Here is a 72,089-nt window from a genome sequence, read left to right as displayed (position 1 = left end):
AAAAATGACAAAAATGACAAAAATGACAAAAATGACAAAAATGACAAAAATGACAAAAATGACAAAAATGACAAAAATGACAAAAATGACAAAAATGACAAAAATGACAAAAATGACAAAAATGACAAAAATGACAAAAATGACAAAAATGACAAAAATGACAAAAATGACAAAAATGACAAAAATGACAAAAATGACAAAAATGACAAAAATGACAAAAATGACAAAAATGACAAAAATGACAAAAATGACAAAAATGACAAAAATGACAAAAATGACAAAAATGACAAAAATGACAAAAATGACAAAAATGACAAAAATGACAAAAATGACAAAAATGACAAAAATGACAAAAATGACAAAAATGACAAAAATGACAAAAATGACAAAAATGACAAAAATGACAAAAATGACAAAAATGACAAAAATGACAAAAATGACAAAAATGACAAAAATGACAAAAATGACAAAAATGACAAAAATGACAAAAATGACAAAAATGACAAAAATGACAAAAATGACAAAAATGACAAAAATGACAAAAATGACAAAAATGACAAAAATGACAAAAATGACAAAAATGACAAAAATGACAAAAATGACAAAAATGACAAAAATGACAAAAATGACAAAAATGACAAAAATGACAAAAATGACAAAAATGACAAAAAATTACAAAAATGACAAAAATGACAAAAATGACAAAATTGACAAAATTGACAAAAATGACAAAAATGACAAAAATGACAAAAATGACAAAAATGACAAAAATGACAAAAATGACAAAAATGACAAAAATGACAAAAATGACAAAAATGACAAAAATGACAAAAATGAAAAAAATGAAAAAAATGACAAAAATGACAAAAATGACAAAAATGACAAAAATGACAAAAATGACAAAAATGACAAAAATGACAAAAATGACAAAAATGACAAAAATGACAAAAATGACAAAAATGACAAAAATGACAAAAATGACAAAAATGACAAAAATGACAAAAATGACAAAAATGACAAAAATGACAAAAATGACAAAAATGACAAAAATGACAAAAAGGACAAAAAGGACAAAATTGACAAAAATGACAAAAATGACAAAAATGACAAAAATGACAAAAATGACAAAAATGACAAAAATGACAAAAATGACAAAAATGACAAAAATGACAAAAATGACAAAAATGACAAAAATGACAAAAATGACAAAAATGACAAAAATGACAAAAATGACAAAAATGACAAAAATGACAAAAATGACAAAAATGACAAAAATGACAAAAATGACAAAAATGACAAAAATGACAAAAATGACAAAAATGACAAAAATGACAAAAATGACAAAAATGACAAAAATGACAAAAATGACAAAAATGACAAAAATGACAAAAATGACAAAAATGACAAAAATGACAAAAATGACAAAAATGACAAAAATGACAAAAATGACAAAAATGACAAAAATGACAAAAATGACAAAAATGACAAAAATGACAAAAATGACAAAAATGACAAAAATGACAAAAATGACAAAAATGACAAAAATGACAAAAATGACAAAAATGACAAAAATGACAAAAATGACAAAAAATGACAAAAATGACAAAAATGACAATAATGACAAAAATGACAAAAATGACAAAAATGACTAAAAAGACAAAAATGACAAAAGTGACAAAAATGACAAAAATGACAAAAGTGACAAAAATTACAAAAAAGACCAAAGGGACAAAAATGACAAAAATGACAAAAATGACAAAAATGACAAAACTGACAAAAATGACAAAAGATACACATGAATGCTTTTTTTTTAAATCAGATAAGTTTGGCAGCACTTCTTTTTCTTGTCTCTGACATTTCCCTCATTCGCGAAACCAAAATAAAAAACGGGCGAGGAAAATGTCAACAAACATGAAAAATATGAAAATCAGCTGCCATCAGTCAGTGCCCAGTGGATGAAAAGTTCTTGTGGGGAAGGAGCAGCAAAAAATGTTTTAATTAGTGATAAAATCGATAAACTAAAACCATAGCTGATAAGATCGTTTTTTGCGTTGAAAGTGTTCATAGTTTTTGGGAGTAGAGAATAGAAATAGCATCTAAAATGGTAAGTATTTTAGTCGGGATTGAATTCTGGTAATGAGGTAAAGTGTAATGATTTTGGTTTGAAACAGGAACCAGAAAAAGATTCACCTTCGGGTTCTGGATCCGTCTCGACTCCGGAGAAGGAAGGTAAGAGCAACCTGAACATGACGGCTGACGAGCTGAAGGAGGAGGGCAATAAGTGCGTGAAGGTGGGGAATTTCACCGAGGCCATTCTACATTACACCCATGCAATTAAACTGAATCCGGCGGAACCGATTCTGTTCAGCAATCGATCGCTGGCGTTCCTGAAAATGCAACAGTACTACTACGCTAATGAGGACGCCGATAGGGCCATTGCACTGAATCCGGCATGGGCCAAGGGCTACTATCGGAAGGCCGAGGTGCACATGGCCGTAGGACATTATGATACGGCACTGCTGTCGTATGGGAAGGCCCTGCAGCTGCAGCCCCAGGATATGGGAATTATCAACTCGGCAAGGAAGGCGGCCGAACTGAGCAACCGGGATGTGGAGAAGGAAAAGTGGACACCGATTCAGGGTGCCGGAATTGGGTGCGTCGTGGGCCTCTGCATTGTCATGGCTGATATGTTGTTGACCGATGTTCCGACTATTAAGGTTGTTCGTTTTAGAACACATTTGTTTCCAATAACCACACGGTTTTATTTCTTTTTACAGTACAACTCTTTAATGGTTCTAGTGATTCTGGCGATTGGCGGAATCGGTTTCGGGATAGCTAAGTTGATTCGCTACTACACAAAATTGCAACGCAAAGGTCTACTGGATCCACCGCTCAATCTTCTTGAAGGTAGCGATCAATTCGATCGGAATTTCATACATTGGTTGAAGAGTTTGATGAAAATTTTATTTTTTTTAGATTTCCAACCTGCTTCAGACGGTGATGGGGATGCCAATGGAACTGCTGGCGGAGACCAGAAGCCCCCGCGTAACCGTTATACGAAAGCACAAGCCCGGCAACGGTTCAAGAAGGGAAAAACGTAATTGAACTGGCCGTTTCCAGAGGAGCTTTCCGATTTGAACGAAGGCTAGACGAGTAAAATCAACTGTAGTCGAAACATAAAATCACAAAAACAAAACTTAGCAACAACTAAAAAACAAATGACTGAAATGAAACAACGCTCGGCAAAAGCCGGCCGGGAAATTGTTGCTTGAGACTTGGGTGTATAAAACTAAACAAAAAAAAAAGTACCAGGACAAGTACCATTCTATTTAAACACAGCAAATGAACCAAACAAACACACTGATAGGGAATCCAATTTAGACACTAACTAAACAAACACGTTATACTTTCCGGGAGGTGGAGGGTAGAGAATTTTTTGTACCGAAATTGTGCGCGTCCTACCTTCTCTAATGATAAGCGATCGCAAAATTGGTAGATTAAGTTTTTCCGCAAAGGTGCAACCTAATTTACACTGTTGAAGTGTAATTTGTAATGTAATTTTTCGCTCGTTTCCCATACTCACACAAACACACACAAACACTTTTATGTACCTACAACTTTACAACTATCATTCGAATGTTAGATGTTCCGTAGCAAGCATATGTGGAAGCTGATCCTTATCCTGTACACAACCATATACATACATATAATCAAGCAAACGACGAAATAGGGTGTAGTTTAATTGACGGCAATATGTAAATGAAGCGCGATGGGGCATTTTAAATCAATTTTGAATAAATTTAAAATAAAAGAAAACTTGTTGTTTTTCTTTTATTTAAGAGAAATGATGAACGTTACTTGAAATAAAAGAGTAATATGGTAATAGGTTATACTTATTTACGGCAGAATTCGATCTAAGGCCTTTCTGAAGATTATTTCCTGAAACTGTTATTCGTTGAGATTTATTTTCTGATGTGTTTTGAAAGAGATTACATAGTAAATTAATTTTTTTCATATGGAATATTCACATCTGAGTACTGTGTTTACATTAATGTGGGCTACGTGCTACAAAAATATAGAAATTCATTGGAAATTTACGAAATGATACATTTGATAGATTTCAATATTTCAAATCTTTTGCCTCTTCGGGGAGATCCTGCTCAAATTTTCACCTTCGGTCAGAAACAATACGCTCTGTGGAGGCAAAAACAAATCGAAGGGAACTGAAAAACGTTATTGTCCTTATTATAAGAAACCTTGGGAATTATACCAAATTTCATCTTTAAAAGTTGACTTCGAAGCTCATTGAATTTATCTTTCCTTCCTGAAGTCGGCAAAACAAAGTGAAATTTCGCGTGTCACGTAACATAACTCCCGGAATAGGGACTCGGTTTCTCAAATTTATAGTTTGCCAAAATAAGTTGAACAAAATTTCAGTTGACGTTGGGGTCTAGAAAGGTATTAGAATGGTTCCACCACTGACCACTTTATGAGCGTAATTTACAAGTGACTATCGTGTTTACATTTCCCCTCTTCGTTGGGAATGGGTGTTACATCGAGTGCGAAGGCTACCAAGGGGGGAGGGGGGGTGGTGTGTATTAGTTTTAGTATAAGATTAATTTCGTAAAGTCGATCAACTGTTAGATTCATTTTTATAATATTAATGCTTCTCATGAAAGCAGAAACATTTATAGAAAAAAAAATGTAGACACGATACTCAGGCGTGAAATCGCACACAGGAAGTTAGGATATTGTGTGAATGGATTAAACCGATACCGCGTCATTCGTCACAAGCGTGCAGCGAGCCAGTCGGCTAGTCAATCGGCTAGCAAGCCAGCTAGCCAAGTAGCGCGTCGTTCCCTCGGTAGTTCGAGATCGAGTAGCTCGCCGGTGTTGCTCCCGGGGCGCAGACCTCCGGACAGGTCTGCACAGATATATTGCCCTTTTTCAGGATATTGCCAAAAGGTCGCATTCTGTAAAACCGAAAAAGTAGAAAAAAAAAACTTATTTAATCGCTATTATTGCTGGATCTCAAGGAATAAGTAAGGACAAATTTTTAAATTTAAAATTTTTCTAAGGGAAGTTCCCTTAAAAAATTTTTATAGGAGAATGAAAAGCATTTAACGATCGAAAAAAATTCGACACTCAGCGACCTGATGAGCTCCCAAGTAACGAAATTAACTGCTGCTTCAGTGCAGAAACTGGTATAACCCTATAAAAGCACTGTATTAGCATTGGTTTATGCTATAGCGTTGGCGGGCAAAATGCTGAGAAAATACAAATGACGTTCAAATGAGGTACAAATGTGTGAGAATAATAAAAATTTCGATTTTTTTCCTCCATTTTTCTGCCATGATACTGAATTTGGATTATGTTGATATTGTTAACACGTGCAATCATAGCAATCCAATATTCGAATTAGGTCAGATAATAAAAATCAGGGTTGTTAGTGTCGAGACCGACCAGTTTGGCGGCCATCTTTTCGTCTCCTTTCTGTCCTATTTTCCTTCAAATTTTGTTACATCCCTCCTTACTTACTGAAATTAGTCAATAAACTGAATCCTCAATACTCCCTACACTCTCATTTAACCTATCCTTCTTTTCCCTCTCACGCTCCCTATTGAAACTCTCCAAAATCTCCATGTTCTCCTTTTTGCGTTACTCAATTAATCAGTTCACTCTCTTAAAATTCTGATATGTCCGAGGGGCTTTGCAATAGTCTTTTTTCTCAATCAGTTATATTTTTATGTGATATAGAATATTCAAACATACGAATGTAAATAAGCTCCCGGACATTTCAATCATATTATTTTTTTCTTACCTTGACTCCACTTTATCACACTTATTTTCTTTACCCATATCTTATTTCCTACAGTTAGGTATTCGACTGAAAAGTTTTCATTTCATTCTGTAATCACCATTTGAAGAATAAAGTCATACTCAACAAACTCTCTTTGTGAATACAATGTTTGGCGACGAAATTTTCAAACCCACACCTCAAGATGTTCAAGTCCAACGAAGGAGAACTAATGGCAGGCGCATGGAGGAAATTTCCTAACCATTCTGGAGCAGAACAAGCAACTTTCTGACCAAAACCGACGGATGATGGTCCTAATGGAAAGTTTCAACATTCAAGAAGCACCCAATCGGGCAACGAACAATCCGGAGTTGGTTCTAGAATCCCTTGCATCCAACATTAAGGAATTCCACTATGATCCAGAGAACGGACACACTTTCGATCGATGTTTTCAAAAGAAAGTATAAAGACCTATTTCTCCAGGATGGTGCAAAGCTCGAGGATGCGGCAAAGGTGCGACTTTTATTGCGAAGTTTACACGTACGTAGGTGTCCACGACCGGTACCTGAATTTCCTGCTTCCGAATCATCCACGTGATTTTCAATTCCACGAAACCGTTCAAGAGGTGAAGCAACTCTTTGGTACACGTGTTTCATTATTCAGCAAACGATACCAATGCTTCCAGCTGACCAAACAGGTTGACGAAGATTTAGTGACCTATGCTGCAACCGTTAACAAGCGATGCGAAGACTTCGAATTGAATGCCATTTCTCCTGATCAGTTCAAATCCCTCATCTTTATTTGCGGTTTACGCTTTTCAAGTGATTCAAACATCCGAACCCGGCTACTATCAAAGTTGGAAACCGACGCGGGAGACTGCAAGCTCGAATCCTTAATCATCGAATGCATCGACATCAACATTTATGTGCGCAGTCAAGCAACAAAGACAACAGTCGAAACAATTATCCACTCAAGATCAGCCGAACATCAGCAAAGCTTCAAACATTCCAAGGACCCCGTGTTGGCAAAGTGGAGGAATTCATTACGTTCGGGATTGTTCCTACACCACCCACACCTACGAATCCTGTGGCAAAGTCGGCCATAAAGAAGGGTATTGTCTTTGCTACACGGCAGCAAACCCCAACAAGAAGAAGCAAATGAAGGAGAAGGCAACCATCAACAGTATTTTCACAATCAACCATGTTGCTGAATCCCGACGTAAGTTCACCAACGTTACCATCAATGGCAAAGTTGTTAGATTGCAATTCGATACTGCATCTGACATCACTGTCATTTCAAGACGTGTCTGGCTGGAACAAACTGGGATCTCCAAAGCTTCAATCAACTGATCATCAAGCAAAATCAGCATCCGGAAAAACACTACACATTTCCGGAAAACTTCAGTGTCACGTTACCCTAGGAAACATCACCAAATTTGCGACCTGTTACGTGACAAGCCAGACAAATCTCAACTTATTCGGACTCGACTGGTTGGAGCTGTTCAAACTTTGGTCTCATCCGCTATCATCGATTTGCAACCAGATTCAGTGCAACCTCAGTGAAGAACAATTCAAGCCCGGAGATAAGGTGTATGCGAAACATCACTCAAATAACAAGTGGAAATGGTTACGCGGAACTACCATTGAATGAATCGGAAATGGCAATCACATGGTACTACTAGATCAGCGGCGGAAGCTGATCCGGTTTCATGTTAACCATCTCAAGCCTTGCAAAACCACGATTGAAGAAAGCCCCGAATCAGCTAGTCCACTCACTATATACTGGTAGACATGTTTGGATCGGAACCCCTTCAAGATCCTGTGCGGTTACCAAACAAGGCTCAATCAGTCCAGAATTCACTACCGATGGCCAAAGTTCCCGTTGAAGTGGGAATTCAACCGATCCATGATCCACAGAATGACGTTCCTGTAGGTATCAACAGCCCTGTTCCTTCTAGCCCACAGCGAGATGAATATTTCCATGACGATGTTGCGGTGCATCTTCAAAAGTTATCATTCCTGTATCCATCGGGCGGCCTCAACGAACACGAAGAATCCCTTCTAGATTTCAATCAAATCTATTCTAGGATTAGAAGGGAGGAAATGTTACCACGTGCAATCATAGCAATCCAATATTCGAACTAGGTCAGATCATAAAAATCAGGGTTGTTAGGTATTCGACTGAAAAGATTTCATTTCATTCTGTAATCACCATTGGAAGAATAAAGTCATTTTCAACAAACTCTCTTTATGAATACAATAGATATTCGTTTATCCGTATTTTTTTATTTTTCGGCTGAAGATGACTTGGAAACGAACTCATGACATCCACGGCTCGGACATTTTCAGTAACTCTGCTTGGGGACCTATCAGGTCCGCGTTAAATCTTAAAAAAGCCCAATTTGAAATACATCTCTGGCAATCTGTGCCCTAAATTTGCATTAATTCAGCATCAAACAATGTTAATGTGCTTTGGCATAATGCCACTGTAGTGCTTACATAGTGCTAAAAAGCATTAAAGCAAGCTTTTGTGATGCCAATTTAATGCTTAGAAACTATAGCAATTGTGATTCTGATTTAGAGCTATTTAGCATTTCAAAAGCATTGTGCGAAGCTGAAAAAAAGTTAGTTGCATTTTAAAAGAGTGGTATAATTCTAATATGACGCCATATAGCATTCGAAGGGCTGTTATAAAACAAAATTGCACTTGATGTGCTGATATAGTGTAATTTTGCACTTGAATGCTGGTATAAAGCTATAAAAATACAAAGCTTTGGTACTCACGGTTACTTGAGCTGCTTCGAGCAGTTCCATGTTCCTCAACGCAAAATAATTTAGAAAAAGCATCAAACAAATCGACTCCAATTTCATTTCGAAACTAAAACTATTGCATGCCTTTTTCATCATCACATCCCGCCAAACATCAATTGCAGCTGAGTCTATAGCATGCGAATTCTCATTGAAATGCGTTCACATGTTTTACTCGAAGAAGCTACGTGAAAATCAAATGGATGAAAATTATGTAGTTTTTCACGTAGCTACGACGTACGGATTATTTTGCGTGTCACAAGATACCTGATGAAAACAACCTAAACATTCCACAGAGCAGCGAACTGTGACACTCCTCTTAAAGCGAAGAAAACTGAAAGCAATTTTCAAATTCGGCCAAGTTGACGTGCTTTTCTTTTTTTAATTGTTCAGAAATTCTCTGCAGGAACGTGTTCCCATGAATTTTTTTTATACTGTAGCATTTCAAATAAGCGTATTTGTTACCAAATATGTAGAATATTTTTTAGCAGTGTAAATTTGACAGGATTCGATAACGGGCGTTTAACGAAAAAACCTTTTCAGCGTTTTAATTTTAATTTTCGAGAAAGAGCACTCTCGATCCGAACGGCTAACTAAAAAGACGTAAAAGTAAAATCTACAAAAGTAAAACGTTTATTTCTTCTTCAATTTATTCGAGAGTTTTACCGGTTTTCCGTAAAATACCGGCTACAATACGTTCACCGAAATACTGCAATATTCATTACACCAACTGAAAAAAATTTATCAAATTTTGCGTTTACAATATCGATCGTTCGGTAATTTTAACCGAATGTTCGTTTATTTTTGCCGAATACCCTTGTAATTTTCAACGAAAAAAACTGTAAAATTTCAGTAAAATTCTAGTTTCTGCGTTTGTTTTACCGGACTGCTGTTCACAAATTTAAGTACAGACTTAAAGCATAACTTTTTTCTAGGAATTTCGAAACCTAAAATACATGCATTCATAACTGGTAAAAATTAAATATTCGAAGATTTTTTTCAACATACGTCGTATATCGTTGTTCGTTTGAAAAACTTCAAGAAAGTTCCTAGTATTTTTTAAAAGCTTAAAAAAATGATACGTTATTTAAGTACGATCCTCAGAAGGTTCTTTATCAACCAGACGGCTCGCTGGGCATCCGCAGCAATCGCGAGTATAGTGAAAATGCTCACGCGTTTAATCACTCTCATACCGCACCGGGGGTTAGTATGAGGGTGAGAAAAATAGGGCCGTTGCCGTCGGGACCGACAAAATCACCAAATTTGCTCACTAGAAAGGGGCGAGAGCAAACATGCACTGAAAAAAAAATCTTTGTTGACATTCATTGAAATTTGGTAATTTTGGTAAACAATTGTTAATTAGTTAAGCAATTGTGGCTCTTCTTTTGATTCGGTCTAATGTGCGGACGAAATTTTGCTCGCGGAGTGATCGGAAGCGTGTTGAAGATTATATAGAGCCATTTCGGAAGTATTTTGTGCTGGGTCGAAAGGAGGTGAAAATATAGGCCCTTGGCCCGCCAGTATCGGTGACAGAAGGGTTTGTTCTTTACAGCCGAGTGGGTCGTCGGAATTAGCATAATTTTGAACAGTGCAGAACTTGCAATTGACCAGCAGTAGACCTAACTCTGGTTGAAGAAAACATCATCACTCGCCCGGTTCCTCAGTCACGATTGCGACCACAGGCGTTAGCCGTAACTGATAGTACCACCAGCGGCAGCATTAAAAAACAAAGTTAAACTCAAAAAAAAATCTCCAGCAAAGTGTTCGAAATATCGACAAAAATATCGGGTGTTTTAAAAACCTATGACAAATCTTTATTTGAAAATTTTAGAATAAAAATGGCGTATTATCGTATGTATAAACAAACAAAAAAAATGATATGAATGTTTATTTTTATTGTTGATTACATGTTAAAATGTACTTTAACTCGAAATGGTTCTTCTTCCAGAAACTAGATACCGTTCGAATAATCTAACCTGGGCCGGTGGCGAAGATTCACAATCCGATATTTAATCGTTCCACACTTTATATGAATAACGTTTTGCACTAATCGGTCATCAAGTCGCTGAAACTGTGGCCGGGTTCATGAGCGGTATCTTTAGCAGATAGGTTTGAACCGGGGCAATGGCGCATACACTCCTCCTCGCTGCACCAGGGCAAACGTTTCCGACTCACTGAAGCCAAAGTCTTGGGACCCGCGGCGGAAAACCTCCTGCTTGATGGTGGAACTCCACAGCAGCTGGCATATTTCGCGCAAGTTCCGCTGACTCTCGTAAGATTCCGGCTGCTACTGCACAGAAGTTCTTGCTGCATCCGCCACCGGAACCGGTTGCTGGTCGCTTGTCGCTGCTTGGCCCTGTTGCTGCTGTATGGCATGTAACGTAACGGATAGCAGCTAACCCGTCGAATAACCGCCAACAATCACCGTGCATTATAATAATTGTTAATGATTATAATCGAAATTTAAGTGAAAAAACTATAATCGACTCCGAAAATTTATTCGATCAGTATAAAGTGAAATAAATTTAATTTAAGATTTTCTGCAAAAGTTTTCTCAGTGCAATGCTCAATTTAAAAATAAAAATGCTTCCGCCCGGTGCGCGAACGAGTGTGTATACCAAAATCGGTCCGCTGAAATGAGCAAAACCGGGCCGCGTATACTCCCGTATTGGTGCGTTTGCTCTTAGTAAGACGACTTTCACCAGGCGCGTCAATGCAAGTGAACAAGTCCTGAAGCTGGTCAGTTCACATCTTGATAGCCAGCAGCGTAATGAAGTTGTACAACAATTACGTTAGTCCGTTCTTAGTGCTCATCAGTATTCTGAGATGCATTCGAGGTAAGTGCGGGTTATCTTTTTGAGAATTTTGAAAATTAATTACCAATATCGAAAAATGGTTTTGTGTTTGAATGTTCATTTTAGGTGAAATTAACCGGAATTGCATTGTTGTTATTTTCAGACTAACCTCAGGTCAATCAAATCTTATCGCTATCAAATTAGCTTCATTCCATTATGTAGTAGTAGTGCTTCACAAGAATCTTCGCTTTGCATTCAAATCATTGGAGCTTAATCCGGGTGTAATTTTTGTCTCGTAAAAGAGTTCGTCTCTTTATCACATATATGTACTATAGATATTAAAAAAATGAAAAAAATAGTGAAATTGCTGCAGATTTTATTTTTGCATTTTGAGAACGAAAATTGTGAGCTGCCCGGAACGGAGACTAATTTTGTTTTAGATATTGTATTAATTCTTTAAAAAAATTATTTAATTAGTTTAAAATTTATTCATAGAAATTCAGTAAACAACATCGAGATAGTTGAAATATGTGAAGAAATAACCAAGTTCAGTGACCCACCCCATGCATCATGAATTCAACTCTCACGCGATTCGTATGATTAAAATTATTAAATGATTAAATTGCACTGAGTGTTGAACTAGATACAAACGGTCACTGATCACGCAAATTTACCGTTGATCCATTTATGCTCAATGAGGACATTAGTTTTGGGCTTATTACCCAGCAAACATAACATCGCATAAGAAATGTCAGCTCAACTCGTTAACAATGTTAATGCGAATCGTAATTCCTACCAAACCAAGTAAATGATCGTAAAAATGGTTAGTTAAAGTCTACCGACTCGTATATGACAAAAGTCCGCCATGTTTGCAAATTTGTCTCCCGCGTGCGGGATTCAAATGAGAAAACAACCTTGTTGTTCTCTTTGCGATAAGCAGTGCAACCAGATTTCTAAAAATCAGAGGGTCCATTAAGATAAACTGGCCAATGAGAGAAGCAGCAAATATTGTCGCTGGCAACGGTTTGCATGCATTGAGAGCAAAACTTGCGCTCTCTCGCATACTGTCAGGATGTACGGTAAAAGGTGTTGTATATCGTCCAATTTTTACAACTCTTATCGCTTAAGCCAGAAGTTAAAAATATGTATGTATATTGCCTCCACTTTAGTGATTTATCTTCAAAACCACAAAGTTGTAGGAAGTTTCTTCGGAGGAAATAATAAAAAGCGTGTTGCTTCGGTGCCAGCCAAAATAGAAGAGACTGTATTTCTCCTGTTTATTACAATTCTCCGTCCCTGCAGTAGAATAGCTTTCGTGTTGAGATCGGCTTGAAGAGACGATCTCTTTTTCTCTCGAGGGTTTTACCCAACATGTCGAAAGTCGACAAAACACGCTTAATGCAGACACATCAAGTTCTCCTCCCTTTCAGTAACTAACTACAGAAGCTTTCGAAACCTCTTTTAAAAAATTCGATATTTAAATGTATAAACTTCAACTGCTTTTAATAACTAAACTTTGAACTCAAACCGCTTAATATTTGAAAATTCCAATAAATGAAATCGATTACTGCTGCTACTTTCTAATAATACAAATAATCATCCTTTTTTCGTTTCTTGGACCTTCTACCAAAAATTATCCATTACAAGATTCGGAACTCTAGCGAAAATCGCCGGACAAAATCAAAAAGCGCCACCATCAAATGCTGTGGCAGAAATGCAACTATTTAGTAAAACACGCAAAGGAAAAAAAACCAATTTATATTACACGGTTGGAAATAACTAGCAGTTTGAGGGTTCATTTGCTCAACAAACACACTGAGGTCTTTCTCTACTAGTTTTGGCACGGTTTTTCGGTATCAGAGTCTTGAATCGCTACTCAAACCTTTTTTTCCCTTGGGGCTGTTCAGATACCACTTGCGTGAAAATTTGGCAAACCCCTACGCCCGTCCCCGGATTGCACGTGGACAGATTTGAATTTTTTTTTAATCTAATTTGAGAGTTAGAATACACTACTTTTTGCTTTTTTGTTATTGAATTGGCTGATTTGAAAAAAAAAAACGAATTAGCACTTCCTGATATAAAATAATTTTAAAAGTTTTAAATTTCTAAATTATCATATTTATCACATACTTTCAAGTGGCTACTAGTTGTTTAAACTTAGACTGGAAAGCTTTGCAAATTTAAGATTTTGATTTAAACTTCTTAATAAAGCTAGATAAAATTTATCAGCATTTTAATTAATTAAACTTAATTAAATTAAAACCTTGGGAAAAAATCTGTAATATATCATAAATCCTGATCCCAATCAAAATAAATACTTGGTCACGTCATCAAACCCCTTAATAATATCCTCAGCACTGCTCCGTGGAATTTGGAATCAGTAATCAGGCTCAACGAGATATACAATACAAATTAGTTATCAGTTTTAATTTAAGATGTTTTTTATTGGGGAATCTGAATGCGCAAAAACGAGTGACGTTCTCAAATCAATTGAGGCAGTGGCATAGCTTTTCTTCAAAAATTGGGGAAAGTATGTCAGAGTGCATTTTGCAAGTGTATTCCAAAATTGAACAAAAGCATTTTATAGTGCATCTTAAACCCCCCGGAACGAGGGGTACAAGTGGAAAATTCAATTATCGTCAAATGTTGACCTTTTCTGTTAGTAGATGGTGTTAAGGTTTGTTAAAAGATTGTCCGTTGGCATTTATATGCAAAATTTCAAGAGCTAGGTATCTTTGAATATATTATTTTTGCTTCTACTCGATCTTCGTAATACTGTTTCTTCTTCTTGTGGTAAAAAATCTGCTCTTTCCGCTTCCACCTCTCCTTCTCTGATATTCTGAGGATAATCTTCCCCAAAAATGAAAGAGTCAGCCGGAAAACCATAAAACTCCGATCCGGAATCCGAAAAACCATCCATATCCTCTTCTTCGTTACGCTTCCTTTTCCCGATGATGCGGTCCTGTCGCTCAGGTAAAACATCACTTTCTCCAAAAACAAAATTTACAGTTGCGCCTTGTCGGGTAGATGGAGCTGACTTCAATTGGCGTCTATGCGCTAAAATTATCCTTCCTCCAAGCAGCACCTTAAAAACAGTCGTAGAAACTTTATTAATAAACTTAGCTAAAACCCACTTCTGAATACTTCTATTATTATTATTCTTGTAGTAAATTAAGTCTCCTCTTTTCAGATCTTCAAAAGCGTTATCAACTAAGAGATTTTCAGGTTTAGTCACCTGACTATCTGTTTCGTCATGCCTTGATTGTATACATTTTTCATCATAGGGAATTGCTAAATTAGCTTTAAAATTTTGTTTAGGATTTATTAGATCAATCAAACCCTTGGGCCTATATGAAAGTATATTCTCTGAAGGAAATTTATTATCTGTTCCAACACAAGTGTTTCTGTAGTTAAATAAAAATAAGGCAATTTGTTCTTCAGTGTCTAATTTTCTTACACTGTGGTCCAAAATAAACTTCTTCAAAACATCCTTAACCAAACGTACGATTCGTTCCGCCTGTCCATTACTTTCGGGATGGTAAGGCGGACTCTTCATTACTATAATTCCCTGATTTTTAAAAAATTTGATGAAATGCTCAGAATTGAACGGGGGTCCACCGTCTGTAACCAAAACATCAGGTAAACCAAAACGTGCGAAAATGGTTATAAATTTCTTTATTACTTTACTACTTTCTGTTCCATGCTGCATGTATTCTAATTCTATCCATTTACTAAAACTGTCCACTATAACCAAAAAAGTCTTTTTATTTAAATGAAAGAAATCGGCGTGAATTCTACTAAATGGTTTTTTTGTGGGAATCCAGTTTGAATAATTTAATGGTTTTGAAATCGAATTCATTTGATTACAAATTTCACAGGATTTTATATAATTTTCGATGTCTTTGTTCATGCCGAACCAATATACTGTTTTTCTCGCTAACTGTTTAAGTTTAGTTATGCCCGAATGATTAGCATGGAGCATCTTCAAAATAGCATATTTCATTTTAGATGGTATTATAACCCTATCTTGGAAAAGTAAACAACCTTCAATTACCTCCAATTCTTGGTGAGCAGAGTAAACATCCTTAAATTCTTTACTTAATCTTTCCGGCCAACCCTTTGAAATATAATTTAAAATCCTCGATGTGAAAATATCCATTTTCGTTTCAAAAGCAATCTCTTTGTAATTGAGCGGAAATTCTGATGTAAAATTTAAGCTTTTCACGTATTCTCTGTCTAATTCTTTTGGAACAGGTTGATCTAAAGGGTATCGAGAGCAGAAATCTGCGTTACCCATTCTTGACGATTGTCTATAAAATATATCATAATCATAAATTGAAAGTTCTAGAAGATATCTTTGTAACCTGGTTACAGAAATAGCATTTTTACCATGTTTACCAAAAATCCCAATCAGCGGCTTATGATCGGTGAATATTGTAAAATGTTTACCATATAGAAACTTATGAAATTTTTTTATCGTTGTTACTATCGCTAATGCCTCTAAATGTAAAATGGGGTAATTCTTTTGTGCATGATTTAGAGAAAATGAAGTAAATGCAATAGGTTTTTCCACCCCATTTACTAAATGAGCAATGACCCCTCCCAAACCATATGAACTAGCATCAGTTACCACAACAACCGGTTTTGATGGATCAAAATATTCTAAAATTTTGGGTTTTAACAAATATCTTTTGCAATCATTGAAAACTTTTTCACAATTATCTGTCCAAATATATTTCGTGTCTTTTTTTAACTGGACCTGGTCCGTCAATATGTGTCCTAAATAGGGTAGCTGATTAACAAAAAATTTGCATTTCTTTAAATTCACCTTAATGTTAGCTTTAGCTAACTTATCTAAAACCAAATAAAGTTTGTCTTTACAGGAAACTAAATTCTTCCCAGCAATTAAAACATCGTCTAAATAGCAGCAAACTCCTTCAATTCCGTGTAGTATTTTTTCCATTATTCTTTGAAAAATTGAGGCACTTGATGCCGCCCCTTGAGGCAAACGATTGTAAGAGTAAAGTCCTTTAATAGTGTTAATTATCATAAACTTTTTAGACCTTTCTGATAGAAGCAACTGAGTGTACGCTCCAGCCAGATCTAAAGAACAAAAAATTTTGAATTAGACAGTTTCGAGAAAATATCCTGTGCTAGAGGCAGTGGGTAGGTGTTCGGTACTATAACCTTGTTTATGGAAACCTTACAATCAATGACTAGCCTGATACTTTGATCTTTCTTAATGACTACCACCACTGGCGAAGCCCATTCGCTCACTTCAATAGGTGTTATTATATTGTCGTTTTCAAGCTCTTGCAAATGATCAAGTACCTTATCCCTCAACCGCAATGGAACCTCGTACGCCCTTTTGAAAATTGGAGTGTTATCTTTCAACACTAAGTCACCTTCGAACCCAACTATCGGTTTCGATCTATCTCTATCAAAAACGCTCGGAAACTTACTCGTAATATCTTGAACTATATGCTCCTCTTTAAGTAAATGAATGGTTTCCTCCGGGTCAGCCACCTTAGTAAACGATTTTCGCCAACCAACGCAGAAAATATCTAACCATGTCCGGCCCATCAAAGGTATGAATTCGTTGCCACATTGAAGCACCACCACATGTACCAAAGCCTCTACTCCATTCAGCTGCGCGCACACATTGAATTTGCCCAAAACCTTCAATCGTTTCCCATCAATCACCACCAAACGCTTGTTACAGTTGTATAGCTCAAAATTATTAAAAGCCCTTTTAAAAAACTCTTCAGAAATAACCGTTTCCGCCGACCCAGAATCTATTTCCATTGTAAAATTTCGTTTGTCAATAACAACCTTCACGTAACATGGCTCATTGATTTTCTTGATTGAAGAAATCATCAAACAAGACTCCTCTGTCTCAGAATCAGAAGTCATATCAAGTTTTAACCTTTTGAATAAAGCTGATGTGGACCCACTTGGTTTCGGAGAATCAACAAATCTAACCGCTGATTGCTGTCTGGAATTATAGTTCCTGGGTGTATTGTTGTAACGTTTACGCAAATAGCAGTAATCTTTAGTATGGCCCTTCTTATCACAATAAGTGCACACATAAACTCTCTTGTAGGGCCTCCTTCTTGTGAGATCCGCTTCTGGATCAGGAGAACCGATGCAACGATTCCGTAGGTTCTTGTTCGGTAGGAAGGCTTCCTGCTTTGGGGTGACTTGGCGCGAGACTGGCTGTGTTCGCTGACGTTTGCGAGGGAGAAGAAAGAACGCCATCGAACGAGGGAAAAGCCGTTGACGCAGAGTAATGTGTATAGGGTTGCCAATTGATATTTTCGGACATGTTTAATCATTTTTATGCAGTTCGTTTAGCCAGATCCCACATCTTCCCCCTTCCCCGAGAAGAAAAAAAAATATATTACCAGAAGAATAACTTATGTTTCCTATTTCGGTCCGACTTGCTTTGAGAAAATATTTACTACTGTTAACTGTGACTAGATTGTTTTTGATTGAAACCTCAACCTTCATTTTTACTGATTTTGTGATTCTGGTCTAAGAAACCTTTCATTGTTAAAACCGATCAAAATATTTTGCAATTTCTCAAATTGAAATTTTCAAATTTTTGAAATCTTAGTTAAATAAACAAATTTTCATAATAAAGCATAAAGTATGTTTTTCAGTGAAATATCTTTATTGTTTCCTTTTCCATTTGCATTCATCTCTCTTCTCTTTTCCTAGAGCGATTTATGAATTTAAAGATATTCTTTTTTTCGATTCATTCTTGTTTTTTTTTCTTTTTTTCCATTTTTACTTTCAAAAAGTTTCAACGGGCGTGTATTTCCAACAGAAGTCATTTAAAATGTATCCTTCTTTTGATTGCAACGCGAGTTGTCCTTCCTGCTTTGAAGACTCTACACTTTATCCTCTCTTTTTAAGGTGTCATTCTTTATTGATGTGTAACAAATCTTCCTCTCTTTGTAATGTTTACTCGCAATACTAATGAGTAATGAGTGAAGTAATCTTTTTCGACTAGTTTTGGCATTCCTCTAGTTGAATGTGGTCAGTGGTTGAATCTCTTATTTTGAAAACTAATACTCACTACAACTTAGATAGAGAACCATAACCTTTTTAAGTGGTTAACCTGGTAAGACGATAATCACCAGACCTATCGATGGCATGTGTCCATCTCGGCACTTTTAATTTAAAACTTGTTCGAACAAGTCAGTTCGTTAATTAAGTTAATTGTGTCGGTATACAATGTTGTTTTCATTTAGATTTTTTACTTTCTTTTATAAAGTGTAGCGCTTTCCAGCGATGATTTTCTTCGATTTCAATGTTAACTCATTTACGATGGATTCACATTTTAGAATTCAAGATTTGTTATTTAATTATTGTCCAGACTTGACATCTCGTTTAGTACTGTAATTTTTATATTTCCTCATTAAAAAGATAGATCTTTATAAGTGAAGAAAACTTAGAAATTCAATCGGTAATTTGCTTGTAATGATCAAAAATCTCACCGCACATTGGAGCGTCAGTCTGGTTCACCTTTTCATTCCACAGAGATTTTAGCATTGCATCAAAACATTACTGAATACTGTTCTGACATTTCTGAAAAGTTAATTGTTATTTTTCTCGAAATCGCTCAAATTTATTTGCACGAAAGCACCCAATGCAACAGCTTGAATATTCATCATCATTAGTTGTTTCATTTCTTTCTCCATTTCAACACATTTGGTTGCACATTATTTTTCCAAAGCTGTCAAGACGTCGATTGCGTTATCGAGTATCCATCATTAGCTAAACGTATCCAGTAAGTAAACCTTACTCAATCACAGAATTGTATTGAAAAGCAAATTAAAATCTTCTTACTACAATTTCTAGTTCATTTTTATACTTAGCAGATACCATCTTCAAGTCTCACAGATCTTGAAGCCAAACTAAATTTACTATTTTCATAATAAACTTGAAAGTACGAATGTTTTCAAAACATATCATGAAACTTCATTTCATTGGTTAATCACGCTGGAATCAACTCAGTTTTTAGTTTATTAACTAAGCTTTATCAATCACCTCCAATCAATCAGATTTGAAACTTGAGACGTTTCATGCTTCTATCTTGTTGAGTTTTTGAACTCAACAACTTTGCTGTTCGGGCTATCGAAAATTAATTGTATTTCATCATAGCAATCTGATTTAGATTGTCTTTTCTCAATTTCACTCTCGTAGAATTTTAAACTTAATTTTCCGATAGCTAGGGGCCAAACAACGGCCAAAGCTTCGGATTATATGTGATGCGACGAAAAAAGAGAAGATCAATATTCTACGGTCACATTTCACTGCTCATTATTTTTTCAAAGCTAAATAAATTAGATATTCACAGATTTATTGATGGTCAACTTCGCGCTCTTCAACGGCATCTACCAAGAGTAAAACATCCTTTCTTGGTTTCACCTCAATGTCTATTGGTAAAAACCAAGATAAGTTTAGAATGAACCGGTATCCGCCGGGATTTTTAATCAGTAGGCTTGAATTATTCGAATCAACTAAACAAAAATTCACTGGTTTGATTGATGTAGTTTCTTATTATCATGGTCCTTTTTTCATTTTTCAGCTTGCATATTAGAAAATAGCATCTGTTTTATTTTTTCTATTTGTCAAACTCTTCCTCTTTTTTTTGTTTTTATTTCTATTATGTTCCTACGGATTTTTCAATCCATGATTCGGTATCCGCCGAGCTATCATGACGGTATTCGCCGGAATTTTCAGTTCATTTTAGGTACCTATACAACTGACAACTAAAACAATTTTCCCGGTATGCGCCGTTTTTCTTTGTTCTTTATTCAAAGTCGGTGCCCGCCGAACTTTTGAAACTCTTTCACCGGTATCCGCCGGATTTTCTTTTCTCAAAGTTGGTATCCGCCGAACTACCAAATTTTCATCCGGTATCCGCCGGGATAATCCAATCTATGGTCGGTATCCACCGAACTATTTTAACAATCAGTTTTTTTCCAAATGATCATCCGGTTTCCGCCATAATGATCCAAACTATAGTCGGTATCCGCCGAACTATTTCAAATCATCTGATTTCCATCAGATTGATTTTTTCAAATAGCCGGTATCCGCCGTACTATTTAATGATTATCCGGTATCCTCCGGAATAATCCAAACTATAGTCGGTATCCGCCGAACTATTTCAACAATCATCTGATTTCCCTCAGATTGATTTTTTAAAATAGCCGGTATCCGCCGAACTATTTACTGATTATCCGGTATCCGCCGGAATAATCCAAGCTATAGCCGGTATCCGCCGGACTATAGAAATAAGCATCCGGTATCCGCCAGAGTACTTCAAAGCTTTAGTTTTAAACTAAAACTTTTGACCGGTATCCGCCGGATTTTTCCAAAAATGCAGTCGGTATCTGCCGATCTACAATAAGACAAAAAAAAACTTTCTTTCATATTTGGATTCACTCAGTCGCTTTTTTGATCGCCATCTTGAATCAAACAAAGCAACCATCGTTCGTCAGAAGAATCATATCATTTGTTTACTTTTTTTTGAACTGATATTTCACGTTCACATTTTCACTAGGAGTATCACCACTGTTTTCATTCTATTAATTACGGAGGTCCTGTCACGGTCGCCAAATGTGAGATCCGCTTCTGGATCAGGAGAACCGATGCAACGATTCCGTAGGTTCTTGTTCGGTAGGAAGGCTTCCTGCTTTGGGGTGACTTGGCGCGAGACTGGCTGTGTTCGCTGACGTTTGCGAGGGAGAAGAAAGAACGCCATCGAACGAGGGAAAAGCCGTTGACGCAGAGTAATGTGTATAGGGTTGCCAATTGATATTTTCGGACATGTTTAATCATTTTTATGCAGTTCGTTTAGCCAGATCCCACACTTCTCTCCCTGCTATTATTTCTATCTCTGTATCTTGGCGATCTATCTCCACTATTACTACGCTGCCTGAAATTCGATCTTACTGGAGGTCTTTCCTCCCGTCTACCCAAACGAGCTATAACACCTAGACGATTCTCCTCCCCATTCAAACGACGCGATTTCTCCAAAGCCAATTCATTACTTAGTAACATTTTTTCTGCTTTAGCCGCAGTCAAATTATCCTCATTGAACATTCTGCTTTGCAATTGTTTATCATAAGTTCCAATTACTAATAAGTCTCTTATGAATCTTTCTTTTAATGTACCGAAATTGCATTCTTCCGCCGCTAATTTTACTGCCAAAATGAAATCAATCGCTTTCTCATCGCATCTCTGTCTTCTGGTCCAAAATTCATTACTTATTATGACTTCAGAATCAGTTTTATCATAATATTTCTTAAGAGCGTCTATAATATCTTTGTAGGAAATGTCTTTAACATCCCTACCCGGAAAAAGCAACTTTACCCTAGAATACACCTCTGTTCCACACACAGCCAGAAAAGAAGATTTGTACTTGGCCTCCGCGTAGTTATTATGGATAAATATCCATTCCAATTGTTCCACGTATTGACAAAAGGATATTGACCCCGGAATGAAATGCTCGGTCGTAGTAGAAAGAGCCATACTTTGATCAAAATTTAAAAAAATAATAAATTTAGATTTCGAATTCAATAGATAAGTTTAATAAATGATTTTTGTTTAAAAAACACAAAAGACGTCCACAAAATGAAAAAAAAAAAATAAAAAAAATGAAAAGAAATAAAAAATAATTAATATAAATCCAATCACTAAAATGTAAAAAAAATAAATAAATAAATGTAAATAAAATATTTAGTCAATGTCGAAAATATATTTAAAAAATCACAGTAAAAATAATGCTTCGTCAAAAATCACATACCTGAAAACAGCAGCACCAATCACCTGTTTCACAAGCAATTAGCTTGAAAAAACAAACCAACGCAAACTTGTAAAAAAAAACTTCAGCAACAGCAACCGAACGCAATATCCGCCAACCAGCAGACAGCAGCAAAAAGCACTTCCGAGCAACAGCAACAAAAATTCTTTCTCCAACGCTTTTGTTGAACCGCCCTAACAAAACGGAACACGTTTTTCTTGGTTCTACAAAATGGCGATTTACCCAATCACCAGCCGACAATGAAAGAGCCAAATGCTTAAAATGGCCACCTCTCTAGAAAATTACTCTGTGACCGACGCCAACTTGCGATCAACTTTCCGGAAATCGTTCCACAGCTTTAGCATGAACGGTGCGTTAAGAAAAGTACTTTTAAATCACTGTTAATGTCCAATAAATTTTACCACGTCAAACCAAACTCACAAAACTTTTTTACTTTCCCTCGTCGCCACTGATTTATCTTCAAAACCACAAAGTTGTAGGAAGTTTCTTCGGAGGAAATAATAAAAAGCGTGTTGCTTCGGTGCCAGCCAAAATAGAAGAGACTGTATTTCTCCTGTTTATTACAATTCTCCGTCCCTGCAGTAGAATAGCTTTCGTGTTGAGATCGGCTTGAAGAGACGATCTCTTTTTCTCTCGAGGGTTTTACCCAACATGTCGAAAGTCGACAAAACACGCTTAATGCAGACACATCATTTAGTACGTAAATGCTGTTTTTTCGAGTTATATAAGATGTTTTTATAATGTATATGAAACGTATAGAAAAGTTTGTTGAGATATATACCTACAAAAATGTTTGCTGGGTAAGCTTCTTTGGAACCGTTTTACCGAATTTTTGATTGCATTGGAATGCATCCGGTGCATTTATTGCACCGAACAGCAACCGCGTAAACTGAAACAGCTTCTTATCCATAGTAATTAGCTGAATTTATTCTCTGCAACGATGTTAACGAACTCGATATTGGGCCTTATTCTGCGAGGCGAGTGACGTGAAGTGACTTAGTTTTTTAGAGTCACCGTATTCTAGCAGGCGAATGCCGTGACTTGAATGAACTTTAGGTGACTTGAATGAACTTTTTTTTACTGTCACCGTATTCTCAGAGGCGAATGGCGTGACTCAAGTCGGTGGCAAGTGACTTTTGGAGTCGTTACCTATTTCGCAAGTGACTCGGTAGGAAACAGATGAGAACGCAGATTAATTCCATTAAAAAACGATGGAGGTTTTTGTTTTCACAAAATAAGTTTGAAAAAGGACTAAATTTTAAAACAAATCGTTGAGAAAAACATAACTAGCAATTTTTAAAATATTTGGAATTCGTGCTTTCTATTCTTAGGGAATGGCGTGTCTGCTGAAGAAGTTTTGAGTTTATTTAAAATGGATTTTGAGCATTGATTTTCAAGCTTTTTAGTGGAGTCTAATTCCAGATTAGGGCAGCCACAAGGTTTGAGAACAAGAATCAAAGAAATTTATGTATAACAAAAATTGATGTGTAGCAGAGAACTCAGTTGAAAAAATCATAATTTTAAAATCAATTCTAAGACTTTTTTATGACTATTTTGAATATGATTTGAAAAATAAAATGGAATATGGAATAACAGGTTGTAATATAATTTAATTGTATTTTGAAAATGTTAAAGAAAACACTACAAATTCTTATTTGATCAAAATATGAAATTTTTTATTTCGGATGAAATTTTAGAAACTTCATTTCGATCCTAGGATTAAAATCACAATGTCAAAATACTGTATTCATATTTAATATTTGTCTCAGATTTGAATCTGTTTTAAAATTTATCTAATACGGATTTCAAAGTATTTTATAAAATCTTCATTAAGTTTTTTAAATGTTATGAAATAACTACGTTCAGATTTTGATGGCAATTCATAAAATTTCATTTTTTACATTCAAATCACTGTATAAAAAAAAGTAGAATAACGTTCAGAATGTTTGCTGATTGCTGTTACATTTTTCCACTAAGTCGAAACATCTTCAGTTTGACCATTTCGTGTAGGTTCTGGAGCCGATAGCAGAAATGCAGGAAATGTGGAATCTCTGTTTCCATCTTTGCTCAGTTCTGTGAATCATCACTGCAGTAATTTTCGTTGAATATGCTAGAATTGAAAAAAAAAATTGGTAATTTTCTATAATTTTGATCTTTTGACAAAGCTTACCTTCACGTAAAACTAGATTAAGCTGGAGAAAAATCATCGGATGTATGAATTGCATTGGGATTTTATTTGCTTACTCTTCCGCTGCAGAATCTCCTTGTTTTCTTTCATGGCTGGGACCTAAACTTATTCAAATTGTTTTATTTGAACTCGAAGCGATGCTGATTTTGAATTTGTTCCGACTGTTGTTTTGGTTTATTACAGTTCGCCAAATGAATCTCAAGAAACGTTCATGCTGCAGTTGTCAAAGAATGAATGCTGTGGCAAAAGTCCATAAGGTGTCATGAACAGGTGAGGCATTTTTTTTCAAGCACAAATTTAGCAGAACCGAAACAGAAAACTACGCCATTTATTTGTTGTTTAAAAGTGCCTATATTATTAGCAAACAGCTAGTATAACTTCGCGTGACGAATGGAACGTTTTGAAGTTTAAAATTTTAATTGAAGTTTATAAAGTTGTTCTTAAAATCAAATTAGATTTGCATCACCTTATCATGTAACGACGTTGGGCAAAAGTTTCTTCAAATGAACTTTTAATGTTCAAGTCGATCTAATTGTTTTAGGTGTAATATTCCATCGATTGCATGTGTATTAGAAGGGGGATTCAGGGCTGGTAGCGGTTTGACAATGAAATAGTAGGGACTTTAGTGACCAAAATTTGAAAAAAAGTGACCAAATAGTGACTTTGAGGACCGAAAAAAGTGACCAAATAGTGACTATGTAGAACGAAAAAATAACTTTGAAATACAAAAAATGTGACCAGTCAGGCCCGGGCGATGGACCCTTCCGGGGGGGTTTTCAAAATTCAAATTTAGATAAAATTAATAACAATACCAAAAATAAACAATTGAAAAGGAAAGGGTTTTCTTACACCATTTGTCACTCATGTTCAACACAAAAACTAAAAAAATGACTGATAAACAAAATTTTGGAAACATATTACAATGAATGTTTCCAATTTTCGATAAGTCAAGAAAGTAAGAAATAAATTAGTTTCAAAAGAATTTCTTAGCAAATTTAAAATTAAAAAATATCTGAATTTTAAAATAAATGTCAAATCTTGTACAAAACTTAGCATGAATAGATGTTAGGAAAATGATAATAATTGTTAATTTTTATTCATCTTAATTTGGAATTCTTTTCCTCATTTTTAACTGGAAGTTTAGTGAGAAATTCCGCTGTAATTTTTTAATTTGAACATTTTGATTTAAAATGTAAATTACCGATTACTGAATAAGAAATGAATTTTGAACAGAATTTATTCATACATAAAACCTTTAATAAAGTAAAATCCTCCATGTTCAACTACACTGACAAAGAAATGTTAGAAAATGAGAAATTATGTGAGTGATAAAAACTGATAAACAATTAAAAATAATGAGTTCAAAACTTTTGTTATTAACACTGCGTATTAAAATTTATTTTGAAAGTTGCTACTTAGAACAATTTTTCAAACTTTTTAGATTAATTTAAAAATCATGATCGATCCAAAAATATGATTTCAAATAAAAAATATTAATAAAAAGTGTTTAAAGTTTCAATCGCAGGTTTTTAAGCTTTGAATTACAAGCTCTGAGTATTTTGTCTCTTTTGATTAAAATATTGGGTCCTTAAAGAACAGAAGGTTGAAATTATGTTTTTTTTTATTTAAAATTTGGAGTTAAAGGCTTATGGCTGAAGAACATGAAAATTTAGAATTTAAAAACAAGGAAACAATTGTTAAAAATATGTCTTAAAAATTTAAAAAGTTTGATTAAAAAAAATTCGGCAAGTTGATTATAAAATTGAAAAAAAAACTGTACAATAAAATTCGATAGATTTATTTAAAAAATTGAAAAAACAGTATGGAAATAAGAAAGATTAGTTTTTAAAAACATTTCAGGAAGAGTTTTTTCAATAAACATGTTTCATCATAACCATTTTGGTGCTTTTTTTTCAATTATTGATTTGGTAAATAGTGTCCTCAACTAGAAATTTTGTAAAATTCGGCCATTTAGTTTTGGTAATAAAGAGTTTATTACTAGTAAAATTCCAACGTTTTCGTGGAATCAGTGAAAGAAGTGTGCAGTATTACGTTTATAGTGATGTCAAGGGAAATAATTCGGTATCTTCGGAGAAAATTGTGTTTACATTTGCACGATTTGGTTATAAGATGACGCGAAGAGAAATGTTTTATTTCATCGAGAAAACATCGAAAAGAAAAAATCAAGTGGAGATGGCGCTGTATATATTTGGTTCGAAACATGGCTAGCGTTAGCGTTACTTTCAGTATCCATGTTTCCAAGTGTGAACTGAAACCAGGAACGATTCCAACGGATAAATTGGTCGAATAATCTCTAGCAACAGCATCAGCAAGCTAAGTATCATTTGTCAGTCTAACTTCATATGGCGATATATAATTCTAGCTCATCTTTGAAGTGAAAGAACCTAGTGCGTTTGAAAATTCTCTAAAAACTATCTTCTATTAAAATATTTCATATCCAATAATGCTTAAAAATAACTGAAGATGGCGCTAGAAAGCTTTTGGAAAGTGTCATGACTATCATGAGCATTTTCACTTCTTCGAAAAATAAACAGCTTTAGGCGTTTTTTAATCCGATTTCGAACTAACACTTTTCAAATTCATGGATTAGATCAGCAAGCCAATTTCAGTTCGATATTTTCAGTTTGAATAATGTTTAAATATTTTGTTTTTTTTTATGATAAATTATACCACTTAATCTTTATTCAAGGCACTTAAATATTTCGATATTTGAAATTGAAAATTTTTATGCTGAGAAACTATTATGTTAACCAAATTGAAAAAAAAAAAAACAAAACATTTTACAGGGGAAATGTATGACGATAGGATTCTCGAAAAAGACAGTTTTTGAATGAGTTTTTTTAAATTTGTATTTTGTTAGTAAAAATTTGAAAAGATAGCATTGATATACAAAAATAATAAAGTTGAAAAAAGATCTGATGAATTGTGAAGTTGAAAATTTAGAATTTGTGGATACATGAAAATATTATTTCAAAAATAAAACTTTTGATATTTTATTAATTAAGAAATTGAAAATATGATACTCAGAAAATTTTAAACAATCTTAAAATTTGGAAATTTAGAAATATAATATTTTGTACTTCAAATTTCATTTAAAATCTGTTTTACTCGGAATGTATAAATTCAAAAAAGAAACTTGAAACATTTTAATTTTTCAAATTTCAAATTTAGAATGTGGAAGGTAAATTAGATCGAATTTGAAAATGATTTTTTTTAAATATGAGATTTAGAATACATGATTAAAAATAAATTCAAACATTTGAAAGTCTTTGAACACATATAAAAATATTACTCTAAAGTCAGGTATAGATTGTGAAATTATTTCTCGTTTAGAATACACTTTCAAAGTCGATGGAATTAAAAAATCAACATTTACATTTTTGAAATGCTTTGTCATAAAGTTCAATAAAATAGAGGCTGTTTAGCTAGAACACTATAAATCTTTGAAAATAATAAGTTACACAGAAAAAACTAATGAAAATAATAATCGCAAGGTTTTTCTAGCTGGTTCAGTCCCTATATAGACGAACAAACAAAAGAAAGTTTCAACGATAAAAACGCTGATAGAGGTGTAAATCCATTAAAAAAAAACTCTCAAAAGTGGCAATAAGACAGGTCTTCGAGCAGTTAGAAAAGCATCACCAACTATTAAATTAGAAAAACAAAGTTTTGAAAAAACTAAATGACACTGGTCAAAAGTGTTTCCTGATCATATCCTTTCTCCCACACTCCAAAACAAAATTGTTTGCTAGGATGCAGAGGTAACCTCGGTCCTAAAGCACAAATTTATTTCTTTCATCCCTTTCTCTAACTTTCTATCTATCCATTGACTACTAGGACGTGGCCGGCGCCGTTATTGATGTTCAAAGAGAGAGCATCAGTTTTGTACACTGAGAATGAGCTTTCAGCCCCAAGAACCATTCTTTTGACCTTTGTATAAAATTGATGGTCTTGGTCAATCACGGAGTAGCAACCATTGGCGATGTGGAATTCGTTCTACTGAGCCACGCCTGCGATCATGGTATTCGAAATGCATATCTTGTAGAAAGACAGACAAACAATGGTATTGATAATTTAAAAAAAACTTTTCAGTGATAATCTTTTAGTTTAAATTGGAGCATTTCGGGTTCAATGATTAAGGTGGATGTGAGTAGTCAATCAAGCTAAGCTAAGCTAAGCTAAGCTAAGCTAAAGAGTTTATTACTAGTAAAATTGATAGATAACTGATTATGGAAAAATGTCATTACAAGTATTTTTGACATCACAGCAGAAAGTGTAAAGAAAACTTGATTCTATTTAAAGCTCATCAATTCATATAAAACTTTTATTTCTAAATAATATGTTTTTGATTTGAGTTTTTGTAAAAAGAAAGTGCAGAAACTTCTCTAAAGATTTTAAATTATTTTCATTTCAATAACAAATCCACCGTACGAGGAAAGATGTGCTCTGATATGTCTAACCTCACTCGAAAAGCGGCGCGTCGAACTGCAGCAAGGTTTTATATTCGACACATTGACCAACCGTATTGACTGTGCTTACATTCTACAACGTGTTAACATTTATGTACCAACGAGAACACTTCGACAACGTCAGTTTCTTTCAATTCCTCACCACCGTACTGCCTATGGCCAAAACCACCCTATTGACAAGTGTTGTGAACTTTTTAATTTAGTGTATAATTTGTTTAATTTTAATATGTGCAAACGTCGTTTTAAAATAGGCTTAAGAAGAATTTCCTAGTTTTTAAGTCATCAGTCTGTACGGTAATTAAACCAAAGACGAAATAAATAATAATAAATATAAAAGCTGATAGAAATATTGCATACATATTTAGATTCGGGGAAACCAAATTAGTTGAAATTACCGTTTAAATTCATTGCACCTAAAAAAATGTAATTTTTGTGGCCTTGTGTCAATTTTTACAACCTTTTTTTTAAGTATTTAGCAGTACAAAAAATACGAAATAAAATTGAGTCTGAAATTGTTTTTTAAAGAATATTTCATATCATCATAACATTTGTTATGACATAAAAGATTTTTTTTCATAAAAAAATGGTTCGTTTCAATTTCAATCTAAGTTACAATTCTTAATAAAAACCCATTCTAACTAAAGACGAGATAGGGTTTTTGTATATCAAGTTTTGAGTTCCAATACAAAAGGTTGATTGAACTAAAAACTAGAATCTACAATCAAAGTTAGTTTCAATTCACGAACGTCAAATAATGTCGTAGATCGAAATGTCTCAAGCCAAGGGTGATTCATGCCGAAATTCCGCCGGATGCGAAACAAATTTCTGACTAACTGATCAAGTAATTTACCGTTACTACCGTCAATATTAACACGCGCAATTCAAATTACTCTTTCATTGGTTTATTATCGGTGAAAAAAGTGACTTTTGGTGATAAAAGTGACCATTTTTCGGAAAATAGTGACTTTAGTGACCAAATGATGAAAAAAGTGACTTTTTAGTGACTGACCCAAAAAAAGTGACCAAGTCACTAAAAAGTGACTCGCTACCAGCCCTGGGGATTAGATTTTCAAATCAAATTTCAATCTTAATTTGAATCTAAAATTTATTAGTTATTTATTGTTTAGATTCTAAATTCATAATCCAAATAAAGGAAAGAATTTCTATAGAAATAGACACAAATAAATAGAACACACAATAAATAGAATAAGGAAAAAAAATATATTAAAATTATCCTTAACAGTTATTACGGAATTCAGAAAATTTCATAAACTTGATTTAAATGTAATCGATGATTTCTTTTGAATTCAGCCACGGTACTGTGGCTGAATTCAAAGAAATAATTGACTACTTTGAAATTATAGTTTCATTCAGCTAAAAGGTTCTTCAAAACTTTTTCTTTTGAATATAAGTTCATAACCCTGTATAAATCGGAAAATATTTCCACTCGATTGCTTTATTGCCCTTCTGCGCATATGAGTCTTTTTATCATTTCTAAGTTTTCGATGTTTCCCTTCAACCTGCGTTACCTTAAAAACCAATCGTTATGTAGGCTTTGTTCTAAATTTTTTGTAAAAGTCTCTTCTCAAGTATCATCACATACGGCTAATTTTTTTTTCAGTTCGCATTTCTGACTCACATGAGATACATGGTATTTCAAGTGTAACTTTTTGAATGCTTCTTTGAAGTGACGTCATCCAAAATATGCAGGATGGCACCATGAAAGTTGTTTACGTAATTAAATATAAAGTTATGGTTTTCATAAACCAAAACATAACATTATGGATTTCATTTGTCAGAAAGTTTGAGCAATCTAGATCTAAACTTTTTATACTGAACATTAATTAAGAATATGAACTTTGAAACCAGAATTTGAAATATAAGTAATTATATCTGAAATCCTAGTTTTAAATATATACTCTTAAATCATTGAATCTGAATTATGAACCTATAAAAATAGGGTAATTAAAAAAACGATAAGACAATCGTTTTTTGTTGTTGAATTATATAGAGACTTATCATAAGACAGACAATCGTGAATATAAAATTAAATTTCAGATTAAGTTTTCGATCTGAATTTGAAATTCTCTAGCTGTTAAGATTGAGATTCAAAATGAAGAATCCTGACTCTATTTCGAATCTCGTTTCAAAGAATTCATAATTCATATTTTTTCAGTAGGAATTTTATATCTAAATCTGAAATGTTATTCCGTACAAAAAAAGAAATCCAAAACTTCAACCTGAACTATAACAAAACACAATTTGAATTCCGTTTAGGGATTATCAGCATATTCATAAAGATTCGGTATTGATTTAATTCCTTCTTTGGTTTAGTTGCATGAAAAATGCATTAAATCAGTATAAATTTTTAAATTCTTCATGAATGTGACGACATGCAGGAAATTGAGTTGTATCACACTACCTTCTTAAAATATACATTAGATGATTGATATTTCGCATGGTGAACCTGGTTCATTTGCTGAGGAACGTCAAAATGAACATCTGTTGTTCATTCGCCTCCGAAGCAATGAACTAGTCACCTGGAGTGAGTCGCCTCTCAGAATACCCCGACTAGAGTCACGTGACTACGACTAATGTGACTCCGAGTCACTTCATTCGCCTCGCAGAATAAGGCCCATTTAATAACATTTTTTCATCTCTTGTGCTTCCAGGAGACGACGCCATCATCTTCCCGGAGAACGACGGCCGAAACGAGCTGGCCGAACAGCTGCAGCTCGATCTGGACGACATGGAATACGAGCGGGACAACGATGGAGATTCACGCGTTCCACCGCTGTTCATACCGCGGGATGCCGAGGACGACTACGTCCGCCTGCCGGACAAAAACGGAGACTTCGAAGTGGTGCCTCGCTTTTTCGTGCGGGAAAATCGCCGCAGCAGTCAGCAGTTCGATGCCGAACGATACGTCGTGCTGCGGTTCTACTCCCGCTCGAATAACTTGTCGCAGGAGCTAAGCTTAACGAATGTATCCCAGCTGACGGGTGATTACGGCTTTAAGTTGGAGCGGCCGACAAAGATTTTGATCCACGGATGGTTGGGTAGTTCGGAATCGGAGGTTATCGAGCCGCTGGCCAAGGCACTGCTGGATCAAGATGACTTCAACGTGATCGCTGTCGATTGGGAGAAGGGAGCGCAAACGCTGATTTATCCGGTAGCTCGATATAGAGTGAGCAAGGTGGCTGAAGTGGTTGCAGCTATGATCGAGAAACTACTCGAAATGGGTCAAACTCCGGATCAGTTTGGAATTATCGGTCACAGTTTGGGTGCTCACATTGCTGGTTTATCTGGGAAGCGTCTCAAAGAAAAGATAGCGTACATAATTGGGTTGGATCCGGCATCGCCTCTATTCCGGTACAAGAAGCATCAAGATCGACTTGCCTCAACCGACGCCCAGTATGTGGAAGTCATCCACAGTAACGGTAAAGCTTTAGGCCTGTTTCGGAACATTGGAACCGTGGATTTTTATCCCAACGGGGGCATAGTCCAGCCCGGCTGTGGTTGGAGTTTGACGTGTCACCACGAGCGCGCGGTTCATTACTTCAAAGAGTCTCTCAAGGTAAAGGATTATTTTGCCAATCGGTGCGCCGATGTGCAAAATCTTGGCGAATCGTGCACCATGGGCAAAGCTCGACTAGGGGGCGTCGAGTTGGGTCGGCAGCGCTTGAAACCTAGCGGAGTGTACTACATGCTGACGGCGGCCACCAGTCCCTTTTTTAGAACGGAGGAATAGTTTGTGTGGTAATGATTTACTCGAAACACTGTGAATTTGGCTTTCACTCTCTGGAGCCACTGTTTGGAAACGTTTCTAATGAGATAAAATTTATAGAAATATAGCATTCGTAAATAATTTAATAACAATAAACTTTTAATATAACGGTTGTTTCAATTGGAAAAATTTAAGTTTCGCTCTCTGGAGCCACTTATACGTGTTTACTAATTTACCTGTGCCTGTGGTTCAGGATGTCATTATCCCGAGAAAAAAAAAATCATGATTAGTGTATGACCTGTTTCTTCGAACCAGACAGAAAAAATAATTTTTCTTCCATGTAACCTCTCCAATCGAGATATACTTATAGCCCATGATTATCAGCTCACTGTTAGATCCTCTAGACAGCTTCGAACGACCTTTACCTCACACCGTAACAGTGTTTATTCATTCAAATCACTCACTAGAATCTCCTTGACCTGATATAATGTAACTTTACAAAAAAGGTTACCGTCACTGAATAAAGAAACAATTGCAATTACCACATGAACTTTGGTCGAATAGTTGAAAACTGTCAACCTAACGGCTTTAGGTAAAACATTCTACCAGACTGTATAAATCGAATTCGTTCATTTTTTTTTTTTGTCGATGGTACTCATACAGGCTTAGTCAACAAGATCCAAAAGTTGAAATGCTCGAAAAAAGTGACATCAAAATTTAAAAAAATCATTTAAAACACGCTGTTTTTGTCCAATAGTTGCACAGGCAAATCTGATGTCGTTCTTAATGTTGTCTGATTTTTTTTTCCAATGGTTGCACATCCTAAAAGGCTTTCAAAGGCCCAGCCACCATGCAGTCTAAGTAGCTGATATTTGAAACGAAAGCTTTTTATGACAACTTCTAGTTCAAATGCAATTCAATTTGGAGATGGCCCCTTTTGAAGGAGGTCGTCCATAAGAACCGTCCGATGCTCACTGAGAAAATTCGGACCCATAATCTCAAAAAATTCGAAGCCACGAGTTTATGAGCCTAGAATAGTACCTATCTTACGTAAAATTGTTCTCAAAAATTCAAATCTGCCATCAGACTAGACCGTACCTATCTGAGTAAAGTGTTATTTGACCTCATTTACACAGTAATTAGCTATTTCTTTATATGTTCTTGCAACATGAAATTTTAAATCATTCCATAAAACGAACTAAAAGGAACGAAAAACATTTTCAAGGGACTATTTGTTGATGAAAGGATAAAAGGACAAGATCTGTGTTGCCCCCCTTACCCCTCATAGGGAAGATATTTTTTTTTTAATTTGCTTTTTATCTCACTAAGAAGTTGATTTGTATTAACATACTGAATATCAATTTAAAGCTTAACAATGCTCTTAGCAACGCCCAAAGCTTCAAACCATTCGACTGATTTTTTGCCAAGATATGCGGTTTTGTATAAGAAAAATTTTATTGATTAAAATATATCTATATATATAAAAAGCAATTTCTGTATGTTTGTTTGTTTGTTTGTTTGTTTGTTTGTTTGTTTGTCCTCTATAGACTCAGCCGTCTTAAGGGCTAGAGAGCTGAAATTTGGCATGGATGCTCATTAGGACCAGGAAGGATGAAAAATGTTTTTAGATTTTCGGATGACCCCTTCTAAAGGGGGTCGTCCATAGAACACAAATATTGTTTTCGCGATATTGACGTTACTTTTCGTCGGATCGTGTTGAAAATTTGCACATGAGTGTTTTGAAAGACGAGCAATCGATTTCAGGTGTCAAATTTTGTGTAAGGGGTCAGCCAAAGGGGTCGTCCATATTATTCGCTGTTTTTGCGATATTGATGTTATTATACATCGCATTCAGATGTATAATAAGTACACGATAGTTTTGAGTGACGTGCAATCGATTTGAGGTATCAAATTTAGTGTAAGGGACCGGCAGAAGGGGTCGTCCATATTAAATTTTCAGTATCTTAGTGATATTGACGTTTTTATACATCGGATTGGGGTGAAAATTTGCACATAGGAGTTATTAGGGACAAACAACTGATTTCACTTATCCAAACTAAAATCAGGGGTCGGCCAAAGGGGTCGTCCAAATTAACTATTCACTGTTGTTGCGATATTGTCGTTATTATACATCGGATTCAGACGAAAATTGGTACACGATAGTTTTGAGAAATGAGCAATGGATTTCAGGTATTAAATTCAGTGTAAGGGGCCGGCAAAGGGGGTCGTCCATATAAACCTTTCAATATTTTTGCACTATCTTCGTTATTTTACATCGGATTGGGATGAAAATTTGCACACGATAGTTTTCAGGGACGAGCAACCGATTTCAGATGTCAAATGTTTTGCCAGGGGTCGTCCATATAAATTAATTTTTCACTGTTTTTAGCAATATTGACGTTATTATACAATGGATTGCTTTGAAAATTTGCACACGGGAGTTTTGAGGGAAGGGTAATCGATTTCAGTCATCAAAGATTGTATAAGAGCCCCCGAAAGGGGTTGAGCTTTTTGGCAATAATTACGTTGTTATGCAATGATCGAGTCGAAATTTATACACGTGGTTTTCTGGCACGGTCAAAGGATTTCTGATTTCAAATTTAGTAGCAGACGACAGACAAAATGATCGACCAATATTTTTGCAATTATTACCTAACAATGAATTCAGAAGTGCATCTGGAAAATGCTTGGCGATTGGCTTTCATACAAACTGTTCATGACATATTCCAAGTTGAAAGCGAAACGGAGTTCGTATGGGATCAGCCAGTATACCTATAACGCAAAAATGGGATAATTTGTAGTGAATGTAACTTTTGTAGCATTTCATCAATTTTCATAAAACATTCACATCACATTGAAATGTTTTCCAATCACATTTCAGCTGAAAAACGATTTTGATCAAATTTAATTTCTCGAAGCTATAACTGTGTTTTTGAGTAGTGAGTCTAACCCAACGACAGATTTGAGCTTCAAAGAAAATATGCCATGAGATAAAAAAAAGTATTCAGATCTTCCAATCTGCGTAGTTGATGCAGCAGATAATCTCAAAGTGTGAGAAAAATTTGCATAAAATTTTGAGTTAACTGTCGGAACAAAGAGCTTCAAAATAAATCCGATATAAAAGTAGTCCCTCAAAACCAAGGTAGTTTAATTGCCTTAAGGCTTCTTTTAAAATTTTCATGTAGTTTAATAAACTCAATACTTCCAATTGAAGATTTGGGCTAAGAAAAATATAGTTTTTGAAATATGAAGAAATTTTCGTCATAATTAATTTTAAAATAATAGAATTAGTAAAATATCAATAATTTTTTTAATCGTATTGAAATTGTCTTTAACCTTTCTTTTCATGATTATTTTTATTTTTCCTCAAAAATCATTTTAAAAATTTGGAAATGATAAGTACATTAAGAAAAAAATTTAAACAAAATACGATTTTTCACTTTTTCCATACATCAATTGTTGCAAATTTGTTACTTTATTAAATGAAGGGTGGCCAACGGGCATGAGATCGAATCCCGGTCACGGCATACATAGTACACTTTCTGTGGGATGGTGATTTTAGCATTTGTAAAATGCTAGCCATCATATCCTCGAAAGTTGTACGCCTAGAGTTAAGTGAAAAAGGAATCTCTTCGAGGAAACATCAAGTTTCATTGAGATCCTGTGTGTGTTTGTGTTTTTTTAAGTTAAAGTTAAGTTAGTGAATATCAACATTACGTGAAAATAATATGAAAATTCTGAGTGAAAAACAGTTGACCAGAGCACGGAATTCCCTAAGATCACTTCTTAATCATAGTTTTCCACTTATATAGCAGAAAAAGAAAACATGTTATATTATGCAGCTGTTCAAATACTACGTAACGCAATTATCGATAATTTTCGATCCCCTTCAACCTACGTAACAAATTCGTATGAGATTTTATAACCAAAATCAACAAATAGTTACAAGCTCAGTTGCAGTCGTGTTCTTGTCGCGTACAGTTCGTTTTCTCGTTACTGCCAGGTCGGTTGTTGTGTTAATAATTTGGGTAGCCTCGGAAGTCAGATTGTGTTGTTCGATTATATGTTGTGCGAAGATTGATAAGTGGGGCAAAGTTCTACAAAATGAGAATAAAAAAAGAAATGTTTTCGTGTTCGTTCTGGAAATGAAAAAGAATGCGTTTTTGAAAAACGGACTCCGCTCGTTCGCGCGTGTAATTTCGATTTTGCTGCTATGGCGAAGCGTTAGCTACGCGCGGATTGCTTTGATGTTTTTTTCGAACCGTTTGCGTTTTTGGGAGAAGTGATGGAGTGCGCATAAACAACTTTAAACCCAGAACATGAATGGACGTGTTCAAATTCATCGCAGCAAGCGGAAAATTTTCAACGAAGGAAAGCTCGAAACTGGTGAGAGCGTTCCATCTATTTTGCTTTATTGTTCATCTCATAGGTTGAGACAATATGACGTAGCCAATCTAGCATCAACATTTTTGTTGTTGATTTTTTTTTTTATTGTAATTGTTAGAAAAAAAGTAAAATCAAATGTTTAAAAAAAAAATTTTTTTTTTTTTTGATTTTCTACTGATTTAAATAATTTATCATTTCCCTACCCAAGATTATTTTGTGAATTCAAAAATTGAAACGATTGGTATGTTTTATTCTATTTTATTTTAGTATAATTAAATTTCTTAGGATTTTTCAATTGATAATGAAACTTTTTGTACTGAAAGTTTTTTTAAACGTAAGTTTTATTCCTCTTATTTTTTACCAAAAGCTTAACATCTTTTTTCAGGTTTAACTCCAGGTAAATCTTTATTTTACACATATATTTAATATTATGAAATTTTATTTATACATCATATATACATTTGCATATTGGGGACTGGGAACAAGAGAGTATGTATCTGGGGATAACCTAAAGAAACTATTGCAAGCGGAGTGGTAGCCAACCATTGCAGGTTTCTGAAGGTTGGATGCCTCCTCTCGACGAACCATCGGCCGTGGAAGCCTTCGGGCCAACCACACAGACATAGGCAGGACCTTGCTACCGATGGGGGAACCATACATACATACATACATACATACAAAATCAACAAATAGTTACAAGCTATTCACCTTACCTCCAACCAACCAACGATACCACAAACCACCCCCCTCCCCCCCTAGAAGTGGTACGTTTTAAATGGATCCCTTAGACAATTCGAGTTTTATCAGTTGCATGTAAAAAGTTAATTATTGCATTTTATCAAGCGTATTAGTTATGCAGCCAGGTAGAGAATAAATTGATGTACAATAATTGGGCAAGAGAAGATTGAGCAGAACAATTGTTGCACAATCCGAAATTTTCTCTAGTTCTTTAGGGATCGTGATTTTTTTTAGAAATCATGGTTTCAAAAAAGTCCAACAAACGATTCATAAAGAAACCCGATACAAAAAATGTTTTGTTCTGACGTGAAACCTTTTTTGCAATTGAAAGAATCTTAAGGTTTTGATTAACAAATTGCACAAAAACCTCGCGGAAAAAACAAGAAAAAGTAAAACTGTCGTTATAATTCTAATTTTCAGCAGAAATATCGTAAAAAGCCTAATTTTAACAGTAAACATTCCAATAAACATGATTCACTATTATTTTTGGGTAAAATTTGAAAGACGGCTATTATTGACAATTTTAGTCATCCTGTGCAACGATGGGGCAGAGGACAATGATTGGCAAATCACCCTACTATAAGTTGACTCGGATGACGGAAAAACCTAAGACAAACAGCAATAAATGAAATCGCCTTTTTCAGGGAACCAGAAAACCACGAAAGAAAAACGAAATCGCATGTCATCATGACATTGTCATGTTGTATTATGAAAACTAGGTTTTCGATTGTTCGAGTATAAAAATATTGCTCAGCCTCTTATGTATATACATATAAAGAACAATTCTTGCCGAAAATCACATCTAACCTAAAGTGCGAATAAAGCAAACTTTAGACTATATCAAACGCCTGAGTTTATATTCTGTTTTAAGAAAATACTAAACGATAGCCTATTTTAAACGCCTGGATATATATAGTTTTTAATAACATGTACATGAACATAACACAAATGCCTTTGCCAAAATAGTATATTGAATGTGTATAACTATTAAACATTTTTCAGTTTAAAATTTTTTCGAGTTTGTTTTACTTGGTATCTAATATGATCATGAGGTGAAAGCTATATTTGATATATTTTAGAATATAGAATATGAAATGAATCAGCTTCACAGTTGCGCTCCGGATTTATTTCGCTGCGAAGCGGAAAATGAACTCAAAAAACCACTGGGATTCTGTACATTTCAGTGTGCTTTCAATGTATTCCCAAGTAACCATAAGCATTAAGCCATAGCCCTTAATCAGCATTAAATCAACATTTCTAATGCAAGTTAGCATTATATCAACATTCATAATGCTTTTTAGTTTTATATAAGCATTATTAATGCATAGAAGCGATAACAAAAATTAGCACTAATGGTAGCACTATATGCACATATAGAGCTACTATATAAAGTTAACAAGCATTAAGACTGTAGCACTAGAACTTCCTGTTAATGCTTATATAAAGCTTTTATAAAGCATAGAAACGTCAAACCCGTGAATGTAAACAAGAGTGATTTTCTCATTTGCTTCGTGTGAGTAAGCAATACAGCAAACGAAAACAAACAGAGCGGGCAGTTGCAGTTGTCTTCTCCCAAAATTTTCCAATACATTTCCAAACCTTCTCATGCATACATTGTCTATGAAGGTGTGTGACCCGAACAGTACTTGAAGTACGGGTTTTTTACCTACCTTATCAGCATCAAGAGTGGTCGGAATGGTAAAGGCTGCTGCGCGATCTTCGGTTCGAGACTCATCAAAAGTAATTCATAATTCAATTATAATCACTTCTCATTTCATAGGCATTCATTAAGCAAGCATACTCCTTCATTCAGAAGCTTGATTGATGTTGTAGATAATGATTTCATTTTTTAATTTTTGTTCATCAAAGAATAATTTCAAAATTTGAATTTCCGTTTCACATCAATCATGATCAATCAATTAAAAAATTAGAGGGTGTTCTAAGTATGCATTGTTAATGCTTTTATACGGCTGGCGAAAAATGAAGTTTTGATGGTGCTCTAATTCAGCATTTGTAATGCTTATTAAAGGCTATGTCGTGATAGCATTTATTCAGCCCGCTATTTCGCCTTTTTAGCATTAAATCTGCATTATATACGCATATAGTGCAAAACAAGCATTAATTCAGAGTTATATATGGGAATATAGTGTTGGTTAAGGGCTATGTTTTAGTGCTTATGGTTACTTGGGTTTTCCTGGGATCCTTCTCTTTTCCCTCGTATTTTTTAACATACTCACATCAGAGGTATGAAATGTTCATTTGGAACGCGAGGAACACACATTGAAAGCACACTGTAATGTACAGAGCACTGGAACGGGCGGAAATTCATCAGATGTGCAGTAAAATTCATCAAATGTGCGCTAGAATTCATCAATTGTGAACAAAATTCACCAAGTGTGCGGCAGAATTCATCAAGTGTGCAGAAATGTTCACCAGATGAGCGTTCCATCCGTTCAATCTTTTTGATTTCCCTTTTACATGGGATTCGATGAATACTTCATACCTCTGACTCACATTTACAATCATTCATTTTCTGACTCTTTCTCTCATAATTATTCATCAATTAAATTATCATTTCGTTTTCATTCTTCAAATCAGTTATATTTTCTTTTTCCTTTATTTAATTTTATATTATTTATTACTTCTATTCACTACAACTAGTTACCAGTATCACTCCCGATTCACTTAATGTAGTCAATGATCAAACGGATTAAATCGGAAAATCTTTCGCGACAACAACCGAACCACTTTTAACTTTCGAAAAAAACGCAAAGAACATCATTGCATTGTTATGATTAGGTCGGTTGCATCAGTGACTGAAGAAATATGTCTACATAAGTTGTTCGTATTGGAAAAAGAAATCATATTTTATATGCCTACACTGCACTGCAATCAAACAACCTTTTAAGGTAATTGATTGAATTATTGATTTTCAATTTAAGTATAAGAGATTTAATTAAAAAAAAAACATGAAAATAATATCTTTATGGTATGTATGGGAAACATTGTTTAAGTGATATGTTTCGGTTCCCTGTTAAACTTCGTCTCTAAATAAGAAAACACATTCTGTCAATAATACAAATAATCAAAATCGTGTAATATTCTTTTGGGCTTGGGATATAGCTCAGTTGGCAAGTCTGTTGTCTCCTGAGCCGATGTCAACGAGTTCGAGCCCAAGAGTAAACATCGAACACAGTTGTACCGGATAGTTTCTCAATAACGATCCGCCAACTGTAACGTTGATAAAGTCGCGAATGCCATAAAGATGGTAAAACGACTATAATCGAAACAAAAAAAAAAGTGTAATATTCTTTCACCAGAACATTAAAGTAAGATTGTATTTTTTTGTAAGTTGAGTTAACTCAGGTGAAATCAAATGGGCGTATGTTTTGTAGAGACAATGTAAAAATTAAAAAAACTAATAAAGTTTAACCTAAACTACCCACTTTCTAATCCTATCAGTAACATAGATTTTTCCTCATGAAGCTTTGAAAGTTAAAGTTAAAAAGCTTTACTGTAATTTCATACTTTATGATTTTCTCTAATTTAAACAAATTGTAAAAAAAATATTTATTATAATTCAAAGTGATCGAATTTAGATTTGGATGCGGTCTCATTGTGTTACAATCAAGAAACTTTAATGAAACCTTGAAGATGCCTGATTTAGCTATCGGTTAAAAATCATTAGCAAATTATGATATCAAGTTGTTATTGATACCACTATTAGCCCTTAGTTTGTTTTCCTTCAAAAATAAATGAAAGCTTAATGATGCCTCGTTCGGCTTTCGTTACAAAGTTACTACCAAATAATGCTATCATTTTGCTGTCGATTATTTACGTTTCACTTTGCTTTTCAAATAGCCGATTTCGATACCTTAATGATGCCTTGTTTTGTTATTGCCTGAAAACAAATACCAAATAATGCTATCATTTTGGTACAGATGCCTCAATTTGATCATGTTTTGCTATCGATTCAGGCATCAAAGTCTGCTCGGGATATCTATTCAAATTATAAAATTTTTTTTTTTGACGATGTATCTCCGCAAAAAAATTAACTCGAAAAGATTAATACTTAAATTAATGATGGATAGTAAATTTATTTGATATAAGCTTTTAGTTTTCATGTAGGTTATTAGTTTATCAGTTAACAAAGATCGAATTAACCAAAAACTGACCAATTTTAAAATTTCCACATGCCCTATCATCAAAACAGTTCTTCCAAATTCAGTTTTTGAAGCTTAGGCACAAAAATGATGATCCTCTGAGTTATGTCTTAAAAAATTCAAAAAATTGGGAATAATGTGTCCTTAAAAAAATTGAAAAAAATAACTTTATTCATACATTTTTTTGCTAATTTGTTTCGATTCGAAAAAAGGTTTAAAATTTCATTTAATTTGTTTCAGATAAAAAAAAGTTATAAATCTAGAATCGAAGCTTGGAATTCCAAAGAAAATCAATAAAACTAGAGTTCCCAAAGGCTCCAGAGTTCTTCAAATTTCATTACTTTATTACAGAATTAAATTTAAATTCTTCGACGGTAATTCACAATAAGAAATGAATTGCAGAATTCATATAAAACAACCTGATATTTCCGAAACACTATTCAGAAAGTCATAACCGAATACCAAAAAGAATATCAAAATTTTAAAATAAATTCAAAATTCAAGGCAATTTATAAGGTCTAGAAATATCCCAAATATTTGCTTTTTCAAACGGAAAAATAAAATAATCAAATTGCTTTGTGGTTACCTTGTGCTGATGTGAAAAAGTTAAAGTAATATTTTACTTTTACCTTTACTGATTGATAAATTTCTTTAAATATTTTTAAAGATTTTTAAATGAGCTTAAAAGTCGAGCTCTAGGACCGCGCCTGCTTTAACTTATATACCTGTTCCTAAAAGCTTATCAACTACTCTAAATTCTACTATGAAGGATTTAGTACCGCTACTGCTTGCTTAATAAGTCCCATAGAGGCCGAATTTCTTCTTTTGAAAATTGCCAAAGGTATAAAGAATGAGATAAAACTGACATTCAGTTTGCTAATTTGAAAAAAATATCTTATTTTCAGGGTGGAAGTTTCCTTAGAACAAGCTATAAGCAATTTTGTTTTGTATAAAAACTTTATTCAACATATAATATAATAAACTGTTCTAAAAATACCGCTCACAAATGAAAAAGAACATAAATGCACATATACAATAAACTTCAAAAAAAAAACTGATAACCGCTTCTACTGTCCGTTGGCAAACGACATGATGGTAGACTTAATGATCTTCGAACACTCCTCAATCTGTTCCTCGTTGATGGTCAGCGGGGGTGCAAACCGAATGATATCTCCATGCGTGGGTTTGGCAATCAGACCGTTTTCCTTCAGCCTCAAACAAACCTCCCATGCGTCGTATTTGGCATTGATGACGATGGCATTGAGCAGACCTTTTCCACGAACAATACTGACCACATCCTTCGGTAGTTCGGATAGGGATTCTCTCAATTTACGACCCATGCGTTCAGCGTTCTCTGCTAACTTTTCATCAGCCAGCACCTGAAGGGCAGCCATAGCCACTTTGCAGCCTAGAGGATTTCCACCGTAAGTAGATCCGTGCTCACCGGGTTTGATACAGAGCATTACGTCGTCGTTAGCGAGAACGGCTGATACCGGATACAGTCCGCCGGAAAGAGCCTTACCCAGAATGAGGATATCGGGTTTAACTTGTTCGTGATCCACGGCCAACATTCGACCGGTTCTTGCTAGACCAGTTTGGACTTCATCGGCTATGAATAGTACATTGTACTTGGTGCACAGTTCGCGGACCTTCTTTAGGTATCCCTCATCCGGAACGACCACTCCAGCTTCACCCTGGATCGGTTCAACCATGAAGGCGCACACGTTGGGGTCCTGTAGAGCTTTTTCTAGAGCAGCTGTGTCGTTGTACGGGACCAGCTCGAAGCCTGGCATAAACGGTCCAAAACCTTCGAAGCTGCTGGGATCATTTGAAGAGGATACCGCGGCCAGGGTTCGACCCCAGAAGTTACCTTCCGCAAATACAATCTTGGCCTTGTTGTTCGGGACCTTCTTAACCTTGTAGGCCCACTTGCGAGCCAGCTTACAGGCCGTTTCACCTCCTTCGACTCCAGTGTTCATCGGAAGAACTTTATCGAAACCGAACAATTTGGTGATGAACTCCTCGTACTCTCCCAATACGTTTGAGTAGAAAGCCCTAAAAAGATCAATTGTTATGAAAAGTTCAAAATTTTGCGTTTTTGATTAAATGTACCTCGAGGTCAGAGCCAGCACCTGGGCCTGCTCGGTCAGGGCCCGGACAATCTTCGGGTGGCAGTGGCCCTGATTCACGGCCGAATACGCGCTAAGGAAATCGTAGTACCGCTTGCCTTCGACGTCCCACACGTAGACGCCTTCACCGCGGGCCAGTGCCACCGGCAGCGGGTGGTAGTTGTGGGCTCCGAATTTGTCCTCCCGATCGAATACGGCCTGCGAGGAGGGTCCCGGGGTGCCCTTCTGAATCACTTTATCATGCGAGTCCCCAGCAGCAGCAGTGCCATTGTAGAGGTCCGTTTTCGCGACCGTCACAGTGGTGGACATATTTTTGGCTGGAACGGTTGAAAAAAATGTATCAGACTTCACAAAGGTCAATGGTTGGGTAGTTCAAATATTTTCCGAAATGTATATGTAGTTCAGAGAAGAATAGCTCAGACATATTTTGAAAGCTATACCTTATGTTTCATTTTTGTTGTCCATAACGTTTTGTGTATTCTGTTAACTTGTCCAACTAAAAAAAAGTAGGTACTTTTATTCTTCCTACCTACACCTCACAGACGGTAATAGTGTTGAAAATTGATAAAATTTTTAGTGCACAGTAAACAAAATGTTTTGTTTGTCAAGTTTTCTCTGTTCGCGTTTTTGTGAAAGTCTTATTTGAAAAAGAAGAAGGGAGATGAAATTTCATTGATTTTTCTGAAAGGTGGCTCCAGAGACTGGCAAAACTTTAGAAACTATAAAAGGTCAATAAAATGACATCTGAATATTTTTTAAACTTAAGCTGTCATTTGAACAGCTTGAAGCGTTGCCAAGAAACTTGAACTGGAAACCTAATTTTCCAATTAGTAATTGATAAAAAAAACAGCCATGAGTATTTTTGGTGCTTATGTCGTAAGAAAGATAATTTGTCCTGAATTCAAAACTTGTCTACATAATTCACTTTTACCTGAGGTGCCACAAATTTCTGACGTGGTTTTGATTAATTAGAGATCGTCGAATCCAATCTTTGTCTTTGTCTTTAGTTTAGGAGATTCATCAGTTGACTGAAAAAGGAGAGAATTTTTTTTATTTTTTTTTAATTTTTTAAAGCATCTTAACGCTTTGAGGTCTTAAACAATGTTGATAAATTAATTTAAATCGTTAATTTTTAGTTTGTGCCAGAATAGGGTTTTTTACATGACACATTTATTTTTTCAAAATTGCTAAATTTTTGACATTTGAAATGACAACTCTACAAAACTAGAGTTAACGATATCGTTTACTCATCATCCTGATTTTTTATTCTAGCGAGTAATTTAAAGCCAAAACATAATATTTTTTTAAATTATAAAAATATATATATAAATTTCAAATAAAATGAAAAGTAGTCATAGAGGATTAAGTTTGAATGCCTTTTTAAAGATTTCCATCATTTTAACTCGTGTATTTTGAAAATTTCCATTTTGGTGAAAACCAACGTGTAATTTTTTCAGATTTATAAAATGATATTCGGGTAAAATTTGGTTTGAAGTTTTACATGGAAAAATATAAAATTTGTTCAGAAGTTGCCTTGTTGGATTTGATCGAATATTTTCTTCCCATACAATGCACAGTGGTTCAGGACGCAACTTTATCGTGACAAAATTAATAACGAATTTACATAAGAGATAGACAAACTGTGTCTCCAGAGAAAATGCTCATCAAACCATGCGCTCTGATATGCTTTAATCAAATATTATGGCGTGTCATTTTTGCATGATTTATACATAAAAACCTTTTTCGGTGAACAGATAGAGCCAAATTGGCTTGTTCAAAATTGTAGCCTACATTTTTCGAGGCAACATTGCCTAAAGCACCCATACTTATGACGATTTGTAAGTGAGTTATTGTGTATTTAAAAGTTGAAATGTTAGGATGTGTCGAAAATAATACTATTTTGGCTCTAACTTTTGTAAATAAACTCAAACAAGAAATATGTTTTCTGAGCATTTCTATGAAATTACCCCCCCCCCCCCCCCCCCATGAAGGTCCAAAAATACCAAGTGAAATTTTTATTTGCTAAAAATAAAATTTTAAATTTCTAATCAAATTTGATGAACAACTGAAATCATTCAAGAGTAGCAATAGTGCAACAATCTCGACTCCAAAACCTCGAAACCTCATTTCAAGACCACAATTTCACAACAGTTTTTCAAAAAATTTCTCACTTGTTGATAGTAATTGAGTCTCAAATTTTGAATCCCAATGAAGTTAAACTAAGCTCACCAGATTGTCCGGATTTGGACCAGATTTTCTCACTCTATTTGCAGAATCAAAGAAAATTTCAGTTGAGTTATTAGTATTTTGTATTTTGCTTCCAAATAGTGTTTTTAAACCAATTTTGTCAAAATAAACATAAATGATTTTTTGGCAACCTTAAATCTGATTCTGAATAGGTTGATATGTTTCGATTAAATAAAAACAAATTGCCACGTGTTTTTTGGCCGGATTATGGGGAAATTTTATAACAATATGCCCTAATTTCACAAGGTTTTAGGAAAAAATTGCCCGGATTTGCCCATCCCAGATACTATCTAAATATCTAATAAGTACCCAGTTTAATGTTCTTGATTTCCGGTTTGAATCATCAAAAATCATATTGGAAACCATAAATTCAGAATCAAATAAAATATCTGGAATTTAGATCAAGGTTCTGAATTTGAGTTCAAAATGCAGAATTAAGACTTGGAACTAAAATTCAAGCTTTGTATTCGGGTTTAGGTCAAATTTAAGTTTTATATTCAATTTTAAAATATCAATAATATAATTAAACTAAGGATTCTAATTGAACGAGATTGCAGTTTCATAACTTTGATTCTTGATTCACAATAAAATTTTTGAATTCAATCAAAGTCAGTTGATAAACAAAAACCTGGTGAAAATCACATAAGAAAAATAAGATCTTGATTCATTTCGAAGAATTTGTTTTTTGAATAATCTAGATTAAAATTTTGAAAACATTAATCACAGGATTGAAATTATGAAATATAAAATAATAAATGATAATTTTTTAACTTGTTTTTTATCTTCAAGTAAAACTTAAGCTGGAATTTTTATTTAACATTTTTTACATATATTGCAGATTCTTCAAAATCCAACGTTCTATCTAAAATCTTAAACATTATACGGTTTACAAGAGTAGAGAATAAACCTTATTTGAACAGTAAACCTTATTTTTTACTTTACTTTTATTTCTGAATGTTTGATACATTTTTACCCATGCCTAAAATAGTTATGCTTCTGGTTCAAAAGAAATAGCTTCCTAATGTCAGTGAGTAAAAAAGATTTTTTTTTCTAAATAAAGGGTTCCAAATCCTTTTTTTATGTTTCGATCATAGTCGTTTCCACATCATTGTTCAACTCTCGACGTTTCTCAACGATGCAGTTGGTGGACCAATTATTGAAAAACTATCTGGAACAACTATGTTCGATGTTTACTCTTGGGCTCAAACTCAGGCAACTGATTTACCAACTGAACTATATCATAAATCCCCATATTTTTTAAAGCTTCATAAAAAAATTGACATCTCCTAGGACTTATTTATAAAATAAGTTACTTTGAATGCAAAACAACTTTTACTTGAATACTTTTTACTTAGTACATATACATTTTTTCACTTGTGTGTACATTGTTCAAGTAAAAATGTTATGGGAAAAAAGTTGTCATCAAAACCCCCCCCCCCCCCCCCCCATGAGCCAGTTCTTCCTACGGCCCTGCCCGAGCCTGCTAATGTTTTTCGTGCCAATTTATAAATTCTCAAAAGGAAATTTCCCGCTGATTCAGCAGCTTTTAAAACAGGCAGATCAAAAAAGATTAAAAAAAAAGTAGGGTGGGTGTTCCTAATTTGGCATGTGTGCCTAATGTTAACACACCCTTCGATTTTGACGATATATTTTTCATTTATCACAATTATAAAAAAAAAATTAAATTGTAATGGATCATGTGAACTTTCATTTTACAAACAAATTATTTTTCTAACTCAAAGGATTCTTCGTAAAATCCGGATTTTGGGATTTTTTTTGTTGATATTGTTCGGTGAAATAAATGACTAGGTGCTTTGTTCTTTACGTTTCGATTTACTTTTACTTTTCAATCATCTTCAGATACTAATTTCTATTCCCCTATCTATCCGCATGGGGCCACAGAAATAGACTGTCTATTTCTGTGGCCCCATGCGGATAGATAGGGGAATAGAAATTAGTATCTGAAGATGATTGAAAAGTAAAAGTAAATCGAAACGTAAAGAACAAAGCACCTAGTCATTTATTTCACCGAACAATATCAACAAAAAAAAATCCCAAAATATAATCAAACGGTGATCGAAACACGTCGAAAAAATCCGGATTGTTTCAAAGTATGTCTAAATTGAATGGAATTGTTATCATATTTCTTAAAAAACACCTTTTAAGAAATGGAAGATAAAAGCTGAATTTGTCAACCGATTTTTTTGAAATTGTCGTCGGATTGTTTTTTTTTATCATGATTTTAGTAATAAGTATGTAAGAACACTATTTTCAATGTGTTCTTTATTATGGACATAGTCAAAGTTTTCCAAAGTATATCAAAGTCATAGAATGTATTTGAAATAAATTAGATTGACGTAATGTTGTTGAAACAAATTGTGAATGGGCTTAATTTTCAATGATTTGTTAAAATAAACTGTTTTAAGTTAATAAAACATATTTGATTTTTTTTTAACTTGAGTGTATTTTAATGCTAAAAACGTTGAAAACATTTTTTTGCCAGTTTGTAAAGAACGAGCCCTATGTGAAAGAAAAGGAAACCATCAAGTAACAGAGAACTTCTCAACAAGAACAGACTCGAAAGAAAAAATTCAAAAAAAAAAAAAATATTAATAAAATACGTTGTATACCGTCACCTGGGGCACCATGCAACAATTTCAACTTCAATGGCTTCTAAAAACCTAATGTCTACAGATAATCATACCGCTTGTACATAAAATGTTTTAAGGTTAATGGGACATTAAATTGACGTTGTCAGAAAATTAATTGCTTATTTTTTAAATTTACAAACTATGCTATTTTCATCCTACTAAGAAAATGAGGTTAATTGCAACAACCTTTGTTTTAAATTAATCAAATGAAAAAGTTTGAAAAGTTATAGTTTTTGATATATGTGTAATTTCGTTACGCATAAAGCACGATCTGCAGTTATTTTTGAATTTGTTCTAACTAAATTTTATATTTTTTCTGACAATGATTTTTTTTCAAAGAGAAAGCATAAAGGCGCTGTATACATTTAGGGGTAAAAAATACTACAAAAAAAAATTAAAATCATATTCCAGCATATGGACACAAGGTTTAAACTGTGAATTATTGAATAGCATGTTGATGCATTTTAGCCCAGACTGGTTATGGAATTAAAAAAAAAATATTTATTTAAAAAAAATAAATGATTGTCCATAAAACATTTGACACCAACAGTATTCTATATCAATAGGATAACAAAAGCATTATAAAGTTTGTAGGTGATATCATTAAGTCAATCCGTCATACTATGTAAAGTTTTTTAAGGCATCTAAAAATGTAAAAAAAAAATCGATGTTTTAATTTTCTATAACAATCAAAAACTTTAAAAAACTATCTCACGATGTGAGAAACTATGGCATCACCGTTTTGTTATCATTAAATGATAATTTTATTAAATTATATTTAAAAAAAAGTGTTGTGGTACACAAATGTTGCATTTAACCATGCTGTTGCATGATGCTCTGCTTTACTGTACTTATTTGTATCCATTACAATGAATTTTCTAAAGAAAAGGTAAAGTTTGAATTTTAATAAGCTCAACATCCACTACTTTCTTCAAAACTAGCGTAAAGGAATATTGTGTAGGATTTTAAAAGTCCTATTTTCCCTGTTAATATTCCAAAAACGTTATAAAATTTATCAAAAGGGAAGTTTGATGTCAAAACATGTTATTTTTCGTAAATTAAAGTTTGAAATGATTATTCCAACCCATAACAGAGTTCAGAAAAAAATTGGAATTTAGTAACCTGAAACTATTGGCCAGCAACTCCCGGATAATTCTAGCTCAGTCGCAGAAGACCCTTTGAGTTATCTCAGGGTCGGCCTACGGCTGGGTAATCGGAGGGGAACGCGGACAAAAACTAAGGGAACAAACTGTGGGTTTTCTACAATCAAAAACAATTAACAAATTAAAACTTTTGACGAGAAAATGACTTTTATTAAAAAAAACGAGAAAAACTACTAACTAAACTTTGGTTTTTAAATTTGACGCTTTATTAAGCACGCTACTGTGTGGTGTGTTTGTGTAAGGTGTGGGTTGGACGGTGGTCGATGACCGTTGCGGTACGTACCGGATGCTCGATGACTTCGTTGGTGAGCGCTCACAGATTACCTTTACCGGGGTGTTGGGTTCAACAATAGCGGATTGTTGATGGCGGATCAGGAACGGCAACTGGTGTCCTGATCAATTTGCCAAAATGGTGGAACGGGATGGATACGGCGTCTTCCTTCATTGACGTAATCAGCGGACCACGGCAAGACCGTATTGGCCGCGCTGAGAAGGGCTCTCCTTGGGAATTAGAAACTTCGAGAATCTCTCGAAGTCCCGAGAGATAGGCCTCCTTTACGATTATAGTTCTTACCTGAACCAGAGGCCGAAATCTTTTACGGTAAGACGTAGACTACCGTCAGGTAATCTAGGCCGAATCGTACGACGGGATTCCTCAACACAAAACGGGATGGCACAAGAACAAAACACACGGGTTTTCCAAATTTCTTGGCTGTTGGGGAACACACCTGACTCGCACGAACGCCGGAAGAAAAAAAAAAGCCCCGAGTCAAAGACCCTTTTTGGCGCGATACTTCACTCCTCTCCTCCACCTTCTCCTTTCAAAAATCTTTTAGGCGAGTTATTGCACCTTGCATGCAACCTACATGCATTCGACCTTGCAACCAGTCTTGGTTGCAGACTTGTTGACGAAGATGCCACACGCCCAACTTAAAACTAACAATTATTGTATTTGTTAAATCCTATCTTCTAAACATTTATCTAAAATTTGCCTAATCCTAACTAAATTAACAAATAGAAAAACAACAGTTCGAAACAACAATTAAAACAAAATGGAAAAAAATACCTAAGGACTTTGGAACGACGGTTACAAACCAAAAAATTGTGTATCTAAGAATTAAAGATTTGGCCTACTAATACATATCAAATCTAATAACTTTTGATAAAATATAGCGAAATTAGGCTCACTTACCCTACTCCACAGTCTTTTTCTTTCGACTTATACTTCTGTCAAATAAAGTATGCAGATTGATAATAGTATAAGATTGAGTATAGATATACTAAAGCTTTGAAAATATATGTTCTATAATTATTATTTTCAGCTATGTAATCAATAAACTTCATCGTAAAGCTATCACACAATGCTTGCTATGTATTCATATTGAAAATGTGTTTAAAAAAAATTACTTTTATCTAAACGAAAAAAAACATGAACCAAAATTCTCATAACAAAGTAATAATTGAATAAGATATACTCGCAAAATAATTTAGAAATAAATCCAACGGGATGTCTCACGTAAACTTTTGAGCATCCCATCGATTCTTCATCTTGTTGTAACATTATTGATTCAATCTAACTTACTCATGATTTTCGCATAAAGTCTAAGTGGATGGCAAAAATCGTTTAGATTATTTTTTCTTAGGCTTGTTGTAGTATGAATGCGTAAATTTTTATAAGAAAATCGACAGTCCATAAACAGCAGATACAAAATTTTTCCGCACCCGTAAGGGCTTTCGCGTTTGACTCCGGTAAGCGATAAGCACTTTGGACAGTATCGAATAAGCAAATTTGAATGCCCCCCAACAACAACAGCACATCAAAGCCTAGAAAAAAAAACAGGAACAACTGAACAGCAACAAAGTCACCTCGGCTGTTGAAGCTATCGGAAAGGGAAAACCTAAACCAAGTAAGTAGGTGATATCTACATCCTTTTTAAAATTAGTATTTAAAAAAAATGTAATCCAGAATCTCCGCTTCTGGGGAAATTACCTGCTCGGCCACCCCCCTTGGGCCAATTTACAGTTCTCGTCAAAATGTTTTTCAAATCATTCTCCCTTCAACGATTCCGTTGGAATGGCTAAAAGTGGCTCCAGAGAGTCTTAACTTATAATCGTATAAAACCCGGTGATGAAAAATTTTGCATTATCAAAAATGGTTTCAATTTCTCTCTCTTTAGAGGCAAACAATAAATTGAATTTGTGCCGTCGGGTAAGTTAAAAATACAAAAGTTAAAAAGAATATAATTTTTGCATAAGCAATTCGCTTGATTCCATACCCAAGTATACGTGACTCTGAGTAATGTTAAAAAAATCAATTCTACCTTTATTTTCTCGGATCTTAAATTTTTAAGATCAAATAATTTCAACACTTTTGAACGATTTTTTTTCAGCTCCGATTACCTACACTCCTTAATTTTAATGATATAACATGACTAGTATAAGGTTGCCAGATTCTTTTTCAGCACGTATCTTGGCCGGGCAAATCCGGGCATGTTAGGGATGAATGACAGCTTGCTGTTAAATGCCTGCAAAAAAAAATCGGGCATTTGATTTCAAAATTCTTGACCAAAAATACGGTTTGGTGGCAAATTTGGTCAAAACCCAGGAATTACTCAATAAAATAAAAAAAAAACTTGAAAAATATTATTTTTCAACAAAACTTATCGGTAGACTTTAAATCGCATTTGAAGCTTTTAAAAAACCATTCAGGATTATTTTTATAAAATTTTCTGAAAAAGTGCCACTTTGGACGAAAAAATAAAGACTATTTGTTTTTTTTTTTGTTTGATTTGGCAAATAAAGTAAATAAATCCGGGCAATAAACAAGCTTTTTCAAATTAAATCTGGGCAACCAGGCCGGACCAGACAAAATTTTGTAATAAACATTTGGGCAAACCCGGATAAAACCGGGCAAACAGGCGATCTAAGACTAGTAAGAGCTAGGCTATCACGGACAAGAGAAATGTATATTTTGAAACAAAATTTGAAAGTGATATGAGGATTAAGTTGAGTAATCATATCGGAAAATAGATTCGGACTGAAAAATTCCTAAATTTATAATCAGGATCCTTCCATGCATAAAATTAAGCAACCTTAATAAAGTCATTTGACCCAAATACTATTTCCCATCGCTATTTAGTCCTTTAATTTTTAATCTCTGAATGGAATTTTCCACTGGATGATCTTCCGTTTACACAGATGAAAAAAAAAACACTAGACACACTGATAAACAAAAACAGCGTAAAACAGTCGAACAACAAAAACAATGGTAACAGTTGACATCAGCAATTTCTGTTTTAACCCCAGCAAACTCAAACGAACATATCAACAGTTCACGTTTAGTTCCACATTATCTGCCTACCGACAACAACAACCGGCCGGCTAAGTGGTCTTGAAAAATTCGAAAAAAGCATCGCAGATGGATCGGGGGCAACGTGGACAAATTTTTGCCAGCTCTATTTTTAAACTTTTGCAATTCACTCTCCTCAATTGGCTTGTTGCTATTTAGTCTTTCTTTCCACCATCAGTTCGTTCATTGATTCGCTTTAATCACTGGCTTGGCTTTTAAACATTGATTATGTCTGCTTATCACCAGCACAATTTACTCACCCGTAGATTGGATTCCTCGATCGTGTGAATAGTTAATGGGAAGGATTGAAATTTTCTTTGAGATGACGATCAGACGAAATTCACTTATGATTTTAATTTTTTTTGTAATCTATCGATCCTCAACACGATCGGATCTGTTGGTGATGTACGACTGAGATGCAAATCAGTCGCTACAGATCTTTTATGTATTTTGGTTGCTATTCTCTATAGGTAGGTTTAGTTTACTTTCCATTCAGAAGATGCTGATGATGATTTAATTGATTTTAATTTCCTTCAACCGTCGTGCCCCCTAAGATCATAATGATGTTTGGTTTTGAGCTGGTTTTTTGCATAAATGAAATGTTTTTGAATGTTGATGTACGTAAATTTTTATTAGAATCTGTTGTGTAAATTTGTAAAGGCATGGAAAAAGATTTATAATCGATAATCGACTATTTTTTTATACTAATCCAAAATTTAACAAGTGTATATTGTTAAAATAATCAAAATTGCATAAATTAAAAAAAATCTAAATCATGAAAAACTGTCATAATTATTGATTTTCAAAAACATATTGAACTTATGAAAATTTATGGTACTATCAAAATATTACCAATTTGGCAAACCATATTATATTTTTAATAATGATAGTGGTCGAAACTGTCGAATTTATTAAAAAAAAAAAAACAGTTTGAAATATAGAGGAAGAAAATCTTTTGAAATGATTGGAATTATCAGAATGATCCAGGTTTCCTATTTTTTTTAGAGACCAAGTATGTTCTATGAAAATGTTAACCAAACTAACGAAAAAAAAAACAATTTGAGTTTAGAAAATCGGTTCATTGAGAAATGAGATACAGTGAAGCAAAGACAAAAATGGATGTTTTTACTCAAAACTAGATTTTTATCTACCGATTAATCCGGGATAGAAGTCAAAATGTTCATTGGACCCCTACATATTTATTTATACATCGTCGGAAAGGATAAAAAATCAAAGAAGCACTGAAACACAGCGAAGCTGTCAGAAATTTATAAGAAATTTCAAAATAAAATTTATTTTTTGGGACTTTCTCTATTCGGGACCAACCACAGACAACCTGGTAGAACCAATTCACTTAATTTTCAATCATTTAGAAACTAGAATAAATTACCTTTACAATTAAGCTTTGTGATGTTAAGGCAATGAAATTATTTAAATGATAAAATTTGTTAAAATTGTCTGAATCTATAAAAAGTTTAAATTTTTCTAATTTTCATAAAAACCAATTCTAGAGTTTGTTTTGATTAGGTCGTATGAACCAATGTACCCCAATCTGAGATATTGACTGCAAATGGTTGAGAAAAATGTATTCTATGTTCGCTAAGAGTTTGGTTTTATTTGATCAAATAACAACTTTACCAAATTGATTTGAATTTAGGTCGCATGATGACTTTCTAGTTTTTGAGTGCATCTTGGTTTTTACGTCGTTTAGCGCTGCCGTGTATTGCCGTGATGCAAATGGTTGCAAAGCACCACAAAGTAAACAGTTCGAGGAGATGGTTTTATAACGTTTTGCGTAGTCGCGAAAAGTGCTTCGGCAAGTGCCTTTAAATGTAACGAGTAACGGGAAAGAAAAGAAAACTGTCTGCAGGAATGATATAGGATCAATAACATCATGGTAAGACGCTGCAAATTAGCATCGGGTGAGTATAATAAGCTTTACTTTTCAATGTATGAATAGTCAGTTTTTTTTGTCATTACAGAAGCAGCCAAAATCGTTGGAAGTAATCGATGCTTTTTCTCATACCTGAAACGACCAGTGGCGCATCAGGTTGTGCCCAGGAATGTCCAGGTTGATTCCCAATGATCACTTGAACAAATGAATAATCCAGGCTAGCTATAAAAGTAATTCCAGCGCGTCAGTTTGAAAGTGCCACTGTTAAAAGTATTTATTCAATCAAATACGAATAGGTTACTTGATATTCAAGCCAATGAAATCAGTTTTTGGATTCCAATTCATTGATTGAGCATAAGGACGTTTGCGCCAACGAGTACATCAGCATGTTCTACGTTCACTTTTACTGTGACATTCATATTTTCAGACAAATCGGAGCAGCATTGAAAAAACGAGAATTGAAAATGTGGTTCAAAATTTTAACATCGATTATCTCAAAACATGTCCACTAGCTCATACGAGTAAATAGAAAAAAAACTCTAGAATTGTTATTTTTTTAATACGATCCTGGATAAGCAAGAAATCGCCACAAACGAGAGTTCAGTTCGCAGCAAGCCGTGCTCAGGAACATCGCAATTTTTGACGGTCACTTTTCGGATTTGCATTTACTCGAATGATTATAGGGTTTCTGTTCTATTGATTCCAAGTGTTGAAAGTTGAAGTTATGACAGTTGCAGTTACAGTTACAGTTAAGTTGGAATACAAAAGCTGTAGAAATATATCCGAAGTTTACTTATAGCTAGTAGAGACCCAAGCAACCAAAAGTCGCGTTTTTACTTAACTCCGAACTCCGAAGTTCACATTTGGCTGAAAAAATGTATTACGGGAACTTCAGGTGACTCTTGTCGCGTAAAAGTTACTCAGGAACTTCCATCGCCCTTTGAAAGGTTAAACTATCGATAACGGAACTTCTAAGCGCTTTTAATGGAACTTCTTTCAAGAAGGTCGATAATGTTCGCGTAACATTCTAAAGCGCACCATTAAGATACTTGAAGGTGTTTTAAAGAACCTATATGGGAATTCTAAGCGACATGTCAAAAATGTTTTTCAAGAAGGTCGATAACGTTCGCTTAACATTCTAAAGCGCACCATTAAGGTACTTGAAGGTGTTTTAAAGAACCTATATGGGAATTCTAAGCGACATGTCAAAAATGTCTGTCAATTTCTTGTCATGGTATTTGTTTTGTTTATATCTGTACTGATATTTACAAATGGAATTCAAGATTTTATCGAATTTTTCTTATACACTCAGAATCAAAACAACCCAAAAATGACTTTGCCAGGACGCCAAAATTAAGTTCAGCTGTCTTTCTTCATTTTGGGGTGTTGTCAATACACCAAAGTTAAAGTTCGGAGCTCGAACTTATCACCCCAAAAAAATTTCCCTTTTCGTCCGCATTTTGTAACCAAAAAAAAACAGTTGTACCGAAAACAAAATATGGTAAAAAGCGTTTAATTTAGTATGATTCTATTATTCTAAATTCATTCTATTTTACAGCTTTCCAGAACACGTTAGTTCATCGAGTGTCGATTCAGAAATCGTATTCTAGAACGACTAGAATATCATTTGCATCACCCAGCGAATTTTCAGATGGTAGAAATACCATTAGGAAACCGGAGGAAGTGGATGGCTATCTGGAACAATCGTGGCATTAGCCATTCACGGCCTACTGAAAACGATAGCTTCCGATAGCACCAGGTGGCCTCAAGTTTGTGCTGCTGAAACGCGCGGTTCCTATATGCTGCCCATCGCCAGAGAAGTTTTCGACAAGGCATGATTTCGGTTGTTCCTCAAATTAATTGTATGCACTGGATAGTCATCAATTCCAGTGACGATTTTAGTCTGGTTTTCCTTCTTCCGGTGCTAGTGAATAGTGAAAAAAAAAACATTTTGTAAAATAAAATATGAATTATGAACAAACACATTGTGTTTATTTAATATGTATAATCCCATTTGATAATTGGTTCATGAAATGAAAAATCCCATAAAAATCCCTGCCGCATGACATGCCCCAAAATTAAGTTGCAAAAAGGACGTTTATTCTCATGTTTGGGAAAACCTACTCGAACTTAAAATAGTCGGGAGCCAGTTTCATCCGATTTTGCGGCATTACAACTTTGTTTTGGGTTGTCGCGGCTTAGAGTGTAAATGTTAAATAAGATATTCGAATAAATTTTTGATGATGCGAATTTGTGTTATGATTCATATTGTGTACTGAAAGTCCTTTGAACGAAATAAGGTACCTTCTATTGACCAACCCACTCAATCATCTCAAATGACATTAAGTTTAAATACTTATTATTACAGTGGCAATTAGCTATTGCTGGATTGGTCGAGAGGCTGGTGAGTTTCATTACAACCTAGAGAGCAGCGGTTCAATTCTCTAGGCTACACGCCAGCTTTTGTAATCAAAACAATATAATTAAAATCAATGAGATAAAATATGATAGACCGGCAACCTAGCAATCTGACATGTGGTTGTCAGAGCAATCTGTCAGTCGGATTTTTTTTTTTCGGCGCGTAGAAGTTGCTTGACATTCTCTTAGAAGCTGAATAGCGTTCTCTACAGCCACCTAAACGAACTTGAAAGTAGCTTTAAGAACTTAAATTTTGGGCTGATTAGCATTCTCTTCAGACACAAACGAGAGCTGATTAAGCTTCTATGGAACCTTTTTAAGGGAATTCTGGTTGCTTGGGGACAGAAACGTGTGTGGGGAGTTTTGAATGATGAGTGTTGAAATTTTAAAAAATTGCGATGATGTGAACAAAAATGTTAAAACTTATGTGTGGGTTGAAGATGAAGACAATGCCAATCGGAACTGAAAATTACATAGTGAGTGATTAAGGAAGTGCTTGATAATATTGTGAATTGAAATAAAAATTTTAGAAACGTGGCTGGTGAACTGGCAACAAAACATAGACTTCCGACAATCTAGTACTTCAGTTTTCTTTGTCGGAAGTCGGAAGTCCGGACTTCCGAAGTAAAATTTAGTACTGGCGCTATTATAATTGAAAATTTAGTGCCAACAACTCGGGTGCCGGAAAATGTTATCTTAGAGCAAGTTCACTCGTGTTGGAAAAAAATGGTGGAAATTTTGACACTGTTAGCACATTTTGAAAACTGCACGCAAAAACATTTTCAAGCGGCCTTCAAGTATTTTTACAACACGTGTTTCGCACGCTGTGATGCAAAAATAGCAATATTTCTATCAAATCATCTTGAAAATATTTTTCCATTCAAAGTGTGCTACAAGTTATAACGAGAGGCCCGACACGCTTCCGGTTCTTAGCAGGTGGCTTAAGCGCCACTTCCGAATGGAAGACCACCTGCCCTTTCCTAGTTTGCCCAGCTGATGAGACTCGGTCGCGAGTTCCTTTTGATTCCCTGTTTTGGGAAAGAAGCGGAAGGGACTCTAAAAAGGGATTCGTACTTCGACCTCTGAGGGCCGCCCCGAAGTCGAAAAGTACCCAGAGAAATTCGTGGAAGGGGGAGTTACCTGTTCGCTACAAAGCAAGCTAGGGGTTCGGATCGTTGGACGAGACCCAACCCTCTACTTGGACCGGAAAAGAAAGGATTCTGATTGGATTCGCGGCCAATCTCCGCAGTAAAGAAAGCAACAAATAAATCAATCGCGAACAACGAACAAAGTGTGATCCCCTTCCCGTTTACCCCAATCTTCTCATCATGACGAATGTAGCCGTAAAATTACATATTACAATTGTTTTTATTGTATTTTGTTCTGTGTGTTGTGTGAATTTTACATGATACTGTTTGGCCTGGCTACGTTTTTCCCTCTTTAAACTCTTTTATGGCAGTGTTCTTAATGGAGTCTCTTGGTTTCTGCTGGACTGATCAGGTCCGCTTCAATTTTAATTTTCCATTTTAATTAGGATTTTCCCATCCCGTGGGCGGCGAATTGGCTACTTTATTCGGCTCGCCTATCCGATAAATCGCGGTAGTCTGTCAAAGTGACGTGACTGACCAACTTTCCACTAGCGCAACGAAAACGGCTAGAGTCGCGTATACTAGGGAAAGTGGCTCACTGTACAGCAATCACTAGCAAAGTAAGTATGGCTTATTATGAGTACTCACGCAGTCCGGTAGCTTTTTAGCGGGGTTTTGGCGAGAATGTTTACCTCACCAGTTCAGCTGCTTCGTTGAAGCTACCTGTTGCTCTCCCGGTCGAAGGATGCTGGTTGACGGGCTATGCGGGTGGCTGCTACGGGCGGCTAGACCAATTTTTGTTTGGCCGGTAACCACTTATCGATTGAGTAGCTACGTGGAGTGCCCGCTGGAAGAACCGTTGCAGGTATCGTTGCCCTGGTAAAGGCGAAAGGCGAACAACGATGAAATAGTGACGAAGCGTGGCTGAAGTAACCGACGGGCTTGATGTCGGCAACTAACGGCGCATGCGAATCTGGAACACAGTTGCCTATCTGGCTGGCGGTGTCGTAGGTGATTCCCGAGAGATGTAGGAATCGCTTGTGGCCTGCAACCGACTCGGCGTCCGTACCCTGGGTGGATGTCGGGTGCGCATGCGTCGAACCTGTAGCTGATGAGCAGGAATACAAATTTCACGGGTCAGGGCTTCCTCTCAACCCAATGAGGTTTTCCACCTACCTCAAATGCACTTTATAGAACTGCACTGCACTGCACTACTTTATCTTGCCCTATTGCTGCTATCTTGCGACTAGATGAAAAGAGGTCTGTTTAGATTGAGGTATAAAGTCAAGAATCACACTTCGAACTACAAAATTACCTATCGAAAAACTACTTTATTTGATTAGTCCTGTCTCTTCCGATCACTGGACGTAAGTGAGTTGGGAGCTTCTGATGCCCTCTGACCGGGCTGACCTAGCTTGACTTCGTAACCGGAACTACCCGATACGACCAAGTCTAATCGCGAAGTTAAACAAAAAGATCCCAATTCGCGAATTCTCGAGCAAGCTTCGTCTTCCCCTTCGGAAACCGAATTCTAGAGGCCAGTCTTTTTCTTTCCCAAAACTCAGGTTCACAAACACATCCCGAAGGAGGTCATTCACCTGGCACAAAAAGGAATGTGGTTGGTGATCTAAAGGAGGCCAGCATCTTAAACCACATGTTTTGAACCAGAAACGTGTCTATCTTTTTCAATGATGATTGTAATGATTGATCATGGGGTGGAGCCTCAACTGAAGCTCAAGATTTAATGTTCGTGTTGTTTATTGTATTCTAATATTAAGATGATTTTGGAAACTTTATGTTAATTAACTCAGTTTGTTTACGGGTATCTGTTTGTGCATGTTGAATTTCGTTAAATCGTACTTAAATGGCCTAAATTTATTTATTGGTTTTACATCTATTTGAATGATTATTGCTGACTATTATAAATGTCTCATGTACCCGTTACAAAGTGTCAAAATTTCTACCCCATTTTCCCAACACCAGTGAACTTGCTCTTAGCAAGCGAGATATACAATAAGCTGGGGGAGGAAGACTGAATAAAACAAGAAAAAAATCTTTCAAACGTCAAATTTCTCTAATCAATCTACCGACCAGTGCGAAGGTTCAAAATTTTACTTTCTTATTTAGAGATTTGCACTTGTTTTGCATTAAACAATTATTTAGTTAGGTTTTGTTTCACTCTGGCAAATTCTTGCATGTTCAGGCGTATATAGTCGCTCAAATTTCATTGAAGTTTTTAATGCTGACAAATAAAATTTGTTTAATCAATGGTTATTCTTAAAAATAGTTTAAATAACAAATTTAGATTCAAAGTTTATATTTACGACAGAGTTGACAGACTAGTATTGGATATTGGTATTGATCATCTAAAGTTAAAATTTGAACGATTACAAATCTTTTCAACAATTTCTTTTTTTGCCGAACAATAAAAAAAAAACGATACAAAAAACGATACAGCGAATTTCAGTCTTCCTCCCCTAGCCAATAAGTATAGTTTTTTTTAAGTTTTAAGCTTTGTATATTGGTTGGTAATCAGGTTTTTTTTTTTAAATTTTCTTAAGTGGAGAAGACAGATGTTAAAAAAATAGAACGAAGCTAAGCAAGCCAAATATAGAATTTTATAATCTTATTAACAATAGAAAAATTAAGCACCTTGATAGAAGGGAAGAGCTTTTTCGTCTCTCTCGTCAAAAATTTCTCTAGTTGATTCCAACCTCCTGAATAGAGGAAAATGTAGGGGAAAACTGTACAAGACGCACCAGTTAAGCATAATTGCTATTTACACCAATTACCAATCATCTAAGATCCAAATTGAAATTTACGATGATTCATGGATCATATTTACGTATTAGCATAAAGAAAAAATATGATTATAACACGATTTTGATTATATTTTTGTAAAAAGCTTTGACAGCCAGAAAACAAACCACGGGGTAGAACGCCAAAACAAGTGGACAGAACGCACCATATGGAAAGGGTGATGAGAAAAGAACAATGATTATACGAAATGTAATAATTGAAACATCAAATGTTTAGAAACATGTTCGTCTTATTTTTGAAAATCAGCCATACTTTGGCAAAAAATCATTTATTATTGCCACACTTATCGAAAATTTCGCTTTTCAAAATACACTTTTCTATATCCTTATAGTTAGAACGCCTTCAGGTAGGCAACGAAATTTTATTTCTTGACTGATATCGCGGCAAACATGGTGGCGGTTATTGGTGCTCCTTTTTAACTCGAACAAGGATGAAATTTGTTAGAATTATGCATTGTTATCGTAATATGGGAGTCAGCAAATAAAAATAACGGCATTTTGTTTTGATATTCGGGTTTTCTCAAAAGTTAACAGCATTCAAATTTTGAACGTAAAACACGTGGTCTTGTAGGCATTCTGCCCCAATTTTTATATTATTGATTTTAGTTAAAATTTGTGAGAAGTTAGTAAAATACAACAAAATATTTTAGTCTATCTAAGGTGCATACTAGTGAAAAAACGATAAGCTGTATTTTCATCAGATTGCGCAGGGTGGTTTACCATAAAACCTTATATGTTACCCATGAAAAATAACAAGTTTCATGTTGATTCCATTAATCCTTCTGTTTCAAAGAAATAAATTTGTTTTAATGAATTTTTCATGTAATAAATGATGAAAAACCTTGTTTGCTACAATAAAAATGAAGAAAAACATCGTAGAAGCCATAGGTTAGTGTATTTTTGAGAAAGATTGGCATGGGTCATCTTACCCCGCTGGTGCGTCTTGTACAGTTTTCCCCTACGCGTAATTAAAGCTGTCAGAACGAGTAAAAGTGTGCAGCTTGGGTTTGTATTACGGTATCGGTAGTAGATTTTGGGCTCGAGGTCTGTTGTCGGCCGGTAGGTAAGATGTATTTTCGAATATAACTAAATAAAAAGATATGCTTGGTAAGAAAATTGAATTTGTAAAATGGTAAGATTTTGGTTAAAAGGTAACATTAATTCAGCATTGATTATAATTTCTTTTAATAAACAAATGTATTTCTAGAACGACCAATTATTTTACAGCTTGGCACATATATCCACGAGTGCGAAATACCTGTCTCAAAATGCCTAAATGATTGACTCATTCTTTCTTATAACATTCCTAATAATTCTTATAACATTCATTCCATAACAGGTCACACTAAGCCATGGTGTTAAGTATGCGGTGATCTGCATGCAGATTTGACGAACTAATAATCTTAAGAATGCAATTCAGCGCAACTGCGGTGAATCCATGCACCCATGATGGATTATCTACATACATACATACATACACGCATAAAATCTCTAACAGCGTGTTTTTTTTATTCCTGGCTATGCTAAGAAAATCGAAGAAATAAACATTCCCGACTTTAAATTTTGGTATAAAATAACATTGTGGTAAACGAACAGAAATTGTAAAGTAGTAAACATGAGATACTTATAGCAAATCTGTAGAGTTGTATTTCAAACTGGTGGTTCTTTAGTTTGCTTCCTTTAATTTTTATCTGATACCCAATAAATAGAGAATTGCTTCGAAATTTTATTTTGCTTTTATGGTTCACATTTTCATTTATGGGTTCCTAAACCTCTAAAAGTGAGAGCTTTTCCGGGTTAAACTGTAGTCGAAATTGTAATTGAAATTGTTTAAATCAGGGGTGGGTGAACAAACTTTTGGAGCAACAGCCCAATTTGAGTTTGATTTTTTCTTGGCGGGACGCTTTTAAAATAATATATATTTATAGTTAGCAAAGCTTTGACTGAAAAGGGAAAATTTAAAAAAAAATCATTTGTTTAAACAAATCGGACATTGAACACCGTTTCTACAAATTCAAGATAGATAATATCAGCTGAAATTAATTTAGTATTTAGTAATTGAACTTGATCATCATTCAATAATTTAAACTTTTTGATCGAATTGAACTTTTTCTATAACATTCCTTCTCACTAATAGAAACATCATTTGCTTCCTTTTTCTATTAGGAACAAAAATTTTCTAGAAAAAAAAAACATTTTTTTGTTGGAACTGATTGTACAATTCATCGTCACTTAAATTTAAAAGCCTTGTGGAGCAAAATCACAACGATAACTTACAGTGAGAAAAATATATTCTTGAGTATAATCAGTATTCACATAGTTGGACGTTGAGTCGAAATTGAAATTTATTGATTCAAAAGTGTTTTCACAATTAAAATTTTGGATTCCAATACTCGATTTGCATTGTTGTATTGCATGTTAAACAAGGTTCTCAAAATCACTGAAACACCATAATTTTGCGGATTTTTAAGCAAACGTCCTTAAAATCTCTCATTCATTCATTTTTCATTCTAGCTAAATTTAGCATATTTCATGGATTTTCTTAATTTAATTTAGATATCACAGGGATAGGCTTTCTAAAGCTGATTCATGAAAATCTTATGACTTTGGTTATGCTTATCTTCAAGTAAAATAATTAAATTTATCGATGTTTGGCATGATTTTCCAATCAAATTTCTGAAAAAAGCATCAGAGATAAGCGTCACAAACTTTCTTGGCCGAATCACAGAATGACAGATATGGTTTTTGTCGAAAATTCATAATTTTTGTCGGAGACTTTGATGCTGAGTCATGTCGATAAGAAATCTAAAATCGTTAATCCAGTCTTTCTTATACTTTCCTCACTTTTGTCAGTATTCAAGAAAAAAAACTATTTCACTTGTTAAAGTTTTTGTTTTTAAATTTATTTTTGTTCAGAACTACCCTTTTTCCGAATTTGATGAAACACAAAAATTTTGCGAAGCCTATTCATCATGCAAACGAAAAAACGATATTCTCACTAATGTGCTTCAAAATGCCTGTAATCATCTTGCCTTTACATAAGGGCAGTGAGCCAAGTTTTTAAAATGAGATCAGTCCGCGAGAAAAAATAATTTTTTTGTTTCATTTTATTTAAATATGTTTTTAACATATTTTTCTAACTTAAATGGCAAAAACACACATTTTCCAGCATTTTACAGATTCCAAGAATCTTTTTCAAAATTCGCGCTTCATAAGGAGTTCACAAATATTATGACCGTGCTCTATTTATGAGTAGAATTCTTTTTTCGTAACATTGAAGCTTATCAAAGCTCCAAGAGCGCCGATGTGGCCTAGCGGATAGGCTGGCGCGAGTCTGGTTTTGGTATGCCAGGCGTACTGGGTTCGATTCCCGGTATCGGCAAGAAACTTTTGGGTTCGAATCCCATTAGTGGCCGACAGGTAAGATGTGTTTTCTCATATAACTGACTATATAATAAGAATGTTCAATCTGTTGCCAGCTGGCCAGGTATATACACGGATGCCGGAATACCTGTAAGTAAACTAGCCCACCTGATTGATTCGTTCTTCCAAAATATACCTTACATCAACACAATACATTCACTCCATTACAGTTCATACGAAGCCAAGGGGTCCGGGTATTGTGTACGCGTTGCATTGGAGATCGGTAAAACTTAATAATCTAAGAATGCAGGTGAGCACATACTTAGGCAGAAACTGCGGTGAATCCGTGCACCCATGGTGGATTACCAACATACATACATACATTGAAGCTTATCAAAGCTCCGCGGGCCACAAATTTGAGTTCGCGGGCAAAATGCGGCTCGCGGGCCACGATGCTTTAGAAAGATCTGAATAATTGCTTGGCATATGCAACTGCGAACAAGTGAAGTGAATATATTATCAAGTTACTGACACATTATTGATGAAATTGGTATTTTATGATGATTGTTAAACCTATCGTTAAAAAGAGCTTCGCTCACCACACAAACATGTCTCGAGGGCCTGATGCCGCTCGCGAGCCTCCTGTTGCTCATCGCTGGTTTAAATTATGAACATATGAAGTTTAAAAAGTAAAAATTGCCGTATTGTGAGAAACATGTCAAACATTTAAATAAAAGCCAAATTTTCCGAAAAAAAAAACATGATTGTACATATAAGTGGTTTAACTTCCTAGAATGCATATGGTTATGGAATTGATTGAAATTCTCAAAAACGATTTCTTATTTTGTTCTAACTTATTTTCAATTGAAAAATTGAAATTTTTTCTCAACCTTTGCCGAAAAATGTTACGTTATTGGAATTGAAAAAAAAAATGAAAAATGTTGTCCAAAACAAACTTGTAAAAAATGATCAAAACTAGTAAAACATTTCTGAATTCTTAATTTTGGCAAAATAGAACATTTTGATTCGCGATCAAATGATACAATAAATATAGGATTTTTCCGCTGGGGTTAAAATATGTCAGTAAGTCAAGATAAGACACGCCATTATCAGTTGTAGTCTCTCTTAGAAGCAATTTTTTTTTCTTAGGCGATGACACCAAAATTCTATGGGTCACACCCCTTTAACACATATGATTGGAGTATTTATTTTTGGTTTACCAGGTTTACCTCAAGGAATGCGTATAATCGGGCGATTATTTACGTCAAAGCTGAAACGGTTCTGGTTAGGTATAGAAAGAAACAACGGAAGCGATAATCATAAAGCCACCTGATAGCAGCAATTATACCTACTCATATTCTGAATAAATTTCCATGTTGAAAAAATCCTAATTTTTGATGACGTTATTTAAAAACATCAAGCATCGCATTCCTTTTAACTCATTGCGGTTAAAAACTATTTTTTTAGCAGCTCACACCAAAACAACATTTTTAAAATGGCTTTCCAAACAAAAAGATTCCAACAATCGTTAACACCAAATTGTTATGGCTCACACAATTTAACCATAAGACAGAAATATTTTTGGTTTGTTATTCCTTGATGGGCTGTGATTGCGAGATTATTTGCGTCCTTTTTGAACGTGACGTCAAAGTTGCAAGCAAAAGAAATAAGCACGAGTATGTAGCTATATACCTATATATTCTTAAGTGTCCTGATAACAGCGTATCAGCATCAGACCAATTTCGCACTAGACAAATTGACCATGGTATAATAAAATAATTATCAATTCCTGTGATAAGTGTATAAGTGTATCAATAACGTAAAAAATATATTTTATACGGTTCGCGTTTTTTAAGAGTACACACTCGCGTGTCAGACATCAACACTTTAAAGGTTAAAGGTTAAAACAGTGAGTTCTGAATGTTGAGACAGTTAAAATTTGCCAAACGTTGAACCGATTCGTTAAATTAGATTTTGAAAATTCTTACAAATTTCTTACGCTGTCGTATCATATTGTATATGTAACTAATTACACTAGTTTACAAAATTTTAAAAAAATCGTGAACTTGATTAACTGACCAACATTTTTAATGTAAAATCGGGCGCTGAATCCGAAAATGAAATTCAAAAAATCTCAGTAGAACCGTTTTTAAGTTATGCTCCAAATATGAAATTTCGGAAAAATTAAAAAAGTTCTTGTACTTAGATTAAAATATCTCGGACGGCATAACAGTAATTTGAAATCTCTTTTTTACATATGAAAAGTGAATAAATTTTCTATCGATCATCTGAACACTGTTCTTGCGTTTGACGAACAGTATTGTTGATATTAGTGACTTTATGAGAAAAAAAATTATAAAAAACGCATTTTTTTAGAGAAAATTTTGTTTCAACGAAAGTTTTAGACTCGATGATAGCATTTAAAAAATCTGATTTTCTTTTGCGCTTGAACGTCAATTCAAAACAAAGATTTCAAGTGGTTATTTATCAAAATCGGTTGAAAATTGAAGAAGTTATGGCTACTTTACCATAACTGAATTTTTTGGAGTTTTTAATAATTTAACGAACCGCAGTACACTTATCATAGTATAGAAAGAATGAAACATGATAAATCTCACTCGCTCCAAGTCAAAATTACTTATTAGCTTTCCAGAAGATAACATGCCAAGTTTCTGGAAGATCTGACCATAGGGAAGGGTTGCTTAAGACTCAAACGTGAATAAAATTTTGAGGTATTTTGCCCGGAAGGAACGAAAAATTCTGGTTTTTCATCAATAACTTTTTTCACCACTAGCTGATTGTTTTTTATGGTTGATTTTCTTAAAGCCTAAGTTGAGACAAATATTTCACCCGAAGACTGTAACTCGATTGGATTTGAAACAGAAAAGTTATTGCGGTTCAAAGGCCGCAAATTTTGTCCAACACGCAATGAGTACTTTTTACGCATTGAGTTTTATACGACAATTTTCACCCGAAATACAATCTTTGAACAGCAATAACTTTTCTGTTTCAAATCCAATCGAGTTACAGTCTTCGGGTGAAATATTTGTCTCAACTTAGGCTTTAAGAAAATCAACCATAAAAAACAATCAGCTAGGGATGAAAAAAGTTATGGATGAAAAACCAGTATTTTTCGTTCCTTCCGGGCAAAATACCTAAAAATTTTATTCACGTTTGAGACTCAAGCAACCTCTCCCTATGGTCAGATCTTTCTGAAACTTGGCATGAGACGTTCTGGTAAGCTAAAAAATAATTTTGACTTGGTGCGAGTGAGATTTATCATGTTTCATTCTTCCTATACTATGATAAGTGTACTGCGGTTCGTTAAGTTATGAAAATCTACAAAAAATACTATTATGGTAAAGTAGCCATAACTTCTTCAATTTTCAACCGATTTTGATAAATAATAACTTGAAATCTTTGTTTTAAATTGACATTTAAGTGCAAAAGAAAATCAGATTTTTTAAATGCTACCATCGAGTCAAAAACTTTCGTTGAAACAAAATTTTCTCTAAAAAAATGCGTTTTTTATAATTTTTTTCTGATAAAGTCACTAATATCAACAATACTGTTCGTCAAACGCAAAAACAGTGTTCAGATGATCGATAGAAAATTTATTCACTTTTCATATGCAAAAAAGAGATTTCAAATTACTGTTATGCCGTCCGAGATATTTTAATCTAAGTACAAGAACTTTTTTAATTTTTCCAAAATTTCATATTTGGAGCATAACTCAAAAACGGTTCTACTGAGATTTTTTGAATTTCATTTTCGGATTCAGCGCCCGATTTTACATTGGAAATGACCTTCAGTTTACTGAGTTCAAAAATGCTGTAAACTAGTGTTACTAATTGTACTTCCATAGTCTGGGTCCTAAAGAATAATAGAATAATAATCTTCTTTTATTTGTTCATGTTTTTAATCATCTCAACATAAAAGCATTAAAATGATCAAAAACATAAAGTGGTTGGGCATTAGACTTAGTCGATTTGGGGTCATTTTTGAATTTCTCAAACCCTGTGGTCTAGAAAGCTTCGTTTTCGCAAAACTAATACATGTTTTTTTTTGCAGAATTCTTAAGTAACGTTTACGTAGGTAAATTTGAATTTTTGGTTTTTATGGGAAAATTCAATATTTTGTAATGAAATTTCAACATCATTTTTGTTTCTTCTGTGGAACCTCGTCTTAGTTTTTGTACCAGTTTATAAATTCTGGAAATTTTCCGCTGAAAATTTTTGTCGAAGATCATAACATTGAATGTTATTTAACAAAAATGTAATAAGGTATTGAAAAACCATAAATTCAATTGACATCACTGCTGGGTGCCAGCGAGTTATAACATGACTACTTTTCATGCAATCGCAGACAGTGAAGACATTAAAAATAAGAATAAAACATTGAAAAGCTGAATTCCTCTAATAACATATACATTAGACTACATTAGACTCCCATACATTTGTATGGGAAATTTCAAACTTGTGAAATGTTATGCGCTGCAAGCTTAATTTGATCATAGACAAGGTCTCATGCCAAATTTGGGCCAGTTTGGATCACCGGAAGGGGTCGCTCAAAGAGCCTAAAGTTTGTATGGGATTTTGAGACATTTTGTTCGGGAGGAACATGTAAATCCAGTTTTTCATGAATAACTTTGGTCACCCTTCGGCCGGTTTCTTTTGAAAACGGTTTTTCTTAAAACCTAAACTATGACAAATATTTCATCCGAAGACTGATTATATATTAATTTACAAAAAAAAAACTTAGTCTTTGAGTCAATGATCATCAAAAAGTTAAATTTCAAAATTAAAAATATTTCATCAATTTAAAATTTAAGTTTAACCCTTGTACTGACTTTTGTATCATGAAAATTCTTGAAAGAAAGTTTTTAATTTTGAATTTAATGTTTTGAATACGAATACTGTATCTTAAATTTTAATCCGAATGTTATACAGACTCCGTTCGATTTTAGCAACATCCATGCTGAACTGTACGTTTTTGGCAGCATAAAAACCGTTTTTTGTCATATATATTAAAAAAATTTATCATCAAAATTAATGTAAAACATAACATTAGCATAAAATGTTTTAGATGACTCGATAATATTAGTTTTAGGCAGTAAAAATAGAATTATTCTTTTTTTTAATGTCCAAAATTAATATAATTGAATAAATCAAATAAATTTAATTCTAATGTTATGTTTAACATTGATTTTGATTATTTAAAAAAAAGTGTGATAAAAAATCCGTTCGATTTTGGCAACACAAAATTAACAAGCATATATAATTCGGAGATGTAAATGTGAATTCTAAGATCCACCTTAGTAGTCTCGATACATTTCACAATCTATGTGAACTTTTGCGGAATTCGTGAACTTTTCATTTCCAAGGACTCAATTTTCTTCTACACAAGTTATTGAAACAACTACCTACTTACCATTGGAATTTGAGATGGACGAAGCCATTCGTACTGATTCTCCCCGAGCCACTCCATTTGTCGCCAACAGAACTGCGCCGTTACGATTCAAAATGATCGGATCCGCTGTCCGAATCAATTTGTTAAGCTGCCGCACCAGTTGAACTTTTTCCACATTTTTCATCATTTTGGCTTCTTGATATTAACTGGTGAGCACAGCAGACACTATTCCGAAATTAAACTCCCGAATCTTATTGTCCTTTACTTGATCCAAAAATCTTCTGCCAGAATTCACTGCCTTCTGGACTGCCTTCCAACAACAGACTAATCCCAAAACCTCCGATGTCGTCAGTTCACTTTCTTCCGAGCTACTAACTGATAGCCAAAGCCAAGTTAAGGGGCCAGTCAGTTGATTGTCCAGCCACAAATCGAGAACCTGTTTGCAATTGTTTTCTTCCCCTGTTGGTTTTTGTTTTCGGGATTGGATTATTTCGAAAAGTGATTACAAATGACGACGACGACGACGATGACACTTCATAAGGTGGTTAAGCGCAATAGGGAAAAACAAACTTTCCGATCCTATCGCTATTCAATTGGCCCCCCCGGGATCGATTTATCAATTCTAAACCGGTGGACGAGCTTTAGATTAGATACAGAGCGAGATTATACTAGTGCACTATTTACAAGTCGTTAGAATTTAATTATATGATCCGGCACTGTTTTTGAACAGCAACTAATCGTTTGTGTACATTCCAATAAACTGAATTTGAGTTAAAATTCAACAATGTATTATGGATATGCAAATTTTTGATGCAGTTTCATAAAATTGCCCTCGGAACTATACGCAGATGTTGGCTTTATTGGAAATTTCAATTTAAATCCCTAGAATTCTAAAGCTAATAGATAAAATTTTAATAGCCATGGAAGTTATGAAATATTTCCCCGTGTGTGCACAGAACCCCCTCATTTTTTGCAAAGTTGACGATTGTGTGTATGCCACTTGAGTACCTACATAGAGGAGATAAAGGCATAACGAGCACTCGGGGAATAGTAAGCACTTCTATTCTATAAGACTACGTGTTTTCTTAAATAAACTTTCATGAGGATTAGTTTCGTACTTCCCATAGAATTAATTTTTAAGCAAAAAGCAACCTCCTTATCATCTTTACAGAAATATTAAAAAAAACCAACTAGGTTCTCAAGTTACGAAAATTTATAATTTTTGAGCACCACCAACTAAGCTTTTATGACCGTCAAATCATATTGATCTGAAATGTACGCACTGCAACATGATTTACACATTGTTTCTCAATTTTTCACCATCATAAAATTTTTGATTTTTCACTTTAATCAATTTTAAAACGCGTTTTTACTTAAATTTGTTGACCTGGGGCGAACAGAGCACAATTAATCAGGGCACGATGAGCATTTTCTGCCGTAGAATCTAGCAGCGAATTCAACTCGATGAAATCGACTGAATAATAGAGCTACAGCTTGACTTGTCTCATCTGTCGATTTGGCCTAATGATAAGGTGTCGGAAGGGAATCAGTAGACTCGAGTTCGATTCCTGTTCGAGGGGATTTTTTTTTCACATACCATTCATGATTGTTTTTTTTCGATTGTTACATTA

The 72,089-nt window shown here is 34.6% G+C and overlaps 4 protein-coding genes across 7 annotated transcripts; 2 read left to right on the top strand and 2 right to left on the bottom strand.

Moving 5' to 3' along the window:
• The first annotated feature begins 1,913 nt into the window (after positions 1 to 1,913).
• LOC129746327 (uncharacterized) lies at positions 1,914 to 3,798 on the top strand. Its single transcript, XM_055739927.1, has 4 exons — positions 1,914 to 2,104; positions 2,172 to 2,717; positions 2,778 to 2,907; positions 2,977 to 3,798. The coding sequence occupies exons 1-4, from the start codon at positions 2,102 to 2,104 to the stop codon at positions 3,099 to 3,101; spliced, it is 804 nt and encodes a 267-aa protein (XP_055595902.1). The 5' UTR covers positions 1,914 to 2,101; the 3' UTR covers positions 3,102 to 3,798.
• A 239-nt stretch (positions 3,799 to 4,037) lies between these two features.
• Positions 4,038 to 17,978, bottom strand: LOC129747629 (uncharacterized). 3 transcript variants are annotated; one of them, XM_055741922.1, is made up of 2 exons: positions 16,862 to 17,978; positions 4,038 to 4,973 (listed from the first exon to the last, which is right to left on the bottom strand). In XM_055741922.1, exons 1-2 carry the CDS (start codon positions 17,655 to 17,657, stop codon positions 4,948 to 4,950), a joined length of 822 nt encoding a protein of 273 aa, XP_055597897.1. In that variant the 5' UTR covers positions 17,658 to 17,978; the 3' UTR covers positions 4,038 to 4,947. The 3 variants fall into 3 exon arrangements, with proteins under 3 accessions (XP_055597897.1, XP_055597898.1, XP_055597896.1); XM_055741923.1 differs by having other exon boundaries at positions 17,354 to 17,978; XM_055741921.1 differs by lacking the exon at positions 4,038 to 4,973 and adding an exon at positions 13,699 to 14,484.
• Positions 11,290 to 32,784, top strand: LOC129747628 (phospholipase A1-like). Its single transcript, XM_055741919.1, has 2 exons — positions 11,290 to 11,441; positions 31,587 to 32,784. The coding sequence occupies exons 1-2, from the start codon at positions 11,375 to 11,377 to the stop codon at positions 32,663 to 32,665; spliced, it is 1,146 nt and encodes a 381-aa protein (XP_055597894.1). The 5' UTR covers positions 11,290 to 11,374; the 3' UTR covers positions 32,666 to 32,784.
• A 10,082-nt stretch (positions 32,785 to 42,866) lies between these two features.
• Positions 42,867 to 70,935, bottom strand: LOC129745137 (ornithine aminotransferase, mitochondrial). Of its 2 annotated transcripts, none has more exons than XM_055738040.1 (3): positions 70,480 to 70,935; positions 44,041 to 44,374; positions 42,867 to 43,983 (listed from the first exon to the last, which is right to left on the bottom strand). In XM_055738040.1, the coding sequence occupies exons 1-3, from the start codon at positions 70,643 to 70,645 to the stop codon at positions 42,996 to 42,998; spliced, it is 1,488 nt and encodes a 495-aa protein (XP_055594015.1). In that variant the 5' UTR covers positions 70,646 to 70,935; the 3' UTR covers positions 42,867 to 42,995. The 2 variants fall into 2 exon arrangements, with proteins under 2 accessions (XP_055594015.1, XP_055594016.1); XM_055738041.1 differs by lacking the exon at positions 70,480 to 70,935 and adding an exon at positions 53,728 to 53,867.
• Between the last annotated feature and the right edge of the window lie 1,154 nt (positions 70,936 to 72,089).

This window comes from Uranotaenia lowii, chromosome 2 (genome assembly GCF_029784155.1).
Source record: "Uranotaenia lowii strain MFRU-FL chromosome 2, ASM2978415v1, whole genome shotgun sequence".
NCBI classification, from domain to species: domain Eukaryota; kingdom Metazoa; phylum Arthropoda; class Insecta; order Diptera; family Culicidae; genus Uranotaenia; species Uranotaenia lowii.
Note: the sequence above shows the minus strand (reverse complement) of the source record. Positions and strands in the feature narration are given on the sequence as shown.

Coding starts and splice junctions, on each gene's coding strand:
- LOC129747629 (XM_055741921.1), bottom strand. CDS start 17,657: ATGGCGTTCTTTCTTCTCCCTCGCAAACGTCAGCGAACACAGCCAGTC. Junction 14,485..16,861: donor TATAGTTCAAGATATTACGA/GTAAGTTTCCGA, acceptor ACTGTTTTTAAG/GTGCTGCTTGGAGGAAGGAT.
- LOC129747628 (XM_055741919.1), top strand. CDS start 11,375: ATGAAGTTGTACAACAATTACGTTAGTCCGTTCTTAGTGCTCATCAGT. Junction 11,442..31,586: donor TATTCTGAGATGCATTCGAG/GTAAGTGCGGGT, acceptor TTGTGCTTCCAG/GAGACGACGCCATCATCTTC.
- LOC129746327 (XM_055739927.1), top strand. Junction 2,718..2,777: donor CCGATGTTCCGACTATTAAG/GTTGTTCGTTTT, acceptor TTCTTTTTACAG/TACAACTCTTTAATGGTTCT. Junction 2,908..2,976: donor ACCGCTCAATCTTCTTGAAG/GTAGCGATCAAT, acceptor TATTTTTTTTAG/ATTTCCAACCTGCTTCAGAC.
- LOC129745137 (XM_055738040.1), bottom strand. CDS start 70,645: ATGATGAAAAATGTGGAAAAAGTTCAACTGGTGCGGCAGCTTAACAAA. Junction 44,375..70,479: donor GTCCATCTCAAATTCCAATG/GTAAGTAGGTAG, acceptor CAACCGTTCCAG/CCAAAAATATGTCCACCACT. Junction 43,984..44,040: donor GTGCTGGCTCTGACCTCGAG/GTACATTTAATC, acceptor TGATCTTTTTAG/GGCTTTCTACTCAAACGTAT.